The 71,114-nt window shown below is 42.3% G+C and overlaps 4 protein-coding genes across 4 annotated transcripts; 2 read left to right on the top strand and 2 right to left on the bottom strand.

The window, feature by feature from the left end:
• Positions 1–590: 590 nt before the first annotated feature.
• Positions 591–12,628, bottom strand: LOC138592531 (OX-2 membrane glycoprotein). The gene is made up of 7 exons (XM_069663362.1): positions 12,547–12,628; positions 11,923–12,036; positions 11,526–11,846; positions 10,170–10,499; positions 7,019–7,303; positions 6,095–6,196; positions 591–3,019 (listed from the first exon to the last, which is right to left on the bottom strand). Exons 2-7 carry the CDS (start codon positions 12,002–12,004, stop codon positions 3,003–3,005), a joined length of 1,137 nt encoding a protein of 378 aa, XP_069519463.1. The 5' UTR covers positions 12,005–12,036; positions 12,547–12,628; the 3' UTR covers positions 591–3,002.
• A 922-nt stretch (positions 12,629–13,550) lies between these two features.
• Positions 13,551–19,777, top strand: LOC138592419 (Golgi pH regulator). The gene is made up of 14 exons (XM_069663224.1): positions 13,551–13,784; positions 14,860–14,919; positions 15,017–15,120; positions 15,208–15,314; positions 15,425–15,526; positions 15,624–15,744; positions 15,839–15,919; positions 16,003–16,112; positions 16,193–16,281; positions 17,843–17,935; positions 18,072–18,167; positions 18,494–18,583; positions 18,667–18,732; positions 19,166–19,777. Exons 1-14 carry the CDS (start codon positions 13,743–13,745, stop codon positions 19,370–19,372), a joined length of 1,368 nt encoding a protein of 455 aa, XP_069519325.1. The 5' UTR covers positions 13,551–13,742; the 3' UTR covers positions 19,373–19,777.
• Positions 19,778–20,605: 828 nt separating this feature from the next.
• Positions 20,606–24,968, bottom strand: pdzk1 (PDZ domain containing 1). Its single transcript, XM_069663688.1, has 7 exons — positions 24,762–24,968; positions 23,841–24,054; positions 22,191–22,523; positions 21,905–22,101; positions 21,601–21,825; positions 21,207–21,530; positions 20,606–20,659 (listed from the first exon to the last, which is right to left on the bottom strand). Exons 1-7 carry the CDS (start codon positions 24,966–24,968, stop codon positions 20,606–20,608), a joined length of 1,554 nt encoding a protein of 517 aa, XP_069519789.1.
• A 9,341-nt stretch (positions 24,969–34,309) lies between these two features.
• Positions 34,310–54,050, top strand: cckbrb (cholecystokinin B receptor b). Its single transcript, XM_069663530.1, has 5 exons — positions 34,310–34,460; positions 45,280–45,531; positions 50,079–50,340; positions 51,698–51,825; positions 53,353–54,050. The coding sequence occupies exons 1-5, from the start codon at positions 34,310–34,312 to the stop codon at positions 53,892–53,894; spliced, it is 1,335 nt and encodes a 444-aa protein (XP_069519631.1). The 3' UTR covers positions 53,895–54,050.
• Positions 54,051–71,114: the final 17,064 nt, after the last annotated feature.

Genomic DNA, 71,114 nt, shown 5'->3' with positions numbered 1-71,114 from the left:
CAGGTGTGTGGCCTCATTCAGAACTCCAGCTTGCATACCTCCTGATATTTAAGCTCCATCGCTACATGCAGGCGTTTTCATCCAAAAAGGAAAAATAAGTATGGATCATTTAGGATAAATGATGACGACAGCCATGTTGAAATGTCAAACATCTAAGACATACATTTTGATTAATGCTGATTAATGAGTGTACCTTCAGCTACACATCGTTTAACCTAACCGGTATTATTGAGTGTAAAAAGAATTGTCTCCGTCAGCGTGTTTGTGTGTCAGTTTCATAAGAAATACGCAAACATTTATGCAACAGAACAAATGAATATTTCATGTTTCTGCAGCAGCTTAGAAATACACGAGAGCAGGACTGACATGTGCTGCAGGCTCTGCGTCTGACTGTGTGTGCACAACATGTGTGCGTCCACCGCAAACCGCCTGGCTTCGGATGAAAAAGGCCACAAGTTCGAGCATCTGGCGGCCAGGTTTGGAAGATCAGAAGGAATTTACATATTTCTCATATTGTTCTGAGAGATGAAACAGCCGGGCTGAAAAAGGCACTGACAGATTTGATATTTTTAAACATTTTTATTGTTCTGTTTGTTGCATTTAATCCATTATAGTCAGTCATGATGCATCGTTTCTAATTTGTGACTGCAGTTGCTCCGTGCAGGGCTGATTTACTTGTTTCTGGAACTACATTTCAGAACGTTTCGAATGCTCTGACCTTAAAATGAGTGCATATAGGGAAACTATGCAGACAGAGGAATGCTGTATATCTGTGCTGTATCGTTTTACTGGTGAGGAATGTGTTGAGCGACTGAGCGTTAAAACTGAAATCTGATAGCCTGCATGTTTTTCTGTTGCTAACTGATAGATTCAAGTCAATATGCTGTGATATACAAGATTATTTCAGCGTAAAGCTTTCGCCTTTAAATCCCCCTGTGTACATGCAAACAGGATATAACCCCCGAAGCGTCATTACATGTGAGGCATTTAAGTGCCACTTTGCTGCAGAGCAATGTACAAAAGAGCAGGTAGATTTTAAGGTATGTCTAAATCATTCACAGTGGCATAGTGGATCTTCTTGGAACCTTGATCAAACCACCGCAGCCCAACATTAGCACTTACATCTTCACACATATGAACTCGCTGGACTCCAGAGGCATCAAGACACGCATTCCTTTCAGGGGCACCAAAACGGTTTCGGCATGGCTACCTCAGGGAATTGATTCGAGCTACGGCTGTGGAATTCAACCTCAAAAAAATATGAACCGCACACACACCCGCCCACACACACACACACACATGATCTCTCTCTTTCTCTCTGACAACATACACAAACAGACCTTGAAGCAAGTACAAAAATGTGCAGGAGATATTACACAAACAAGACATAAGTATGTAGCCCTATGAGCTGAACCGATGAGGAACATGGCTGACCACACCCAGCTTTTAAAAGCACACAGAAGTGACGGAGGCCTTCTGAGGTACAAGAAGTAAAACCTTAAAGGGGTCATATTTTAGCTATGCAATCAATTTTCTATTATTCTAATGTGTTTTTGATTCACGTTGGTAAAGTTTGTTTTTTCCGAGCCTCTCCTTCCTCCTGAAAGGAGCTAACTGATTTGCCATTCAAAGGTCAGACCATTTTGGAGTGACAGCATAGCACCTCCCCTACGTGTGCGATCCCACGTGGGGGGAGCGGCCGCACTCCAAAGTTGTAGCAAACATGGCGGCTCTAGGATCGGTTATTCGGCCTTATATGTACAAGCCAGAATCGCCAGGAGGTATCGGAATCGTAAGCTGAAATCTTGACAACGACTTGACAACAAGCTAGAAGGCAGCCTGACGTGAACGACGGTGAATGACGATTGGTCGGTTTCAGCTAACGCAAGGTTCTACGTAGAAACCTGCAGCTGTTCTGAACGGCCCATTTCAGAGGCGACCTTTTTAAAAAATGAAAAAAAGGATAAAAATTATGGAATTATGCAGTTTTCACTTTTTCATTGTGAACAATAAACACCTAAAAAATGTGAAACCCATGCATAATACGTGAGAATCCATTTAAAAGATATGGCCCCTTTAATGTCGAGCTCATGGTGCCAATTAGCTGTATTTTTTCAGGGATGAAGTTGGTGATATCTCATATTTTCCTGTTGTCAAAATGATAATAAATCAAAGCATTAGTCCATCTCTGCTATACTGATTTGGCTGGGGAACTAATAAAGAAATGCATCTTTAAAACTAAAATTTGTATATTAAAAAAGGGCTAAATTATTTCCAAAAACAGCTGGGCATTGTAGTTTTTTAGCTAATGTTACAGAAATGGGAGGTAATGGTGCACGCGTTTGGGACTATTTTCAGCAGCGGATTAACATACATTTGGTGCGCTTGTATTGGAGCCGGATGTTGTAAATTGGAAAGACTTCAATAAACGTCACAGCCCTTCAGCCCTGTTCATGTTCCTGGTGAATGCTGCTGATTCACATGTCTTTAGGAGAAGTATGTGTTACTTTAAATCATTAATTTCATGGGTTTTGTTGGAAGAGAATATATAATTTCACCAGATGTACCCTTAAAGGATCAGGTATAAGAGACAAACAAACAGAGTACAGTATTTTGAAGACGTGCAATATGCTGCAACAGCAAAATCACTGTAAATGAATTTTGACACGCAGCGAGCCGGCTGCGTGTTGAGGAATGTGTGACCGACGACTCGATCAGTTACAAAAGCCAGAGAGAAGAAACACATCCACTCAGCGTTTCCCCGCAGACTTCACGTGAGGACAGCCCGGAGATTATACATAAGAGTCAGACTCAGAGGCAGAGGAGCAGGGATGAATGTCGTTGTACAGTCGTCGCTCATAAATAGGATTGTATTGGACATCCTATAGAGGTGTATGAGAACATCTTCCCTTTATACCAGGTGATGATGATGATGATGATGATGATGATGATGATGAAACACTTCTGTCAGGTTGGCTCTGAGAAGCCCCGCCTCTTCTTTTTCAGTCTCTGGTCTCATCTGAAAGATTAATCAGCTGAAATGTGTGGAAAAACTGAAGTAACACAAAAACAGTAACATTTATAAAAGTTAATTTCAACTGGAGTTGATATGAGAGCACAACAAAGCAAGCAACCCAGTCTGTAGAGAGCAGGGACAATAAATGTGTCATAATCACCATAGAAACAATCATAGAAACTTCAAAATACATCATAGAAACACACAGATTGATTTCCTTCATGCACAGACAGAAAACATTGACTGAATGTGTGGATAAAGTGCAGATGGAGTGCAGGTATAGAATAAAGAAACAGAATAAAAGTTTAAAGGTGGATGGTATGAGCATGACATTATGACTTAATCTATTCAGTCCCAATGCAATCTCAGATCCCATCAGCTATCTGATGAAGATATAGCCTCTGGGGACAACGGTGAACATGTCGGGCGTGTCCGGTTTAGCAAGCGCTTAGCGATAAGCGACTTCCAGTCGAGACTTCCTTTTCCGTGCGCTGCATTGTTTACAGTCCAGTTAGCAACTTGAGAAGCGACCGTGTGTTCAGATCAAATGTGAAGCGAATTTCGCCCAACCAGATACGTCAGTAAAGGGTAAAAAAAAATAAACGCCGTCATTTCATGGTTAATTAAATCCCCCAGAGAAGCCCGCCCGTTCATCTGTTTCTGGTGAATCTCAGTTACACAGAGGCTGCATTCTGGCTAACTACTGCGGTATGAACCTGAAATCTTGTGATTTACTTTAATTAACAGGTCTTAAGTTTGCTGAAATAACATCATGATGCAGATTAGTAAAAAGTAAAAATGACGCTTTGTCAGGTCTGTCCTCAAGAGGAGAAGAAATTACTTTTTAATATGCTCGTTTGTTGAACCAAGATCAGATTGATCATTTCTTGTCATGTCTCGTCATTTTTATTCAGTTAAGCTACCATTTTTGTCTTGTTTTTTCATGTTTTGTCATTTCCTGGTTTATTTTGAAAGTAACCCTGTTCCCTCTCGTGTCAGACTGTTTTACTTCCTGCCCCTGTTTTTCCCTCGTCTGGTGATTGTCTGGCCCCTCCCTAATCGTTTTCACCTGTGATCCCCTTCCTCATGTTTAAATAGTGGCGTCTCCCTTTGTCCTGTGCCAGTTCGTACTTGTCTCCATGTCAGTCGTTCCAGCGTGTTCCATGTTCCCTGCTCCTGTTCAAGTTCCAAGTAAGGTTTGTGAGAGTTTTGTTTAGAAAGGTTTTTTGTTTCTGCGATTTTTCTTATCTTAGAGATTTTCTTTGTTTCCTTATTTAGTCCAGGTTGTCCTCGTTAAGAGTGATTTTCTTTTCTTTATCAGATTTAGGCATTTTGGTTTCTTGTTTCTAGTTTCCAGTTTCCTCTACGAGTGATTTTCATTTCTTTAGCTGATTCAGGTTTTGTTTTTGTCTTGTGTTCTTCTCAGAGTAGAGAGGTTTTTCGGGTTAGTTTAAGGTAGGATAGAATTCAGGGTGAGTTCAGGGTTTTCCTCTTGCATTTTTCTTGTTTATTGAATTATTTGATTTATTTTGTAAATAAATCTTATTCATTTACTTTGATTCTTTGTCTGCTGTCGTGCTTTTGGGTTCAGCTGTCTAGGCAGATCGTTACATTTCTGATGCATTCGAGTAAGTCGGGAAATCTAAACACTGAACGGCTTTTGTTACACAGCGTCAAGGGAATTTGTCTCAAGTTGAATTTTAGATCTAGAGCCGATTGTTAGCTGTTAGCATGCAGATGTCTGTTTATAGAGATTAATAAGAAGCTTAATCGTTGTCAGACGACGCTGAGTCTGGATGTCATTACGGATTGCGTTCTGCCTGCTTTTGCTCTCCACACGGAGCGTCTTTTCCTGCATATGCCGCAGCCTGCTGATACGTGATTGGTCAATACTTCTCAGACTACAAGCGTACAACAAACACTTCCCGTACTAAAAATCAACGCCACTGCCTACAGATCCTACACAGAAATGTAGAATGCTGAAGACATGAGATATGCTTTGATTAACAGACAATGGAGCAGACGTTGGCTCCGACTCTCTTCTGAGCTAATTTGCTTAAATCGCAGGGTGTTACTGAGACAGGACACCCCCTCTGCACTCACAGGCTTTGCCTTTCTGACCTCTATTTCAAACAGTGTTTATAGTTCAGTAAGTCTTGCCGAATTTTTCCACAGACCACTTATCCTTTCATTGTTTCTGTAGACTACCGCGCTGCTTGCCAAGGAGGGAGCCCTACTAATCAAATCCTATCGACGGTAGCTGGGAGGTGCAGCAGAAACTTTCCAAAATAAGCAACAGCTAAATCATCCATCAGTTTGCAATAATTTGTTTTTATCTTCAAAAAAGGTGTAATTTATGTGTTTCATTCTTCTCCTGATGTATAAAGTGAGGTGTGACTCAAAGGCTGCACACTCTCCTTATTTTTTAGATTAAGAAGAGTTCTTCCACTTTCTACTTCACATCTGTGTCTACATGGCCTAAAGGAGGTTGCAGATACCAGCCTGGTTGCATTAACAGAGCGTACATCTGTTCTAAAGCTAAGTCAGTCATAACTTCATGTTCTAAGGATCTTTGATTATACTGATTGCCACATCTGGGCTTAAGCCTTGTTCTCATAAAACCAGGCATAAATCTTACTTCTAGTCAGGGCAGTGACAAAGTCAACATGTAGACTGTTTCTACAGGAAAGAGCTTGAACCTGTTATTTCCCCTCCAAGCTGACTTCTCCTTTTTGTATGTTGACGTCTCAGCAGTCAGCGTTATCTTGTGCTGGCTGTAAAGCTTTGAAGTTTCTGATCTTAATGTGAGTGAAACTGCACTCCCTTTTTCTTTAAACCTCCATATGACTGTCGCAAATTAAAAATGATGAGCTAGAAATTAGCAAGAAGGCTTGAGATGCATCCAATTCACATGGATGAATTTGACTGGGTACAGTTAAAACTTGGCTTAAGAGTTTAGGTGGTACCGGCTTAGGTAGGACCAGGGTTAGTGAAGAGCAATTTGTGCAACCCTGTCCAAAACTATAGGAGTAGACACTTGGCAACATACAAACGGAGACAAAGCACGCACACACTCACCTTCCTTGCGCAGGAAACACTTCCAAAGGCAGAAGCAGAGAGACATGACCAACAGAGCCGCTACTGTAGTGACGGAGATCAGGATGGTGAGAGCCGTCCCAACTAGGAGGGAGAAAGACAGGCACTTATCTTTAGAGATAGGGTGTACAGTGTAAATTCCGGCCATGCACAAGTATGATTAAATGTCATGAGCTGCAGAATGAGGGGATATTTCTGTATTACAAGGCCTGTGCTTATCTTGACATGACTTCCCTTTTATATAACATGAATGATTCGATTTGAATTTATAGTGTTACTGTGTGATTTCTCTTAAGTTTGCACTCCTGGCTCATGAGTCAGTGGTCAACTAAAGGCATGCAGATCTCACACATTATACATATGCCTATATATAAGCCCATTATTAGCTGCATTAAAACTCATTAGTTTCAGTTAAAGAGGAGATATTATGCTGTGTCACATTTTAATGTTAGCTATCCACACTTAACGTGGGTGAAGTTTCAAATCTGTAGGTAGAAGTAAGTTGGAGTAATCTCCTGCTAAAAAAGGCTGCTGTGAACGCTTGCTTTCAGACAGACTTTTTCACTTTGTGATGTCACAAAGTGGAGGAACAAGGCAGAACTTCACGCCTAGCCGGCAGCTTAGTCTGCCTCTGAAAATCTTTCCACTTCACCACTCTGCTCTACGGCCCTGCGCGTCAAGTTAGCCAATCAGAAGGAAGCAGGCTTGTAGGGGCGGGGTTTCTTAAAGGGACAGAGCTCAGGCAGAGGCTGTATGAGGGCCTGCACCGAGCACCAGAGTGAGAAAAATGAGTTTTTTTAACTTTAAATTATGCTAAGCTACTCCACAGGTATGACATGAAGAACTATTGGAGAAGCAACATAAGGACAATGCTATCAAAAATTTTCATCATCGACAACAACTCACTTTTGGTGTTCATGGATACAGCAATCGGTGACTCGAGCCCTTTGTGGTGCACCAAGCATTTGACGGACACGTCTTTCAGCAGCCCTGATTGGACGGTCAGCGTGCTGATGACCAGAGTGGTCCCGTCCCCCTGTGGGAGCTGCTGGGTCACAGGGGGACCCATGGTGCGGTTATCCCTCTCCACGTTCCACACGATCTCTGCTGGGGGCCGCGACACCGACGTGCAGTTGGCTTCGATCACACCCGGAGAGGTAGTCTTGTAGCTCACCTGAGGTTTGGGCAACACTGGGAGAAAAAATGTTGAAAACTCACTGGCACCAAAAATCATATTGTGTTAGATGTTTATGGCACATATCACATTCTGTCTTCTTCTGTACTCTTGCTGTGAGTAAAAAGCACGAAGGCCCGGAAATGTTATTACAAAAGCTGATACCTGGGAGCCTTGAAGCCTTTGGATCAACTCGGGTTTTTGTGAATTCCTGAACACTTAAGATCCATAAATGAATCTCTCTCGGGGCTGAGGGAGGAATGTGATACACTGGAATCGAGAACGTTTTTATTGGCATGAACGCGGTTAGCCACACATATTTGGCCCTTGTGGTTACAGCATCTGCAGAGAACCGCAGCCACCATCGGTGTGGATTGTATCAGATTTCTGGGTGGGTCAAACCACAAGAAAACATCTTGTAACAATTCAAACCACAATGCCCTGTGAACAAGCATGAAGCCGGTGTGGAATTTATTTGATTTATTCCACAGTTTTCTAAAGCTTTTTATGAACTGACTTTTTAGCTGCCTGGGGCGTGAAAAGTTGACCGCAACATTGACATATCATCACCTTATAAGCTGAATCCTTTGTATTAAACGGTTGCTTATTTTGGCTGCACTTCGGAGCAACATTAACATTCAGATGGAGTCTTCTATAAATCTACCTGATGGTTGAAAGTTAAATATTAACCTCTCTTTAAGCTCTGTTTTGGTCTCCACCAACTCCTGAGTCTTTAGCTGCTAAAGGTTCCATATGTAAGGGAACTAGTCACTAAATTCTCTAAAATAAAATGTTGTTTAATCATGTGCTTTTTTTGTGTATTACCGATCACAATTTAAGGACAATATGCGCAAGAGCGTGAGAGAAGGAGGGGACATCGCATCATCCAGAGATGCGTGTGGGAGGCTAGCATGAATGCTAATCGAGCTCCGATACCAGAAACACCTACTGTACTGTACAGTTTGATTTGAAACAATAGCACATCTGTTTGTTGAGCTAACTGTGAGCGAAAGGGAACGGGAGAGAAGTGGGGAAGCAAATGAGCAAAAAGAGAGAGAGAGACAAAGCACAGAGGGAATCAGTGTCTGCTGCGAACACTGACACAGTCATGCATCAGGACCTCGCTCCCTGCCTCTATCATTCCTCCCAACGGGTCCATTCTTCACATGGACACACTGTTCTGTGTTTACTTGTGTTAAAAAAATCAGCCAACAGCTTAGCCGTGCTGTATCATGAAACATTCAGCAGCTACAATCAGGAAGAGAAGATCAACATTCCTGCCTAAATCCCAGAGGTGCCGGAGTCCATGTTGACTCCTTTATGTTCCCACAAGATCCTCTCCTCCAGCTCCTACATCTACTGTAGGGCATTTCAAGCCTCACAGATATTTCTATCTGAACGACTTCTGCCAGTGAGGTTAGCACAAATGTTACACTACTGTAAAAAAACACAGCAAAATACTGGCTGACTTTAGGGGCAACAATAGCATTAGCAACAAAATCCATGAGTAATTTGGCGCTGACATTCATGATTCCCAGACAAAAACTTGATACCTCTGTTGAGTCCTGGACATACCATCAAAGGATAACTCAAAAACTACCAACAGTATAAACTGTATATTGAAATTAAATCATGAGCTCTGTTTGTTTGTTAGCCAAATAAGGGTGTATTTAAGTAAGTACTGGTCTTTTGAGCTCAAATTCTACAATGTTTTCTTGGTGCACTCTGGCAGTTAAATATGTATAATATAATATAGGTCAACATATGTTAATTTTAGCTAAACTTTAAGGACTAGTTCAACATTTTGGGATTCATGGGCAGAGCAAGGCTCGCTGTTTCCTCCAATTTCCGATCTTAGCGCTAAGGTTAGCTAAGCTCATTTGTTAGCGATAGCTTCATATTTAGTCTATAGTCCCAAAAGTGGTATCAGTTTTCTTCTTTAAAGTGATAGTCTGGAAGATTTTCATGTAAATAAATGTCTGTTAAGTCACTATTTATTGCCGTATGAGGTAACACAATGGTGATTGAGCCTATGGCTCATTGATGAAAGCCTTTGCATTTGCAGTATTATGGACTGGGGGTCTGGCGCCCAGTTAGTGACGCATTTTCCATCACCCAGCAGTGGTTGGTCTGCCAGAGAGGGTAGGCGGAGCTAAGCGGCTGCTTTTCCACTCGCTGCAAGTGTTGAGAGTAAACAGTAATCTACTATGGCTGAACAAGCAAAGAAAAGATCGATGACTACAGATACAGCTTCGAAGATAAGTGAAAATCCCAAAAAAAAGAAACAAATCTAAAACAGTCTAAAAAGGAACGCGACTGTCAGCGAGGAAAATCAAGAGTTACAACTGTTACAAAGGGAGCCAACCGTGGACGTCATAAATGCAACACTTTTTAGCTATCTGGGAAGTGTGCTCCCGCAATTACTGTTTATCGCCATAGGTGTCGCCAAAGAGAACGAAACTGAGATCTTCAAGACTAAAACTTTAACTCCCTGCTAAGAGAGTATAAAGGCGTAATTTCAATATATACAGTATAAGAAGAAGTAGTCTGTGTAAGTGCCTTAAATCTACATTTTTCTAACGTCCAGCAGGGGGCGACTCCAGTGCTTGTCAAAAGATGCTTGATTGAACAACAGAGAAATATTGTCCTTATGTGTTTATGTTCTGAACCACTAGTTGAAAGTCTTCTTCAATTCAACATGATGTTCATGTTATAAATGATGGTCTATTTAGAGTAAAATAGAAGCAGGGTATGCTAAAGGCAAGTTGCTAGCATGGCAACCTTTTAATCAGGTTAGAGATGTAGCAATGTGTATCCATCCTGTGATCCGATTATTGTCACGACTGGCACTAACTTTATGAAATATAACAATCAGCTGCTTACCATAGGTAGCGAGGCAAACTGTGGAGCTCTTCGGCCCGTCGGGATGTGTGCTGTACATGCAGGTGTAGCAGCCCTCGTCCTGGATGGTGACAGGCTGGATGATGAGCTGACTGTCGGACAGGGAGGCGCTCAGCCAGACTCTCCCCTGGTACGGGGGCTCTATCATGGGGTCACTGCGCTTTGCAAAGGAGGCCACCTCGGCAGAGTCTCCCTGTGCTGAGGTGTGTCTCCACGTGATCTCCTGCACCTTCTCAGGCAAACCGTAGGAGCAGGAGAGGGAGGCCTTCTTGCCGCTCACGGCTGTCTTGTTGCTGTCGACGGTGACTTGCGCTGAGGGGGAAAAGAGCCCACCATCCAGTGAAAGAATGGAGGACGAAAAAGAGAAAAGAAAAGGGATACAGGGGGTGAGAAACAGGGCAACGGTAATATTCTGAAATATGAGGCACCCAAACAGAAACCTGTCTCTGGAATCTGCAACAGCTGTTTCTACTTAGAAAAGTGAGCCCTCCTTCTCCCACTGCTCCTCTGCGCTTTATTAACCTGACTGGCTGAGCTTCAACTTGTGCTCAGAGGTCAGGATGGGTTAGGGACATAATTATTCACATATTTTCTTAGTAAATCCCTAAAGCAGGTTTATCTTCAGGTCGAACAGAGGAGGAACTGTTTGAGTCTGCTGGAGCTTTGGTTTTGTTTAATTTTAATGGATGTTTTCTCCGTGCAGGCACGCAAAATCAGTTAGGCGGCATTCAAGTCAAATCAATTTTACCATAATTATGAGCAGCAGGGTGAGACGATAAACTGCTCACAACAGATGTCAAGAATTTCTGACAGACGGTATCTCCCACGTGGTTAAAAGAACTACAGTGGTGCCAACAAACTGATATAATAAATACATCTTCCTTATATTTAAAACAAGCTATATCATGTTGTTTTCTCTATCTAGTTTCCCGAAACCAATTCTTTTTATCAGAGCTCCTCAGTTTGTCTCTCAGGGTGAGTTGTGTCACCATGATCATTACTCAACCTGGGCTCAAGGGGAGACTTCTCACACCTGTTTTGACTTTATCACTGCATTTCCAGCTTTATCACAGGCTAACAAAGCTTATTTTCCTGATACGGATCTCCCTAAATAAAGGAACCACCAACATTCATACTAACTAAATCGATGTGTTTGCATGTTTGCTCAATACACCTATAAGTGACTTATTCAGCCAAAGCTAAATCTCCGTTTTTCTGCTTTTCTTAGAGTCAACAGTAAAGATGACAGGAAATGAGGGGTCACTATCTGGAACTGTATAAATTCGTACAAAACAATGCATGCTGCTGAACTACACCCACAAGAGTGTATTTACTCACAGGTGACAGTGAGGCAGGTCCGTCCCTGCTTTGCACCAGACGGATGCATGTCAAAGATGCAGGTGTAGCATCCCTCGTCTCTGAAGCCCACCCTGCGGATGGTGATAGCAGAGGTGTCCTTTGGGGAGGTGGCTAGCTCCACATGGTGCTGTCCACTCACGCTGTCTCTGAGGCCGGGCTGGTAGCTCAGCAGGGTCTGGTTCTGGTCATCCAGCCAACGCACCTGCCGCAGAGTGTCGCCTCGGTCCCTCGACACAGAACAAGTCAGAGTAAAGGGCTTCTCCACGGGAGCCTCCAGACGCTCCGGTGCTGTTACCCTGCCTGAGACACCCACATGTAAAAATAACGTTTGATTTATTGAATTCTTTGAGAATTTCTCTTGGCCTTACATACTCACCCTGCAGTCTTCCCACGATCAGTAGGAGCAAACACACCTGCAGACCGTTCCTACAGGAGGCCTGGATCATCATCTTCGTCATTGCTCATTTAACAGGGAGGACGAAGAGTGAGACTGAGATGTGGAGAAATATACATTAATGTAGTCAGCCAAATGTAGACTGCAACTCTCTTATTAGCTATCTATACAACGGGTCATAACGTTAAATGTCCCAACCTTATTTATCACATCTCCACATCTCTTAAACTACTGATTGGGAAGAAAAACATCTTTCCTCCAAAGTGCCAAAAAATGCAATGCACAATGATTTTTAGTGAGTGATAGTTATCAGTTATCAGTGGGGTTTAAGTTGTCAGTGCACTTTAGACATCTGAGCAGTTTTCTGCCACATCACTGACTTAAAAGATACTAGGAGGAATTTAGGTATAATGCATCGACTTGGAATGAACTTAATAAATAATTAAATACAGACATATAATAGCAAATACACATCAAACTATATAAAAAGTTCCACGACTTTTGTTTAAAACACATAATCTGAGAAGAGAACTGAGGAGAACACCGAGGACTTGCATTTTCTATTCCCTGTCTCATATAAATCATACATTAAATTGAGACACTCACCTCTACTTGTCCTATGTTGCAAAAAGGTAAAAGCCAACAGTTGAAGATATTCTACCTCTGCAACATCTCATCCGTCCTTACGACACAGCAGACTTATGAAACATCACTCCAGAACGACCGGGAAACTATTTTTACTCATCCAAGTGTTTTCTATTCTGCGCACCAGCAGCACAATGAACACCAGCCGGCGGCAGCTCCAAACTTCAGTGTCCTGGATGCAGCTGAGTTCTGAGTGCAGGCATAGCCACAGCTATGTTTAGAGCGAACAACGTCCTCTAGTGTCACCAGCGTGTGTTGTTTTTTGAGACATAGTTGGGTTTTCAGTGGAAGTCTTTTGAGATTTACTATTGGTTTATTTAACAATCCTTAAAAGGCTACAGATTTTTGTGGACAATGTTGTGTGTTTATGTAGGACTATAACACTTCGCACTTTAAAGACAGAGAAAAGGATTAGTAGTGCTGATGTTGGTGATATTCCTTTCTTTTTTTCCAATCTTAGAAACTTTATTAAAACAATCTTCAAGAACATTTGTAAAGATACGTCCAACATGTACAATAATGTATCAAAGTATGGACAAATATACAAACTGGGGTAATCAACATGACTGTACAACAAATGTTAAGAGAGACAAGAAGGTTCTGCTATTAAACTTTCTAAATAACACATTTGTTTCAAAATCTGTAGTTTTAAAATTATAAAAGGGTTGTTGGTGATGTTTCTAGTCTTTGTGATAAATGGAAGCAGAAAAAGCAGATTGCCGTTTTGTCGCCCTCCTCAGGTAAACGTGGGGATTACCAGGAATCAGAAATGTCCTTAAAGCGTTAAAAAAAGTAACCAAATTCATGACTCAAGCTACTTTGAATAATCGACACTATTTTTGAATTACATTTTTTAAAGCATTAACACCCCTTTCTTATGATTTCGTCTCGTCGTTATTTGGTTTGACGTCACAGTCTTGAGACGGAAGTGTGTTTGCCGGGCTCATGTTGATGACGTAGCTACAAGGACTGCCGTTGAAACTTGACAGCTGAACAACAAATGCTCCTAAAATGAGCTCAATAGCAACGTAAAAACATTTAAAATATCTGAGGCTGGGTTATTTTTCAGATCAGCATGCATTGAAAACAGCCCTCGACCCTGCTACACCCGTACAGTCAGATTTTTACGGACTAAAAGCTTTTGTACCGACATCATCATGTCGTTTGTGGTGGACTCTGTCATCATGTTCACCTCACAGGTAATCGTGAGTTGTAAAGTCGCGAATTGCAACATGTATAACTTTCAGTAAACAAGAAAATCCAGCGCTTGATGAAAGCTAACGTGGTATATGTTTCATTACGTAGCTCTGTGGCAAACTTGAGCTACGGCGTCATTGTTCTCGTGTTAAGTTATACAGTGAAGTTTAGGTCATTTTAAATATTTTCAGACTAAGTGGAAAAGGCTGAAGACGTCTTGAAAACAATTAACATTCTGCTGAGATTTTTAATAGTCAATTACAACTATTTAACGCTACTGAAGTTGCTTTTTGAAAACATCCAGCTAAATAGCAGCAATTTCAAATTAAACTGTTAATAGCTTTTTATTTACCAAATTTGTAATATGTATAAACAAACACAGCAAACACTCTGTGTACTAAAAGTTAATTTTGAACTAGCTTACAAGCATGTATTTAAAATGGTAAATTTTAAGTTAAAAACCCCTGCGAAACATAACATTAAACGAAACATCAATATGGAGGCTTTTCTGGCATTGCTATATTTTTTATAAAAGTTGGTAGTTGTCCTTTACACATTTATGTTGTATACAAAAGGCTTTACTATGATTAAGGTTATTTCTTTTGTATTTTTGAAATGCACAAACTAGCAAAAATACTGTTAAGCATTTTGAGTCATGTTGGGTAATTTCCATCAGGTAGCATATTTTATAAGGAGTATGCTACTAATTGTCAGTGCTACTTAGGTCATGTGTTATAAGTAAAGAAGTATTGTCGTTGGGAGACAGGTATAATTTTGTAAATAATATGCTAAGACCTGTGTTAAATATTTTTTGTGTATTTTGAATATTGTATTAACTGAGAACATAGTGTTTGTGAAGAGTTTAATGATGACATGGCTGTTCTCTTGGGTCCCAGAAAGCCATGACAGTGAGCCAGCATGCACAGTACAAGGACTCTGAATTTAAAGCAGCTTTATGGAAATCAGCCATCATTAACTGTATTACTAAAAACTGTGCTTTTCCTACCATGATATTAAAATGTCTAACAATGATATCTTCCCCTACTCTCCTCCCTCCTAAAATTGAATCCACCACAGGTGCTGTTCTTTGGATTTGGCTGGTTATTCTTTATGCGGCAGCTGTTTAAAGATTATGAGGTACAGTGTTATCACAAGCATCTATTTACAAATACTATAAGGAGGGGTGTGTTGGCCACTGTAGGGGCAAACGCTGATTGTTTCTGTTTGTTGACAGGTACGACAGTATGTTGTCCAGGTGGTTTTCTCTGTCACGTTTGCTTTTTCATGTACCATGTTCGAGCTCATCATCTTTGAGATCCTTGGTGCCTTAAGTAGTAGGTAAGTACAATTTTATGTGGAATATAACTGTATTTTAGATCTGCTTATTGCACTTAAAGAATCATAACCAATGTGTCTTTTTCACAGTTCTAGATATTTCCACTGGAAGCTGAATCTGTATGTGATACTGCTGGTTCTCATCTTTGTGGTGCCTTTCTACATTGGTTACTTTGTTGTCAGCAACATACGACTGTGTGAGTGAAGCTAATTAGCTGTGTTATAACAATAAAACAGTAATACTTCAAATGAAAAATGTTATTTCCAGATGATGTCACTGAAAGCTGTTTGTGTTGTGTCTTTGTAGTGCAGAGACAGAGGCTTCTGTTCGCTTGTATGGTTTGGTTTACCTTCATGTATTTCTTCTGGAAGCTAGGAGACCCATTCCCCATCCTGAGTCCAAAACATGGTGGGTGTGCGTCCTTCTCCGGGCTCCTTTTATGCTTTGTTTGTGATTGTGTAGTCAAGTAAAATAATGGTGTCGCTGTTGTTGTCTTTTTTTGTAGGCATATTGTCAATTGAGCAGCTAATCAGTCGTGTTGGTGTGATCGGAGTCACGCTCATGGCTCTGTTGTCGGGCTTTGGTGCTGTCAACTGTCCCTACACGTACATGTCTTATTTCCTCAGGTAAGTTCAGCCGTGGCTTTTCCCTGCATCATACATTACTTTGCTAAATTTAAAATCTGCAAGCATAAGACATGCTGCTTTGTTATTTTTACAGGAATGTAACAGACAGTGACATCCTCGCTCTGGAGAGGCGGCTGCTCCAGACTATGGACATGATTGTCAGCAAAAAGAAAAGGTGAGAAAAAGACTTTATATATTTTAAATGAAATAAGTATTCAACAAATGATTGTGCCACAAGAATTCATTCTTTGTGTGTAGAATTGCCATGACACGGAGGCAGATGTACCAACGTGGGGAGGACCAGAACAAACAGACGGGACTCTGGGGCATGATCAAGAGTGTTACCTCCACACAAACCGGCAGCGAAAGTATCCTTACGACACGAACATGATACCAGAAAGTCTTCATTTTTCTACAGTTGATATTGGCCTTAACTATTTTTCCTCAGACCTCTCTCTGATCCAGCAGGAGGTCGATGCTCTGGAGGAGCTAAGTCGACAACTCTTTCTGGAGACTGTGGACCTGCAAGCCACCAAGGTAATGCATGCAGGCACACACACGCCTGCCAAGTAGACTATTCTCCACTTGTCTGCTGGGTGTGTAAATAAGCAACTGTTTCTTAACAAGTTCACCATATTAACGTAAAAGGTCAGTGTTGTGTTCACAGCTGATTTCTGCTGCCCTCAAGTGGCCAGATGTAATCTGTATTGTAGACCTGAGCCTACTTTAGTTGTTTGTGTCCTGACTTGCACAGTTGACAGATCTGACTGCTGTAAAGCTCTGATAAAGCTTAAAGCAGTGCCTATCTCACGGTGAATCAGTAAACAAAGTCCCTTCTTCCAAAACAAATTCTCAGTTGTTGAATGTTATCAGTTTGAAACTTTACCACCTGTTTACCAGAGTACGAGTACACATGCTTGTTTGTGTTTCCCTTCAGTTGCTATACGGCTCTGTTTGTGACCCTCCCTCAGTTGATAATTAAAGTGGGCACTGCTGCAGGACGCCTGAGCCAGTCAAAGATTACAGAGAGAGTTAAAGGCAAACTGAAGGGCGAAGGAAAGTGGAGATGTCAGACATTTGTACACTTAAATCCTTTCTCCCAGACAGGGATGAGTTATGTTAGTCTCCTATTTTAAATTTGTTGTGGCTGAAGTTGAGTGTTATTGCATCATAACACACAAAGCTAAATTAATGTCTTCTATAGACCTGATGAATATAAGTCCAACGTTTACCTGCCTTTAAGCTCTGGTTTTGTCTCTTCTGGTATCTGATGGAGTGATCTTTGATTGAGTATTAGCGTAAAGGTGCTTTAAAATCACAACAATTAGCTTATAGAGGCTAAAAGCTCAGTAGGCATTGGGTACTCAAACTCCTTTTGCAGACATTTATTTAACAGCAAAAGTATTAATCAATAATAGCTCAGCTACAGCAAACCAACGTTAACTAAACGTAATAATCTCTAAGATTTTCATGTAAATAAATGTCTGTTAAGTCACTATCTATTGCCGAATGAGGTAACACAATGGTGATTGAGCCTATGGCCCACTGATGAAAGCCTTTGCATTTGCAGTATCATGGACTGGGTGTCTGGTGTGACATTCCCAGAAGAAATCACAAGCCGTCGCCAGTTAGTGACACGTTTTCCATCACCCAGCAGTGGTTGGTCTGCCAGAGAGGGTAGGCGGAGCTAAGCGGCTGCTTTTCCGCTCTCTGCAAGTGTTGCGAGTAAACAGTAATCTACTTTGGCTGAACAAACAAAGAAAAGCTCGACGACTACAGATACAACTTGGAAAATAAGTGAAAATCCAAAGAAAAAGAAACAAATTTGACGCTCAGATGAAGGCAAACTGTCTAAAAAGGAAAGCGGCCGTTAACACATGGTTCATACAGAGCAGCTCTGCAGCTGCTTATCATTTACACAAAGGTTGCCACTTAAATTACTGCTTGATTAGATTTTTGTAATCTGCCACGTTGCTCTAACTGCTATTACAGATACATACATTTATCTATACACACTTCGCCCATTCTGACGAGCCCTTCTGCCTGTGTGTGATAAATGATTTGCTGAGTCTTAACCACCACCTTTCCTTATCTGTAGGAGCGAATCGAGTACTCAAAGACATTCCAGGGGAAATACTTCAACTTTCTCGGCTACTTCTTTTCCATCTATTGTGTCTGGAAAATCTTCATGGTGAGAAGATTCACCGTTGTGTTCTGGCTTTTTGTCTGTGCCTCCCACTCCCACATAGCGACTGTGAATGCTGTTGCCTGTTTACAAAATAACATGATGTTGTTTATGTGTAAGATCCTGCTTCTGTTTCTCATAGGCCACGATAAACATCGTGTTCGATCGAGTTGGAAAGACAGATCCGGTGACGAGGGGCATTGAAATTACAGTGAACTACTTGGGCATCCAGTTTGATGTAAGACACACACACACAGGCACACACATGCAAAACACATACACCTGCAAAAAGAGTCACATGTCAAACTGCGTGACCTCCTGTAAAGATAATTACCTGCACCATTATCATCTCCCTGCGCTGCTTTCTCTGCGGTGAACCTGATAATGATCACTTTAGATCTTTCCCCACGTAGACAATTATTTGAGCACTCACACTCAGAGCATGACGTTGTGTTTAAATTCAAATGAATAAATGATGAAATGATCCTTTGTCCCTTCTTTAATATTGTTGTTTAAAATTTATTTTCTCCTCTGATTATTTTGTTCTCCTTCTCAACATCTCAGGTTAAGTTTTGGTCCCAACACATCTCGTTCATCTTGGTGGGAATCATAATCGTTACATCCATTCGAGGCTTACTCATCACCCTCACTAAGGTAAAACTATCACGTCATACATGTTGAAATGGTTAGAGGTTAAAACATCTGTTTCACCATATTTAATGCTTTGCTTTTTTTAGTTCTTCTACGCAATATCAAGCAGCAAGTCGTCCAATGTCATCGTGCTGGTCCTGGCTCAGATCATGGTGAGTGTTTCTTTATCTTAAAGCTCCTGTGAGGAGTTTTTCACTGGTTATGAAACAGACTGAAATTAAATCTGATGACTCTATATGAGCTACAAAAGCAAACCAGAGCATCAGCGACAAGATTGATTATTTCTATAGAGTTATTTTTAATGCCTGAACTTGCTGGCGGGGGGGAGGTGTCAGACGAAGCGATTAACTGCACGCTGCCTTTGTCTCAGGGCAAACATTTAAAGTGAGTGATACATATGATTGTTAAAGAAAGCAGGATGAGATTTGTTGTTAAAAACCACCACTTCAGCATGAACAGGACAAAATCAGCAAAGAGATAAGAGGTACGGCTTTGTCCACAGGGGGCGCCAAAATCCTCACAGGAGCTTTAAATACAAGCCGACAAGAAACAGATAAACCTAAACGTTCTCTCTCCGTGTCTCAGGGGATGTATTTTGTATCGTCCGTGCTGCTGATGCGTATGAGCATGCCGCTGGAGTACCGCTCCATCGTGACAGAGGTTCTGGGAGAGCTCCAGTTCAACTTCTACCACCGGTGGTTCGACGTCATCTTCCTGGTCAGCGCCCTGTCCAGCATCCTCTTCCTGTATCTCGCCCACAAGCAGGCACCAGAGAAGCACATGGCTCTCTGATCACCTGGATGTGACTGCCGACTCATGGAGTGACTTTAAATCTGGAATTTTGTGGTATCCAGACATTTTTGGGGCATAATTATCTGGACTGCCGGTTCCTGAATCAGGAATGGCTGATTGTTGGATGAAGGTGATGGGGAACTATTGGAGCACATGATGAATAAACCTTCAAAGTAAAGTATTTACAGAACAAGTATTACCTTTACAAATGTAATTTACCTACAAATGCAAAAACGTTGATCTCTGTGCTCTTAAATGTTCATTATTATGGCCTAAATGATCTTTTCTGCGTTGGTCTTAACACACTGGAGCTGTACTGTTCACAGCACGTCCCGATTTTACTTCCACTGAGGTTGAAATAGACGATATGAAAGAAGGATGAAGCTGTCTCAATCTTGTTTTTTTTTAAATAAAAAATGTCATTTAATTGGAACACAAACAAACACCCATAAAGGAAGCTGTATTCTGATAGCATGTGTTACTTTATTTCCATTCCTTTAATTTAACATACATTTTCTTTTATTTCACAAACAAGAACAAAGTTAAAGCTTCAGAACATTAAAGGGGGGGTATTATGCTAATTTCAAGCTTCATATTTCACTCTGTGATACCTGTGGAGTAGCTTAGCATAATTTACAGTTTAAAAAATCATTTTTCTCACACTGGTGCTCTGTGCAGGCGCTCATACAGCCTCTGCCTGAAACGACTCAGCCCTTTAAGAAACCCCGCCCCTTCAAGCCCACTTTCTTCTGATTGGCCAGCTCCCAGAAGCCTGATGATGTCACAAAGTGCAGAGTGTAGAAAAAACTGTGTGAAACCTGGCGGGATTACTCCGACATACTTTTACCTACAGATCTGAAACTTCACCCACGTTTAGTCTGGACATCCAACATTGTTAAATGATATATATGTCTTACAATGTGAAACGTGTAATACCCCCTCTTCATAAAAAGGCAGCAGTTCTTGGAGAAAAACATACATTAAAGGCAACAATGTTTACTGGCAGCATTAATAGGTTGTAGTTATCACAATGACTGGCAATAATTAGCAATCTCTGCTGTGATTGAGGTTTTTACAGTGAGTTTCAAAAGTCTTTACAGTCAATCTTTTCCTTGTATCTCTTTGTCTCCTGTGACATTCATTAACTGTGTGAAGAGCTGATTGTTTAAAAAAAAAGATGGATCAACATTAAGATTGACGAAGGTGAAATCAGGAGGTCATTTTGGCGGCATTTTAGAATTGCTCATCAAAATCTTCTGCTGATGAAGACGATGACACAGACGGGGTCTAGAAGAGAGAAAATATCAAATATTATTATTACCTTTTGCACAGTGCTTAGTGAAATACTCAAGTTAGCATGCTAATAAGCTAATTTTATCAGTTATAATCTTTGTCTAAAATCAAAGTGTAGCCAAGTTAGGTGGGAATGTTAGTTTTGCAGATGTTTTGTCATAAACTTAAAGGAGCAGCTGTCAGTCAAAGCTGGTGTTCTCTGTAATCGACAGAAGCAATAATATTTGAAATTGGCGCCATAGCTGTGGAGAAAGTTTAACGAACAGCTCCTGGTTTCGCCCATTCTACAGTCCTACAACACCCAGCGTGCATTGCGCCACTCCATCTGTAAGGAACGGCCCAGCGAGAGACGCTGGCGTGAAATACTACTGAAAAGTGCTGTAATTGGGGGAAACCAGAAAACATCCAACTGATATAGATATGTCACAGACTTATATCGGCCAGATGAATATATCAGTCAGTTGGGGATTGACTAGAATATTCCTTGAACCACACAAGCAGCTGCACTTTTACCTCTGTCCATTTAAAGCTCACTACTCACCCTCTCTCTTGCTGGCTCAGGGGGAGTTTCAGGTCTGGCCTCCATCTCCTGCTCCTGCTCCCTGCTGGTCTTTGGACTGTCCGCATGGTGGACCTGAGCATACAATGTTTCCCCGAGGAGCAGGCGTGTGATGGTCACCCCTCTAGCTTTCAGGCCGTCATAGACGCTCTTTTTGGCCACCAGCATCTCCAGGGAGCTTCCACTGCGGCGGATTATTTCCACCACCTCATCGTGGCTGCTCTGCTCCACATTTACTCCGTCTACCTCCACCACAACGTCGTCATCCTCCAGACCCGCTCTGTCGGCAGCTCCACCCTTCACAACCTGAAACAAAGGGTGTCTTACCGCTTTGATTTGAAATGATTTGATGCTTGACGTTCAGAGTAATTCCTACCTCCTTGATGTACTGTCCACATACGCCCTGCAGGCCGTTTAGGTGAAAGCCATAACCGTCAGCGGTCTTCACCATCTTACACAGTTTAGGCTTGAGCTCCTCCTCCTTGTCTTGAACAAGTACTGATGGTTTCACGGGAGCGGGTAGATTGATGGCCTCTGTGTAACTGGGCGGCGAGTTTGAATTATGCTTATCCTCCCAGAAGAGCATAGGACTTGTTTTCGCCTGTGAGGGACATCAGGATGACATTATATCGATTGTCTGCTTACTATATCAGAGTTTGACAGTGAAACACTTGACTTACCAGCTTATACATTAGGTCTGTTTCTTTGTCCACCACAAGCAGGGAGCAGTTTTTTCCACTCTGCCTGAACTTTTCCACCACCTGCTCATGGCTGCAGCCTTCTACTTTTTCACCATCTATGCCCAAGAGTCTGTCACTTTCCTTCAGTCCTGCTGCTTGTGCTGGGCTGCCTTTCTCTATGTTCTTGAGGAAGTGTCCTGCATTAAGTAAATCATCATACTGTAACAGCGTCATGTCTTATGAACTATAAAATGCTGACACATTAGCATATTAATAATGGTCTTGCCTGTTTGGCTGGGCTCCTCCCTGAGCACAAAGCCATAGCCGTCCATTCCTTTGGTCATGTCGATTCTGCGTGGCTTGCGTGGGAGATACCTGGTTGTGGCTAACCATGCTCCCATCTTCATACGATTGTTCTGGAAGTACTTGTCCGTTTCCTCGTCCACCAGCAGGAGCATGATGTTGTTGCCAGCGACCTTGATCTTGTCCACTACCTGGTCGTGTGTGTAGTTCTCTACGTTCTCCCCGTTGACCTCCAGCAGACGGTCATTGACTCTAACCCCTGCCTGGTGAGCCACGCTTCCTGAGGCCACTTCTGTCATGAACAGACCCTTCTCCCCTAGAGATGAAGATGGAAAATAATGTTGTCAGTTCTCTACAGCCTTTAAAAAAACAGTAGCACCACTAAAAACAAGGCAACCTTCATAAAGCATCCAACTGTACATCTTAGCAGGACTTTGGGGGTTCCAATGTTTATGCTTGAAAAGGTGTATGAAGCTTTTTGTAGCTCCACAGGAAGCTCCTCAGAATGGTCTCTTGAGTCGGCTTTGGTTCAGTCGTGTAACCCATGGACTCCTGCCTGAGGATATATTCTCCAAACTTGGCCAATATTTGTGGTTTAGCAAGCAGATATCTGGATGCTTGGACCAAGGCTTCCTTTTTCGTGCACGGGTTATTGTTTATAACCCAACTTGCAACTTGAAATTGGAGTTTGATTTGAAAAGCAACATCATCCCAGCATCCCAGCAATCACACACCAAAAAGCTACGTTGGCGTCAGATAAGAGCTAATGCTTTCCAACGTTGCACTCCGACCAATGCGTCCTGCCTCTTTGGCACTCCGCACAGTCATTCTACATGCCACCAAAGCCCGCTCAGATATAATTTGTTAGCACACACCCAATAGTGATGGCATGAGGTACACCTTTACATCGGTGTAGCAAGGTTATAAATTCAACTGCTGAAGGTGAGCAAAAATCAAGACCTAAAGGTCAGGGATAAACTAATCAATGAGAGATTTCGTGCCCTATTCGCACATGACTTGTATACCTGGGGACCTCTAGTAATTTGTAATACATAATTGTGAATGTCGTCTGTTATCTTAATCCCTTGTGAATCGGCCATGTCTGTAATTTGTAAAATAAAAATTCCAGCGCAAATTGCCACCATATGTTGGCAAACACAGACGTCATCTGATGACATGCATGGCAACATGCGATAAGGAACGTTTTTCTATCTGTTAACTGGGTTACGGCTTCATGCAGGTGTTACGCGAAGCCTTGACATTTTCAATCATTTCAAAGGGGATAATGTCTGTAAATTATAGTAAAACACAGACTTTGCTTATCCCGTGTGAATGCGCTGCACGAAACACAGACATGAGGGAGTCATTTCTAAATCATGAGGTCCCCAGGTAATAGTAGTCCAGCGTGAACAGGGCTCAAGAGAGTGTTGGTGTATAGATCCTTTCTAAACTGTTGCTTATAAGAAAGTGATAGAAAATAATTGTATGCTCAGTTAAATAGATGTCACAAATCCAAGCAAATTATAACCAAACCCTCAGGGAAATACATTAAACAGGTTTATTTGTAGTTAAAAAATTTTTAAATGATCATTTGTCTGAATTTACAATCCCTCAAACCCCCTCCTCAGCTCACCTGTGACCGAGCGTAAAGAAAACCCAAAGCCCAGGCTGGACTTAACCAGGTAGCACAGTTTAGGTTTTTCAGCCTGTGTGGCCGCACCGTTGACAACTGGTTTGCCCTGAGGGCCGGCCAGGTTCACTCCCTTTGCTTTGGCTTTGTTGTAAGAGGCTTCATCCAGGATGTGAAACGTGACTGATGACCCGCTGTTTCTCACCATGTCCACCACCTATCCCCAGGGAACAGATACATGGTTTAAAAAAGAGGCCCGTCCCAGAATAACTTTATCAATACAGAGCAAGTTAGAAATACAGTATGAGAGAATACACGACATACCAAAACCAAAAACTGTGAGCTGAATTGTAATTGTTGACAAAGAAAGCAATCAATTACTTGATCAATATTATCATTGACACACATCTAATCATTGATCCTTTCAATTGTCTTCCAAGTTAAAGTTTCAAGTTTTCCTCACCATTCCTGTAACAGCAGCTAAAACATTTTAGCAACAAGCTAATGCTAGCCAAGCTAGCTAAAGTTAGTTGGAAGTTTACAGGCACCACGCATCCAATTACACTGCATCTTCACTTCAAAGGGTCTGCCTGTTGTTCTTATAAAGTAGATGTTTTATAAATATGTATGATTTCATGTTCTCTTCATTTTCTATTGTGGCTAAAAATGTCAAATACACGCTACTAAGAAAGTCTTAAGTTGTGCTAGGTAGCTAACGTAGTTGCCTGTCAAAATGGAGAAGAAGAAAAAGAACATTTTAAAAGGGGTAAGTAAAATTTTAAATAGATGAATGATTTTATATGTGCCAAGACTTATATTTGAGACCTGTCTGATAACCTTTTACAACATTTTCTCATGTTCTAGGCTCCATATCCCTCTCATTGATTGAATAAATCCAGTGCTGTAATTCCACACCCTACTTACATCTGAATGGGAAAGTCCATCCACATATGTTCCACCGACTCTCAGGATGCGGTCTCCATCTTTCATGCCGGCCAGTTCAGCCGGCCCTCCCATTTCCAGGCATCGGATGAGGTGACCCTGCTCCCCGTGCTCCACCCTCAAGTAGAAGCCGAATGTTTGACCCGGCTTCTTGGTCAGAGAAATCACCCTCGGCTTGTACCCGGCCATGTCCTGATGGGAATGAGGAGGTTAATAACACACGATCAATATTGGTTTTATTCATAACCTCTCCTACGTCGCCCCATGTCTTTCTCCTCACACTGCTATCACCCTTTAAACATTTAATCGGCATTACCCTAAGGACCTGAGGAGGCCATAAAAGTGCTGATAGCTTGTCATGTCAAGTTAATCTTCTATATCAGTTAATGATTAATTGCAGGCACAGCTGAGTAAGGTGACGACTCTCCCTTAAATTACAAAGTGGACTTTGGATGTAAGGAACGTCTCTCACTGTAATTTTTTTGCTCCACCAACTTAACTAGTTCCACAGCTCAACTACAACTCCACTTTTGTTGCCGAGCAACCCCAACATTCTCCTGCACTCTGTGTTTACACGTTACCCCAGATCAGCTGTTTTTATCATGTATATTTATCTGTATGATTTAACTGAAGATCAATACGACTCTGCTGTGTGATTCAGAGGCACCAGCTTGACATACACGGTCTGCTGTAACGTTAACACCTGGCTGAGGCGGAGTAATACACACAGTGAAAAGTCCCAGTGCTGTTGTTCTCTATATCCGCACTCATGGAATGCCTCTGATGCAATCAGATTACTTGGTCTAACTAACTGTTATATAATAGAGTTTATAATAAAGGTGTCTGGATTCTAACAGCACTCGGATGCAGCATGTATATTTGTAAAGATGTACTCACAAGAGGGCACTTAAAGAAGTATTACATTAAAGTTAACAGGTCCAGTCTTAGGATTAAAAGGCACTCTTAACAAAAACCCACCTCAAATTAACTTTTAACTGTTTTTATGAATAAAAGACAGCAGCTCTTTTACTGTGTTGACAAAGATGGATTTGTAATGTTCTACATATCACAGATAACTTTTGGAACACCTTGAAACCAACCAATGTTACTTTGCGACAAACTTATCACTGTTTGTGACCAGTTCAACCAAAAAGAGGCCTGAAGAGGCATTAAACAGTAGTTCAGTTAGGGTTCATAACATTTTCACTGTGACGACCCTTCAGATTCAACACACAACCCCATGTGGTTGTTCTGATCCACCACTGATCCATATAAATATACTTTTAGGTCTTACATACACTTGTCCGATATGTGATCACAAATCTATGGTAAAACTTTTATACATATATATACATACAGTATACTGTTTTGAAATCAGAACTCACCTGCTCGTCTCTGCTCAGTGTCCCAGTCCAAAGGAGGAGCTCACCTGTCACTGCTTAGCTATTGTATCTTCAACCTGCTCTCCTCTTCCTCCCTCCCTCCCTCCCTTGTTCTGCAGGGACTTTGACAGGCCAAAGGTGAGCCTAAACGCTGAGTTATTTAACAGTGTCTCGTGTCAGGAATGTCTCAGAACGCCGTGGCCCTGTGCAGGCCGTCCTCAGGAGGGAGGGAGGCTGAAACCATGAAGCACTCATCTGTTTGGTGGTCAAAGGTGGAAGGTGACGCAGGCGGAAATCAGCAACGTCAGGGAATGTTATAGTGCGTACATTATAGTCATTACTGTCAACACTGTAACAGGAAATGCATCACAAATATATACTCATTAGCATAGATACTACTGATCTGATCTGATTGGGCTTGATTGTGGAACAGATGCATCGGCCCTGCATTGTTTATTAAGAGCGGGATTTGTTATATTTGCCTAAGCAGGTGAAGATATGATTTTATGGTCACTTATGAGGCGGTGCAGTGATTCTCTTAACTGGTGGCTGCACGGGGGAAGTTTGCATGTTTGCACGCGTGGCTTCCCTCTGAGTACTCCGGCTTCCTGCTCGTTAGGTTCATTGGTGACTCTTAAATTGCCTGTAGGTGTGAATGTGAGCTTGAAAGGTTGTCTGTTTCTATGTGTCGGCTGTGTGATTGACTGGCGATCAGTCCAGGATGTAACCCCGCCTCTCGCCCAATGACAGCTGAGATAGGCTCCAGCACTCCGCGACCATGAACAGGATAAACGGTATAGATAATGGATGGAGTTGCAAAAAGGTATATATAAAGGTAGTTTGTTTCGTGGGAATTTTTCTCCTTTGTTGACAGGAAAGCTGAAGCACGACAGGAAATATCGGAAAAGAAAGGATGGGAGGTGGAGCGGATATTTTTACATCCAACAGGAGGAAAAGCACAGGTGTTAATAATAACTTTAACAATGGTTCTGTTCTATTCAGGTGTCTGAGAAAGCCATGACCAATTGAAGCAGCTAAATGGAATACAGCCATCGTTAATGCTACTATAAACACCTGTGCTTGTCCTCCTGTTGGATATAAGAATGGCCGCTGTGAAAAAGGCCTACAGCCTCTTCACACTAGGCCCACACTCTAACACCTGAGCTAAACAGGTGCCCAGAAACTGTTTACTTTTACTCTAAGATCAACTTTAGACATCACTGAGAGCTAAACCAGCAGTATAACTGGATACATCCACTCTTTCATGTCGATCTACATTAAAGGTGGTAAAAAACCTGCTGATATTAAAGCCCAAACAAACATCACACAAGGTCAGTGAGTTGCTTTAAACTGCAGTGAAGCAGCTGCAAGATTTACACTTTAACGCCATCACAGGTTAAAGTTTTACCTTACTGGCTTTTCACTTTTTTTTTGTAAATAGGATCTATTTGAAAAGTCTCCTTGAGAAATATAGATTTATATCTTAGACAAAATGCATTCAGTTCACAAAGTTCAGGATAATCTGGAAAGTAGTCGAGGTTTGCAGGTTTATGGTCGCTGTGGTCGCTGACTATGGGAGAGCCTTCAGGCTATAAAAAGGTTTATTATGACACTGCTGTCCTTGGGATGGGACAAAGGTGATAACAACTCCACCGACGCTAAGCAAAACAAATGTGTTCAAGTTAAATCATTGCTGTGCTGATGTCTACAACAACAGCCACAGGGAGAGGCTGTACACACTCAACGCAGTTTATATGTATATGGGTGAATAATGAGATGAAGTAGAGTCATCATCAGTTAAAAAACAACAAGAGGACAGTCTGTTGAAGTGAAACCCGGCGTGGTTTACCGAACATGTTGCTGCCATCTACTGTTGTCATCGAAGCTTTTTCTGGACATTCTCCAGCAATGCACCATGGGTTACAGAAATATATTACTATCTTTGAGAGGTGCAATTTATTATCTTTTTATGCACAAATGCAACATGTGCATTATAATTTGTGTTAGTGATGATGCGGAAGTTTTGTTTTTCGGTTATTCGCCGACTGTGTGTGTGTGTGTGTTTGTGTTTGTACACTGAACAAAAATATAAACGCAACACTTTTGTTTTTGCTCCCATTTTTCATGAGCTGAACTCAAAGATCTAAGACTTTTTCTATGTTCACAAAAGGCCTATTTCTCTCAAATACTGTTCACAAATGTGTCTAAATCTGTGTTGGTGAGCACTTCTCCTTTGCAGAGATAATCCATCCACCTCACAGGTGTGGCATATCAAGATGCTGATTAGACAGCCTGATTATTGCACAGGTGAGCCTTAGGCTGGCCACAATAAAAGGCCACTCTAAAATGTGCAGTTTTATCACACAGCACAATGCCACAGATGTCGCAAGTTTTGAGGGAGCGTGCAATTGGCATGCTGACTGTTCAAGTTAAATCATTGCTGTGCTGATGTCTACAACGACAGCCACAGGGAGAGGCTGTACACACTCAACTCAGTTTATATGTATAGCAGTATGTGAAGCAGTCATCATCAGTTAAAACATAACATGTTGCTGCCATCTACTGTTGTCGTCAAAGCTTTTTCTGGACTTTCTCCAGCAATGCATCATGGGTTACAGAAATATATTACTATCTTTGAGAGGTGCAATTTATTATCTTTTTATGCACAAATGCAACATGTGCATTATAATTTGTGTTGGTGATGATGCGGAAGTTTTGTGTTGAGGAAGTTTTTTTTGGTTATTTGCCGACTGTGTGTGTGTGTGTGTGTTTGTGTTTGTACACTGAACAAAAATATAAATACAACACTTTTGTTTTTGCTCCCATTTTTCATGAGCTGAACTCAAAGATCTCAGACTTTTTCTATGTACACAAAAGGCCTATTTCTCTCAAATATTGTTCACAAATTTGTCTAAATCTGTGTTAGTGAGCACTTCTCCTTTGCAGAGATAATCCATCCACCTCACAGGTGTGGCATATCAAGATGCTGATTAGACAGCCTGATTATTGCACAGGTGAGCCTTAGGCTGGCCACAATAAAAGGCCACTCTAAAATGTGCAGTTTTATCACACAGCACAATGCCACAGAAGTTGAGGGAGCGTGCAATTGGCATGCTGACTGCAGGAATGTCCACCAGAGCTGTTGCCCGTGAACTGAATGTTCATTTCTCTACCATAAGCCGTCTCCAAAGGCGTTTCAGAGAATTTGAAGAAGTGCTCACTAACACAGATTTAGACAAATTTGTGAACAATATTTGAGAGGAATAGGCCTTTAGTGTACATAGAAAAAGTCTTAGATCTTTGAGTTCAGCTCATGAAAAATGGGAGCAAAAACAAAAGTGTTGTGTTTATATTTTTGTTCAGTGTACATTAAGTTAGTGTGTGTAGTGGAAGTTGGTGTTCGTATTTAAGTAAAAGTAGTGCTAAATATGTTGATCCAACTTAGACCAATGACTGTATATAAACATGGACGACGCGTCTCTGTGTACTCTCAGTGTACAAAATTGAAGCCGTGTCAGGCGCTGCCATCTAGCACTGGTGATGTCATTTTGAGGCAGAGCTGCGCGGTAGAGATCGGCGGGTGGAGCCTTTTTGGAAAAAAACCCAAAGTGGGGTTGAAACGTGTTTATTAAATACTTTTTGTTGCATGTAGTAGAGGTGTAGGCTTTTTTCATTGATGCGATTTTTCTGAATGAACCTATGTAAGGTGTAAAACTACCTTTCTTCAAATCCTAACTACAGTAAGTAAGGAGTCTTTTAGTGTTGGTTTAAAGTCCCTTGTGATGCAACAAAATACATTGGATATGTTTATATTACATTTTTCAAATGTTTAAAATCCCACATGAGTGACCAGAGCTGTGAAACTAATGTTTTAAAGTCAAAAGAACCTTCCCCTTCGGATGTGTATCAGAGTTTCAGTATAAGCCCTCAAACGAAAGGAAACACTGTTCACTGTTGAAGTGCCTTAACACAACCTTGGATTTCCATATCAGGCTACTTAACATATATTTAAACACATTACTCTGATGATTATAGCCACTATATGTAAAGGCCAACAGAACATAAAGCAGCCAGACCTAGTACTGCGTTTGTCAGAAGCAATGTAAAGTGATTAATGTAATATTTCCCCACTCTGCTTGCAATTTGAAAGTTTGCACTCTAAAATCTGTCTTCTGTATTTTACACTCAAAACCAGCTCGTTGGTTAAAACAAACATGGTTTCATTTACACTTTGTTTCTAATAAAACATATTCTGTGTATCTCAGAGACCATAAAGCACTCACAGATACTTTGAAACCTGCACCATCATTCATCACTCTGTTTTTGGCACGCTGCTGCCTTTTACATCATATTACCGCCAAATACAGTGATGTCGATCAACAGACACATCACTGTCAGTGGAAAGATGAACAGATATCCATTACTGTTCCTCCACAGTCTGCAGAAATGTGTATCAAGTCTCCTCATGCTCACGCAGCAGAGTGCATCGATATCAACAGTACAGGAACTAAACATCAATCTACAGCACTCCACCTTTAAAGCAGCATATACTGATTTTTGTCAAATCATCTGAAAGACAAGGAACACGATATAAGAACGTTAAACAATAAGGCAAGTAAGTATCAAATGTCTCTTAATAAAATATAGATAGAAAAATGTCTAAGTTAAAAACAACAACCATAAAATAAGAACTAAAAGTAGGAATAAACACCTTACCATTCCTGAACTGTCACCCAATGTGAGGTAGAGCAATCTCTAAACGAGGAGTGAGCAGGTGAACTAAATCAGGCTAACGAGAAGTGCAAACAACGACCAATCATTAGCTGTGTCTCATTTCAGGGGCTGCATTCTTTGAAGGACGCTGGCTACGACTCATTCGTAGCCTGTGTAGCCCGCTAAGGGCAAACTAATATGAGACGGTCTGGTCTAAGGAGGATTTGCGTCACCAGTTGTTCCCGCTCTTAACCTTGGTCGCCATACGTGGCTCCTGTCGCTAAGCAACAGGTAGCTAGCTGTCTAACTAGCTAACCTTTGTTCCAAGGCCCCTTCCATTCTTTTAACATTTGTTTTGCTTGCTATTCGACTGAGTTGAAACCAAAAGCTTTTACATGTAAAAGAGTATTCCTCTGCCGTTTAAGAGTTGTCCGCCATCTCGTTTAAATAGACGCTAAATGAACCTTGGGATGAGTTGGGCTGCGAAGAATACATCCGATGGATCCTTTGTGCGAATTTGTATGTTTTCAGAACTCAGCTGACAAACAAGAAGGCACAGGACTGTGTCACCAACATACGACAACAGGAAACGGCAGCTACAGGCGTTTGTCCCTCCATACCAGGTATTACTCCTGACTGCTGATGGTTTGGTGCTTCGAGCTTCCCAATGTTAGCACAAACACGCACACACCTGAAACCCTGTAGCCACACACTCACTGCCGGCCCAGGAGCCATGTTTGAACAATCGATCCTGGGGGTCCTGAAGCCACAAGCGGAGGTGACATGAAGTGAATGGAAGGAGACAGAAATTCTCTTCAGCTCGGCTTAGCACTGATGCATTCACTATCCATTACCCTCTGTCATCGCCTTGTGTTTGCCAGAGAAGAAGGAAAGTGAATGTCCGTGACACTGACTGCCTGGATTGATGATTCCTCCAGGCCGGCGGTTGTGACCTGAAACATAATCCTGTTGTTGTTTACAGTAACGGCACAAAGCATGCATATACCAGAAGATACAGACGTGAGCTGTAAAGAGCTACCACAGGAGTGATTATCTCCAACCGGTCTTCATCAGCAGTGGAGCATCAGTAATCAACATGTCATGCCAGTTTGTGATTACCGCACTCGACTGGGAGCACTAGTCTCTCTCTTCATCTTGATTGGCATCCTCACATGGCTTGTTTATCTGGGGTAAGTGTCTCTGCACATGACCTGCCCGAGCCAGCTAATTAGACCAGGGGAAAGATTAAAGGTGGGCAACATGAAATGATGCCCCCCCTCCCCACTGCTTTTTTTTCTCTGGTTGTCATTTGAGCTTTAGGGAGGCCAAGCGGACGGTCCCCGCACTCCACAGCAATAACACGCTTCACAAGGCAGCGACATTTCATCCTCCCAAACGTACAGGTGGCAAGGAGGAGACAGTCTGTCCACTGGAGGGAAAACAAGCACGTAACCTGTCCAGGCCCAAAGCACACATGGCTCTCCTCCGTTATAACAAGGACTCAGCTGTCATTATAGTTAGTTATTATCATGCTGATTTATGTCCAAGTGTTCATTTTTCTGACATGTTTATTTTTAATTAGTTATTTGATGCTGTAAAATGGATGATTGACAGTTCTGTTGACAAATGCGGCTCCTGCAGCCGATCTGTTTTCCGGATTAACAGAGTAGAGGAGGAACAACGAGAGGGAATGTAATTAAAACAATCACTACAGTCACTTAAGTTTCCATACCTGTAAATGTCTGCTTCAGACCCACACAAGAAGCTGTTCTGCTGTTAAATACGCTGACGTAGGGGTCTTTTTTTCGGTAAGTTAAGTGGCTACGGCAGCTCCGTCCACCGATCTGTACTGCGCAGGCTCTGGCTCCAAATGATGTCACCATTGGAAGATGGCAGCGCCTATCACGGGGGCTATTTTAGCTTCAATTTTGTACAATGAGAGCAGATGGAGACGTCATCCATCTATATATACAGTCATTGACAAATACGTACTTATTCCTGCCTTCAAAATAAAAGCCTAACCCAAGCGCAAACATAACGTGAAAAAATATAGGCTCTCTTTGCATTGTATAAACCTTATATAAAGTTCAAACCAATGGTGAATATGAAATTGTTGTTATTTTAAAGGGCCATTTACAGCAGCATTGTAACCAATTCTGGGGATAATCAATGATGAGGACTTTTATTGTGAAAAGCTAGATATAATAACAAAAAAACCCCACCCCTATGCAGACCAGAACTCTTAACACAGATCGACTGTTTGTAACAACATGTTGATCTCTCTCACAGCTAGTAAAGTCAGGAAGTGCACTCACGCGCCGCATGAGGGCGCCAGTACGCATGTCAACCCACTTTTACCCAAAGCCTACCTAAGGGGCATGAGCTCGTCCATCCTTCCATTAGCTTTACATTAGCTTCTAGGTGAGGGTCGCTGGAGCCAATCCTCTCTGACATCACGAGAGAGAGAGAGAGAGAGAGAGAGAGAGAGAGAGAGAGAGAGAGAGAGAGAGAGAGAGAGAGGGAGGGAGAGGTGGGTACGGCATGGAAAGGTTACGGAGGTGACACTGAGAGACAGACAGCTATTCACGCTCAATTTAGAGACGCCAATTAACCGAACGTGCATCTCAAATGATCAGAGAGCCTGGAGAGATCTCCCCCCCTTTGTACTCAAATCTTGTCTCTGAAGTCTCACACATCTCATTAATTCAAAGTGCCCTGCAATTTTACAAAAAATCATAGTTTTCTGCAGCTTAATTTGAGGGATTGATAGGCATGTTCTTCTCCTGTCGCGAGAAGAAAAAGACTCAGATCATCCGCAGTGTCATCTTTCTCTTCTTACCTCTTCTTATAATCGTAATTTCAGCCTACAAGTGCTCTGCACAGGGCAACAAGGCACAGGCTGTGTTACACCCAGCAAAAACAATTAAACAGCCTTCTAGTTAGGCTGTTTTGGCTTTTGCGCATGCGTAAAAGTCAATAACTAAAGCATGAACGTGACCAAAACTGTGTCCACAAACTGAATTATGTACGTGTTTTGGCTGTCCAATCCTAACACACACACACACACACACACACACACACCCTATATGACATTAGTCTTTCACTTCCCTCTGCGCTCAGTCGTTCCATCCACGCGCTTCACTTGACAGAGCGCAGCAGTGCGCCGCGCTCCTCCTCTCTCCTCGTGCGCTCTCATCCCTGATTAACGCGTGGGATGCCAAGTAGGACACATCCACAGTTAAAGCGGGAAATAAACGAGAAGGAAGAAAACTCAGTGTTTTTTCCCCCTGATGGTTAAGAAGTTGGGAAGCGATAACTTCCGTCTTAAGCGCGCACGAGCATGGGTGGATGTTACTACTTTAGATGCTCGGACGACAATTACAATTAGATCCGAATCGAACTTTTTGTACGCTTAACAACACTTAGATCAAAGGCATGGATCTTTGCGCGCGAAATGAGACGTCTGCGTCCCCAGAGTGCGTCGGGGCGCTGCAGGCTGGAGCCGGTAACGGGAGCCTGGAGGCATCAAACATCTCCTGCTGCAACGTTTCGTCCATCCTCATTCCTCCGCACGCGAGGCAGAAAGGTGAGCGGAGACCACAGATAACTCATCAGCTATCACATGGAGGTTAATTAAGAGGTGAAGCTATGACCTCGATGAGTATTAAATTGTCTTTTTGTCTGCCTTTTTTATTGTGAGGCACTGAGAGGAAAAGGTGATGGTCACAGAGAGGCAAAGAGGCATTGAATTTCCTTTAAAATACTTTCTCTTATCTCTGGGTTTTTAATTAAAGTTAAGTCAAACTCTTATTTTAGACTCATACAGTTACTCAAACAGCCTCTCTAAAACCTCGGGGACAATAGAGAAGAATTGGCTTTATCAATTCACTGGGAGCAGGATGTTTTTTATTAGGCGTGGGATTCTCAGGAAACCTCACGAGACCGTGGCCCATGATAACAATGATATCATGATGCATGTCGATATCTAATTAACTTTTTCTTTGCTCAATTCATTTCCCTTCACGTTACCCTCATTCATGTCATAAGTGCCGCCGCGAGGAGTCATGACAATCGCAGGAAAATCTGTTCAGAGCGCCATTTATCTGTAAATTAAAATATCGATATCTGACACCAGCTTAACGATTATGTACTGCAGGGGTCAGGACAACAATATATTGCTGTATCAATATTTTATCCCACTCCTAGTTTTTATGTTCTATCTTGCTTCATTTTAAGCGAGACACAGTGTATCAGGGAGCAGAGAGAGAGAGAGAGAGTGCGTGTGTCGCTGTCAGTCAGTCACCGGCCACACAGGGGATTTATTCATAAAAAAGGTCAGATGGCTCCTGTGCCACATGTTCATGCTGCTGCTTCCTGCTGTTTTTAAATTTAATATCCATTTCTATTTTTTACCTTCCGCACGCGCTCTCTCCAAATTGACTCTATAGGCGTGCCTGCATGTCATTATCAGTGACTCAGATTGGCAAATTAGTGATCTTGTGCTACTATGTCAATAAAACTGACTTAACTCGAGCCAGCGAAAAAGAAAGAACATTAAAGTGCGTCATCAGTCTTGCAATTTCCACTCAATCCCATCTCCGCCTGCTACTATACCAATCAACACTTGCTATTTTCATCCCCATCTCCATCTCCATCTCCTTCCCTCTGAGGCTGTTCGTCAATGTTTCCGTGTGTTGATGAGGTGCGTGTGTGTGTCTGTGTGGGTGGGATACATGTGTGTATAAACACTGCAGAGATTGAGCACCTTTATTAAGCCGTGTCGACAGCTCAACATTAGAAGCGAGAAATGTTAGGGTTTAACTGTTGATACACAGTTGAGGGTTTTAACTGTCCTCCAAGGAGGAGGAATTTCAAACAAACAGGCATGTGTTTTTTACAGATCCACTTCTCTCTCTCTCACACTCCTCTTCCAAAGACAAGAAATGAGGATTTCTGACCCCGTACAGCTGCTGTCACCGTCATTACTCACGTCAATCAGGAGTTTGATTACTTCTCTATCACGTTTGCACCACGGCCCTCCCGTCTTCTCTCCCCGTCAGTCACTGATATTGGTGTATACGGAGCAGATTAAGTTGTGTCACCATCAGATTCTGGCTTTATTGCTCACATTTATCTGCAGATAAGGGATGTCAAAGCATGTGCCATGGACGACTTCCAGTGTAGCCTGTCGCAAATTAATTCTTCCTCTTTGGATGACATTTTTTCTAATCAGTGAAATCAGCTGGGGGTCGCTTAAATCGACTAGAACACAAAACGTAAAAAACACTCTTAACAATGACACTCATTGACATGGTTATAAATCATTCATCCATTATCTTTATCGCTCAACCTGCAGGGTTGCAGGGTTTGAGGCTGGAGCCGATCCCAGCTGTCATTGGGCGAGAGGCGGGGTACGCCCTGGACTGATCGCCAGTCAATCACAGGACTGACACACAGAGATAGACAACCTTTCATGCTCACACTCACACCTACAGGCAATTTAGAGCCACCAATTAACCTAACGAGCATGACTTAAGACTGTGGGAGGAAGCCGGAGTACCTGGAGAGAAGCCAGGCATGCACAGAACATGCAAATCCCACACAGGCCCCCTAGTTATTAATCAAACTATGACAATTGATTTTTAAAGCTTTTTTTGTTGTATTTGATGAAAATCGATCGACATACCAACAACAATCAATACATAAAATGCTGGAGAAAAAAACTAAGCATACCTGCCTCTCTGCCTGTCTGCCTGTCTGCCTGCCTACCTGCAGGCACTCTCCCTGTGCATTCATTACGCATGAGCAGAGTCTACCACAAGCTTAAGCAAGTTGCACAAGAACGGCAGAGAAAGGTAGTTGGATACGGTTAAGAACGCTCTGCTCGTATCTCCATCGCTCTTTAAGGAGTCATCCTGCACCAGGAGTGAGGCGGAGCACTTTTATGTGTTAAAGGGGAGCGGCTTTGAAATATCTCCCTGTGGTTACTGTCAAAACGGTTTAGCTGGTTTCCCCAGCTGGTTTCATTGGGTTCTAAATTGACTTAGTTAGGTTTTGAGTAAGCAAGATGGTTTCGGTTGAAATGACAACTATGTTAGAGTAAGTTAAACTTTATTGTCGTGATAACAGTAATAATCAAGTGGTTTAGGAACAGTTGTGGCCATGCTGTCATCATGAAACAGGAAAGTAACACCTGTCGCTAGTGGATTTTGTTAACCCATCCACCCAACCTGACTTCCTCCCTGTTCAGTCTTTGCTGCTCTTTAATGGTGTCACATGACTTCCACCTTTGCTCCCAACAAACCGGAGCAATAATTACCACAACCACTAGATGGCTTTATTTACTGGCTGTGAACCGGTTTGTCTCACACTGGTGCTCTGTGCAGGCCCTCATACAGCCTCTGCCTGAAACGACTCAGCTCTGTGTCATTAGCCGCTTTCCCACTGTTCAAAAAACACCCACTGAGAGCCGGCTTTTTTGCTTAGTGGGAAAGGCTACAATCGGCATTCAGACCCGGGTCAAAAGACTCTGCAGTGGACCTGGGTAATAATTCCCTCGGCTCCGATCGGCATTGTTGGGAACACAAAACCCAGGTTGACACCCTAATCTCCGCCCCCTTTCCGGCGTGATGCTATGCTTCGTTGGTAACTTCTGCGACTTCTGCGAAATTTGTCGGTGCCGAGTTTGTGACAGACTGAGTCATAGATACAATAAAGACCTAACCACTGTAACATCTTCACTGTTGACTAACCCTGTCTCGGGCGCGTTTGTGACGTCAGACGGTGACGCACCAGAAAAGCGACTGAAAGGAGTATACTTCACTGGCAATGGGAACAGAGACAATCGGCATCTATTAGCGGGTCTTCCTGGGTCTGAAAAACCTGCGTCAACATGCTAAATTTAGATGGGATAGGGGTATTTAAGAAACCCCGCCCCTACAAGCCCACTTTCTTCTGATTGGCCAGCTCTCCGAAGCCTGCTGACGTCACAAAGTGCAGCGTGTAGAAAAAACTGTGCGAAACCTGGCGTTGACAGCAGCCTGCAGACTGAGCTGAGAAGCCTGGGGATTACTCCTACATACTTTCACCTACAGATTTGAAACTTTACCCACATTTAGTCTGGACATCAAACATTGTAACATTATATATATGTCTTAGAATGTGAAACAGCATAATACCACCTCTTTAATAATGTGCTGTATGAGCCATTACCACATCTTCTGTGGCTCTTGAGGAGCATTCAGAATTGGACTAAATGACCTTAAAGATGACGGCTAAGGCTCTGAGACTGTTTATTAAAGGGGAACTGGTGACTGGTGGTTTAAGAGACAAGACTACCTTCTTGTCTGGTGAACGTCAAACATGTCCTTTAAAATCTGTCTGGAGACGATTTTTATGTAGGTGCAGCACTAGATCCTTTCACAACTGTTTATTTATGGTGTATATATGTTTCAGTTTAAGTCCTCCATGTTTTACAAGATTTTAACCATCCCGCCCCCGTCACAGCCTATAAACAGTACCAACACATCTCAAAAGCACCGCTGGGAGGAGAAGCACAATTATCTTTCTAAATGGTTTCACATTTGATGCAGCTTGGTGTTTTGATTTGGAACGAAGACCTGCAGGCTTCGTGGCACATGGTTTGACACCCCTGCATGGACTTGATTTCAGTTTAAGTGTCCATAAAGGAATCCTGTCACACCTTGTTTACAGCAGAAGGCGCAGGTGAACGACTTTATTTACAGACTTCATAAAAATGTGGGAGAAAACTGGCTGATTGCGGGCACCGTTCATCACACAACCGTAGGAGGTCATTACTTCGGAGATGATGATGACGGCAGCAATAGGGAAGTTTATCAGTCACTGCCAGGGCGAAAAGAAAAAATCTAATCGCTGAACTAAAAGCAGGTTTATTCCTGACAGATGCTTTTCATTTCCCGCCACTTCCCTCAGCGCTCCACCTCCCCCTGTTCATCTCCCTGCCTGTCGAGCGCTGAGGTGTTTAATACATTCCCACAATACAGCGTTATTTTGTAGCCGGACTGCGGCGACCGGGGGCTCTGCTGCTCGTGCGTTATAGTGGCTTTCTCCATTAACTGCTGTGGGGGGCAGCTTGCTTAAGATGACATTTACAATGCTGCATAAGCCGCTAGCTGTGACATTTACCGATACCTCAGTTTTACAGGAGCAGAGGCTTTTCCCCGATAGGTGAAGCGACACCAAAGTGACACTCATTGCATATGTATTAGACAGAGAGGACTTCACTGCCAATATAATGTCTGCTGTAGTGATTGAGAGGAAACCGATGAAAACCTTAAATATTCATGGATGAAATATGAACCTTATTATTAATTCATTCACTGCATGCCTAATAATAACCTCTCTTTTGAATTACTCTGATGTAATTGTTAGCAGGGCATCTGTTCACCAGCCTCTCTCATCCAACACTTAAATTGCCGGTAATATAACAATAATGATGCTTCAAATTGATGTTACACAGAAGGTGGGAAAGTTTTAATGGAGTTTGTGTTTGCCGACTTGAACTAAATTGAGTAAAATGTGCAACATGCACACACTCAGCGGTGTCCAATAAAGCAGACATCCTGTATGTGTGATGTAACCACAAAGCGACACATTAAAGAGAAAGTACATGCAGGTAGAACACTCAGGATTCAACCACATGAAGAATTAACTGCATGAAGAAAAACAACTGAAATTGCAGTCTTCTGCCCACTTTCTCACACTGCTTTTAGTCAGTAAACAGAGCAGACTGTGTCGAACCAATGGGCAGCCACTGCATACACACACTCATAAAACTATCTCCCCACACCTCCAGTGCTACAGGCTTCCCTTCTGTCATTTGGCTCTTTAAACTGAAAATACTACTCCAAATAATTGCTGGAGCAAATTAAACAAGGCAGAATGGTTGGTTTCTGCAATGATTTGATTTTACCGCTAAAGAATTGTAGAGTATCTTCTGCGTTTGATTCATCTCTTGAGGGTATTTTCCCCAAACAGAAGAACCCCATGATGCTTGTTCAGCTGTCATTAATCCTCCAGTTTTATTACAGTGTGGTTTGGAGGTGTGGGCTGGCAGAAACAGCAGCGGGGATGTGGGCAAAGACTGAAATGATGGGGCAGAAATAACTAGAATTATCGCCTCGCGGTTGTATGCCTCCGCCAACCAGTCAAGTTGCAGTTTACATCCACGTCTCTCCAGACTCATACAGTGGAGACTTTGAAGGAATTTAATAAAAGGTTTTAAGTATATTTCTTGGTGAAACGTGGAAGCTTCACACACATCTTCAACCCGGCAGCACAGAAGATCGATACAATCACCACAGTTTCAAGGTGGGCACCAAAGATTAGTGTCACTAATTCAGTAGCTGACCTTCTGTTCCTGAGTTATGATTGAATAATGGCCAGAAAAGTGTTTTTGCAGAACATTATGTTACAGTGAATTTGACCTTTGACCTTCTGGGTATAAAATGTCATCACTTTATCATCTTATCCTATTTTATCATTTGTCTTACAGTAATTAGCGTATGAATTCTTAGAAAAAACGTGTTATGTGCAGTCACGGTGACCTTGACCTTGACCTTTGACCACAAAATTCTAATCAGTTCTTCCTTGAGTCGAAGTGGACGTTTGTGACAAATTTGAAGAAATTCCTTCAAGGCGTTCCCGAAATATCACATTCACAAGAATGGGATGGACGTGAGGTCACAGTGACCTTGACCTTTGACCACCAAAATGTAATCATATCATCTTTGAGTCCAAGAGGACGTTTGTGCCAACTTGTATCATAATTAGCGAAGGAATTCTTGAGTTATAACCAACAACATGTTTTGTGAGGTCACAGTGACCTTTGACCTTTGACCAATAAAATCTAATCAGTTCATCCGTGAGTCCAAGTGAACAGGTGGGGAAAATTTGAAGAAATTCCCTCCAGGCATTCCTAAGATATCGCATTCACAAGAATAGAATGGACATGAGGTGACCTTTGACCTTTGACCAATAAAATCGAATCAGTTCATCCTTGAGTTTAAGTGGACAATTGTGCCAAATTTGAAGAAATTCCCTCCAGGCGTTTCTGTGATATTATGTTCACAAGAATGGGACAGACGGACCAATATAACGTACGTATGGACGGACCGATGGACAACCTGAAAACATAATGCCTCCTGCTACGGCTATCACCGCACGGAGGCTTAAAAAGGAGCTGCGTGGGTTGGCCCTAAACCACCAGAAGAAAAGCAACTGATATCATAAACCTTATCATAGTTGAAAAGTCAGTACGAGTCCCATTTTCTGACAGAGAAACATACAGACAAAATAATCCATTTTAATCATTTCTTGTGAGCGTGTTGCGGTCTGCCTTCCTGATTTTGCTGTGTTCAGGAAATATCTAGGGATGAAGCCTGCGCGGTGATGTGAGGCCCCACGTCGATAGTGTGCAAAATGGGATTAAGAAAAAACGATCAGCCCTGACAAAATGTTGCAAAACTGCGGCGTCTTACACTGCAGAAAAACTCTTTGCAGCATATTGGTCGTTAAGTGCAGGTGAAGCACTGGTGAGAAAATTGATTAATACATATGACTCTGCTCTGCTATTGGAAAGTCTGGCCTGAAGGTAGCAGTGATTATGCCTAGCGTGTTATCAGCGAGTCCCGCACAGCCTGCGAAGCGCACCGGAGAGCTAATTGGCTTCGATTAGGCAGAAGCCAGAATAACATATTTCATTAGGTGAGAAAGAGAGAGAGACAGTAATAAAGGAGAGTGATGGTCCCTCAGTCTTTCCAATCATCTGTCCGCACATTTTCATCATGCTCATGCAGATGTACGCGCACCCACGCGCATGCACTAAATTAAACACTTTGAGCTGATGCCATTTGCAAGGCTGTTCTTGTGAAGAAGACCTGATGTTCTGTCAGAAGCGGCCATATTAGAGGTTCCGGCTTTTTTATGTGCATAGATGTGTGAGACAGATGGTGAGGCCTCATGGTAATAGATGGAAGACTGTGTGTGTGTGTGTGTGTGTGTGTGTGTGTGTGCATCTGAGAGAGAAAGAGAGACTGACTTTTGCTGACCAAGCTGAGCCTGAATCCATCGCTAAGCCTGCAAATTATACAAAAACATTTCAGAGTGGAGGTAAGAGCATTAAATCTATTAAGTGACATGTTATCCTCCTACTGTCATATATGAACCACGCATCTGCCTGTATGGATTAAAAGAAGCCAAATCCTATCTTTGATGTTTCTCTTTATCTTCGTGCATGCATCAGTGTCCAGACTCTTACAGCTTGACCTTTCATATATTTATAGTCCAGGTGGATTACAAGTAATCAATAAGAGTTAATGAGTACTTTAAGCAGATGTGATGCAGGCCAGGAGAAATAAAGATATTATACATTCATTAAGGAACAAAAGCCTTGAGGGTGCTGACCAGTTACAAAACATGAATCAATAATACTGTAAATGCCCTGGATTGCTACAGAATAAAAGTTTCAGATGGCCTGTTGAAAAGCTTTAGTAGCTCAACATGCAAAGCAGTTCCCCCCCCCCAGATATTTTCACATGATAAAAAACGTCATCAGATATGAGTCACGTATGTGGCTGGCTTTCCTGTTATAGCCTACATGATGATTTTCCACTTTTAATTGAGAGCAGAAGGTGGTAAATTGACGGAGAAATAAAGAAGAATTCAAAAAGCAAAGGAGGCGGAAAGATCAACGAGAGGAGCCTGAGAGATGGAAATATATAACGGGAGTACAGTAAATGAAAGAGAAAAAAGATTTGGTTGCAGGGAACAGACCATAACTAGATGTAAGGAGGATTTTATTCTATTCACTTGGGGAATTCTGTGTTTTTTCAGGGGATTAAGGCTTGAGTGTGTTTGGTTGCACATGCCTCTACTACTGTGTCAATGAAGTTGGGCGTATGAGTGTTGCTGTGATTTGTGTCCTGTGGATGTGGTGCACATGGCTGCCTTTAATCCCCTGGATGCAGACACAGTGGGTTACCTGTTAAAAAGTGTTGTGTCTAAGCAGGGGGTGAGGCAGAGATAACAGAGAAAGGAGATAACATGGACTTTACAGGATATGATCCAGTGAAGCTGCTAATGGCTGAGAGACAGGCAAGCTGTGGGCTGCAGGTTACAGTGCTCTCTCAGTCTTTTGCATTGAAGAGATTGGGCTCAGCTTTAAGGGTACAAAATTAATGTTAAAAAAAACCTGGCAGGGGGAACCTGTGCAAAGGACTGAAAACACCGATCTAATCAACCGAAGTAATTTACCATATTTACGTAGCGGCCATTTTCCTCTGACTTCATGCTTGGGGTAAGACGCTCTAACGTAAGATGTATAGATTCAGGGTTTCTGACAATGGTTATCTATTCACATCCTCTAGATTGATCAGCAACTGAAAAGACTCTAAACAGGGAAAATCCAGACGAGAATCTGGTCATGTTTCAAGATAAAACAACATATTGGATAACCCATTAGCTTAGCTTAACGTTAGCATCCAACCACCAACTACATAACATTACCGCTAGCTAAGAAGTCGTTGAAAGCTATTATAACTGTTTCATATTTTTACACGTTAAAAGAGGAAAGGCATTTATTTTTAGTGAACATAATGTTAGCTTGGAACAAATAAGTAGTTAACATACTTATTATCCAATGTAATGTTAGCTAACGACCTTGTTACTACTTGTTCTACTTAATGCTTGAATGCTAGCATTAGCAGTTGTCTAAAGGTAGCTAGCTCATGGTAACTATCAAATGTGTTGTTTTACTTTATAAAATGGCCACATTTCCCTCCAGATTTTCGATGTCAACTGTCTGTTCAGTTGGTCATTAATTAAGTAGTGATAAAATGATGATTTCAGGTACCTATTTGACTTAGGCTACAACCTGGAATACAGTAGGCTAGTACAACATTATAACAGCATTTGAGCTTCCAACCCTGAGTGTGTTTTCAGAGGGAAAGGATGCTGTGTGAATATGCTGACTTGGCTGATGTGTCTGTCTTTGAACTAGTTAAAGCCAGTAGTGAAAGAAGCACTCTTCAGGAAATATAGCAATACCGCTGAGTAAAAACACTAAATCCTACATTCGATATTTCACTAAGTAAGCAAATATTGGGAACAATTTCACTTTGAGAGAGAGGTTTGTTTAACTCTAAGCATCATCATATTGGAATATTACTACTGCTGCTTTAACATGTAAACAGCATTTTAATGGCACAGGTGGAGAACAGTGTAACTACATTACTGTTTTGAGTGTGATCTTAAGAACAGTATAATAAATATACTAGTAGCTAACTCCTGCTGTCAGATAAATAAAGTGGATGAAAAAAAGTTCCCTCTGAAATGTAATGGAGTATAAATATAAAGTACCATGGCATTAAAACACTCAAAAAGTATCTCATAAATGTGTTTAAGTTGAGTATTTCATTAAATGTACTAACTACCACACCTTGCTAGAAGCTAATGGCTAATGAAATTACCTTTAATCAGCTGAATGTATTTTTCAACAGAGAGTGTGGCCACATACAAAATGTAAATTTCAGATATATTAAGTAATTTACTTATAAGTAACATCATTATGTCCATCTACACGTCTGTATTTCCTGTTGTTTCTTTGGCAGGGACTAGCTAGCCTGTTTAGCTAGCTTTAGCATAGCAGAGTTGTCCCATGATGTAAAGTCAAAATTGTTCTTCTGATTCATTGATTAAAAGGAGCTAAGCTACAAAAAATCAAGGCAGTGTTACTAGATGGGACATATTTACACCAGAATTGGGCTTGTTTTTGTGTAATTAGGTGGAAATAAATTGGCTTTACGCAGCAGTGAGTTTATCAGGCCTGGCTCAACATGAAATGGCAGTGGGACAAATAAGGGACCGACATAACCGAGACTTGTATGGTCACCTTTCCACATGAGTTGGTACAAGGTTTGGGCTGCTTTGATTGGGCAGGTTTATGTGTTGATGTTAATTAGCAGTTAAATCTGGCAACATTTGTCACTGCAAAATGGCCAGGTAGGCTCATTCTGTGGTGGTTCGGTGAGGCCAAAGACCTGGCTGCATAAAAACGAGCAGGTGGGCGAATTTTAACAGTGTGAATCTACTTAAAAGTGTGTCTTATTTTGTAATGTCATTATGATACAACACCTGCGCAGCTTTACAAGCCAATGATGAAATTATGTTTTTAATAATGTTCATTACGAAGATTGTACACTCCGAAACAAATAGTTATTCACAGCACAAGCGGCTCGAGGCTGCTGGGATCAATAAAGACAGTGTGAACGTATTGATCATCATGTAAAACAGAACTAATGATTTGTCTCAGGGCCAACGTGTTCACTCTGTAATGAATCCTCCTTCTCTGTCTCTGCCTGTGCTAGATGGGGACCACACACTGAGGATCCTGCTCTACTCTCTCATCTTCTTCCTGAGTGTGGTTGGAAACCTGCTGATCATCGTGGTGCTGACGGTCAATAAGCGCATGCGCACCGTGACCAACACCTTTCTGCTCTCGCTGGCTGTCAGCGACCTGATGATGGCCGTCTTCTGCATGCCCTTCACCCTCATCCCCAGCATCCTCAAGGACTTCATCTTTGGAGCTACCATGTGCAAAATAGTGTCCTACCTCATGGGTGAGAGAAGGGGGAGCGGGGAGGAGCGGGGAGAATGGAGGAAAAGATGTTGAAATTTTGGGGTGAAAAACTGGTGGTTAGAATAAAGATGATTTGGATCTTACAACAACCAATCCACTTAGTGCACTTCCTCTCTCTCCCGCAATATACGTCACCAACAGCAACATTCACCTGGGCACATTTACCTTGATATTCCAAATGAAGGCAAAGGTATTCATAGAGGTAAAATTCAAGTCTTTTCATGTTGAGAGTTGCAGCTCAGAAAAAGGAAAACAAGGTGGTTCTGTAACAGTTGGCATGCAAGACTAGCTCTCAAAAGTCTCTTATTATGACCTTTTATGCATTCATTTCTAGAGAGGACAGTGGATAGTGTTGGAAACAGGGGAACAGAGAACGGGGGTTGACAAGTGGCAGGGAGCCGTGGGTGGGAGTCAAGCCCGGGGCCGCTGCATCGAGAGCTGGCCTCTGAACACGGGCCGCCAATTTAACCGCTGGGCTAAACCGACGACCACAAAGTTGTCGTTTAAATTAAGAAACATTGTGTTTTTTATTCATGGCACCATTCAAATGTAATTCAACAAGTGATTTCTCTCTTGCTACAGACTACTGTCTGTGGTGGTCCTCTAGAAGGGGAGGGACATGCCCCTCGGTATATAAACTCAAGGAAAGTGTAATAACAGTGAACTGGGACAAAAAAAGGGAGGGATTTTGGAAAAAGCTTTGACCTCATCTGAAAGCTAAACCCTAAAAGCTACAGGGTTTCTCTAATTCTTGGTCATATGTGTTTTGAATTTGAATAACTGAAGTCAGAGTATTATCATAAAATCACTTAGAGCCCTGCTGCGTCCTCAAACACGGTATTAGCTTTAATGAATGTGTAGTGATGAAGGGTAATTCTCATCTCTACATTTAATGATGTACACACATCCTTTCATAAATTCATGATTTTACTACAAACTAGCATAAATCATTACATGTGCATTTCATTGTAATGATAAAATGATTTATGAGGCAGCTAATTCAGCGATGAACTGAGAGTGTTGACCCAGTCTCATCTAATATGCAATATCGGGTCCCATCGGCTATAGTCTGAGACGATACAGCCTCTGGGGACACCGGTGAACGTGCCGGGTGGTAAGCGTTAATCAACTTCCCGTCAAGACTTCCTTTTCCACGTGCTGCTATGTTACAGAAAGAGAACACGTTTGCTTGTGATTTTCTTGTTATTAATGGGTCTTCAAGCTTTGTCAGGTCTGTCCTCAAGAGGAGAAGAAAGCTTTTAAAATGCTCGTTTGTTGAACGGAGGTCAGATTGATCTGATGCATTCAAGGAAGTCGGAAAATCTGAACGCTGAACGGCTTTTGTGAAACGGCGTCAAGGGAATTCATCTCAAGTAAAATTTTAGATCTAGAACAGGTTGTTAGCTGAACTGACATGCAGGTGTCTGTTTATAGAGATCAATAAGAAGCTAAATCGATGTCAGATGACCGCTGATAGGAGCTGGGATGTCATTACGACGGATTACATTCCGCCTGCTTTTGCTCTCCTCACAGACTGTTTTTCCTGCATACGCTGCAGCCTGCTGATACGTGATTGGTCAATATTACTTGGAATACAAGCGTAGCTCAAACAGAACACTTGCCAATCCACGTCCCTGCCTACAGATTCTACATTTCTATGTAGAATCTGTAAATAGAGATAATCTAATATGCAGCCTTAATTTATTTGCTACAGTGAATACAATTCCTACAGGGGAACACTGGCTTCTCTACCTACCTCTGAATGTGGTTTCCTTTACTTTATTGGCAAACAGAGCCTCCGTGGAGAATAAATCCAACTGATTCAGGGCAAACTTGGGAAAGGCCAATGTTATAATCCTTCTTCATAGAGAACTGCGATAAAATATTTTCTGGAAGATGTGAGCAAATCATCTCTTTCTCTAACCTTTGCTTCACAGCATAAGTTTCTTCAGTGGTCAATTGCATTGAAATGGCCTTTATATCTAACTGAATTTAAGGCAGGTCAGCCATTTTTCAAAGCTTTGGAGAGGAAACGTACAGCGGAAGGTCAACCACTTCTGTAGGAGGTTAGGAGTACGTCTAATCCTGGGAATTTAAGTCAAAATATGGATGAACATGCTTGGAATAAAATTCAGTGTGAGATGTAAGTTCAGGGACAATGAAAAGCTCTGCGTAAAAACCTGACAAAACTTTTTGTCTGTTCAGGGTTTAAATAGAAACAAAAGTCATTTCAGTCACACTTTATGTCTTATCCCATAATGCCGTGAGAAGGGGGCTAAAGCTGCGTCCGGTGAGACTTAGCAGCCCATACCGCTGAAATTAAACTCCAATCAGATGCAGATCCTGTATTGATTTATTTTACTAGTGAGCCTGAAATGCACCACACGTTCAAACAAGCAGCAATCAGGAAGTTAACAAGTCCTCTGGCCTCCTGTCTACCACTTTACAACAGGTATAGATTACCATTAAAAGGTATCACATCCACACACCATTTTCATTACCTCCCCTGTTAGTAGGTTAGTTGATCTGGACACTCAGTGGGACCATTTGTGCCTCAATTCAATTTGAGTCAGTAAGGTATCTCCTAGTTCATCATCAAAGGGATGTTCATGCCTCTATAGGTAATGAGTTCTCCTCCTTTGAACTACATCTGCAAAGTGATTCATCTTCAGTATCTACAGTATCTGTGTGATGAAGGGTTGCTATCTGGTTTCTTGCGTTTCATGCTAGCATTTGGCTAGCGTAAGCTTTCACTGACGTTACTTTAAGGAATAGTTGAACATTTCAGAAAAATATTTATTCATGTTTCTTGTCACATGAGAAGATTGATACCACGGTCAGATGTCTGTTTGTCAGTATGAGGCTACGCAAGCTAGATTAGCCTAGCACAAACACCGGGAACAAGCTAACAAAAAAACAAGCTAGCCTGGCTCTCTCAAAGGTAACAAAATCTGCCTACTACAATTGATTTCAGTCTGTGACTCTTACAAAAGAAGAAAATAAGAAGAAAGAATTGACTATTTATTGAAAATGGTTTTACTATTAGTTTTGACAGGAGGGTGTTGCGGTTTGAGGGAGCCGTCAGTGAACACAAGCAGCTAGCAGCTTCCTGCCTGTTTCCAGTCTCAGTGCTAGGCTAAGCTAACCTGCTGCTGGCTGTAGCTTCCCAGCTAAAGCAAATTAACACTTCGAAACATCTTAATTACGTAAGTATTGGGATAGAATCCCAACATAAAAAGGGCTACTCTGTTTTAATTCCTCCATTCAAAATGTTACTTAAGTACAAGTACACAAGCTTTATTAGCCTAATTAATGAGTATAAAGTGAAAGTAAAGTAGGTTATATCATTTGGATATTTTTAAGTGATGCAAAACTTTATAAACATAGTTTTGTAGCTTGTAAGTATGGGGCTTGTTTTAATTACTTAAATGATGCATCATTAGTCAAGTAGTGCAGAAAGTACAATATTTATGCATAGAATGAAGTTGAGTGCGTGCATGAAATGAAAAGTAAAGTACAAAATTGTTCCTAATACTTGAGTCAATGCCATAAGTCGCTCTCAGCACCGACTTGTGCAGCACACAAGGAAAACAAGAAGAGGGAATTGGGAGAGCAAAAATCTCATTAAGTTGCCGGGGAATAAATTAAAGGGTTAAAAATAAACTACGATCTCTGGAAGTAATAGAGGTAATGGAATATTTTCATGCCCTCCTGCACATTCGGAAATGAAATGCTACACAGGAGGACTGAAAGCAAATATGAAAATGAAGAGCGGATGAGATTGTGCTTAAAGAATGAGAAGTAAATAAAAAAAGAGAAGCAATAATGTGTAAGAGAGAGAACCATGACAAAATGACGATGCTAAAGTCAAACACAATTAACAACAGCAGGAACATTGAGCCGCCTCTGATTGAGAAGCCGTCTTAGAAATGGATAGAAAAGGTGGATTAAATAAAGCACATGGCCTTTCAAAGAAGGAGAGGCGTCATCAGGCTGCACTGAGGAGCAGAGGACAGACCCAGGGGACAGACTGATGGCTGATTGTTCTTTGCTTCAGCTGAATCTACTCTAAAGCTGCTCTCGTAGGTACAGAAAACATCCCTGGGCCCTCACTCTCTCTGTCTCACACACACACACGCACACAGTGTGTGTTGTTGCAGAGGACATGAGAGAGGTAAAGAGTAATTTCCCGTGTCGCCCTGTCAGGAGGGAGACGGCAGATCACATCAGTGGTCTAGACCAACATGATTTCTTTTACCAAGACTGAGCCTCAGATAAGCATCCCCAACGCCCCGCTTTGCAATATATTCATTTGCAGCTCATCTCTTCAGAGCGCCACATATTGTCCTCCGCTACGATTGCAGATATTACCTGCACATATACAAACATGTTTGTCGCTTTTTAATACAAGTCCAAACTGTATTCTGAGCGCAGAGCGGTAATAACTTTTCATTCATCAAAAGAAAAGACATCAGAAGCATGGCTGTTTATTTACTTACTCTCTGAATCTGTTTTGTTTTCCTGCAGGTATATCTGTGAGCATCTCCACATTTAGCCTGGTTGCAATCGCGATAGAGCGCTACAGCGCCATCTGTAACCCCTTGAAGTCCCGGGTGTGGCAGACGCGTTCCCACGCCTATAGGGTGATCGCTGTAACATGGGTGCTGGCCTTCATCATCATGATCCCTTATCCAATCATCAGTCACCTGGAGTCCTTTCAGCGGCCGGACAACACAACGGCCCACCAGTGTCGCCACAAGTGGCCCATCGCGAAGGCCGAGCAGACCTGGTGAGTGTTTGGGGATTTCACTACACAAAACTACACACATGTATGAGTATATTTCACCGGACAGCTATGCTGGCTGTTTTACTTCTCTTTGAGGAGTAACTGAGCCCACAACAGCACATAAAATGCAATTTAACAGGGAACTAGCAGTCAGGTCATCCATCTTTCTTACTCTCACAATGCTTGCTGTCTGGACAATGTGCTGTTTTGTATCAAATAAACCTTAGATGAACTGACTCTGACCTGTATGTGTGTGTGCGTGTACTTCGAGAAGGCACCGAAGCATCTCATTTATTTCCATGTTTGGAGCCTGGAGCCTGTTTTTATACAGTCTGTCTAATGGGGGATTTTGCAGAAACATTTGGGCAGATGAAGAAACCAGACGGATGTTTCTGTGTGTCTTTGTTTAGGACTTACAAGGGAACAGGCTTTGGGGTTATTTCAGGTTGTACTGTGTATATCTGTGTATTTTTGCACAGTTGAAAAAGATATTTTGTTTGACTCTGCCTCGCTCTGACTTTAGGATTGCTTATTGGAGCTATTATCTATGTATGCTTACTAGACTCCATTCATGTCTTGGATGTATTTTCAATTTAATTTTGTTTCCCAGTGAAAGCATTTTTTTGTTTCTGAAAAATATGGGGGGGATCAATAAGCATTGATCTTTAAAACGAGTTGCATCAGTGTGGACGAAATGGATATTATTACAGTTTTGAATCCCATTGCACACCTTGGGCGGCAGTGGTTAGCGCTGTCCCTTCACAGCTACAAGTTTTACGGTTCGAAATCCCTGCTCAGACGTAGGGGGCCGTTCTGTCTGTGTGGAGTTTGTATGTTTTCCCCGTGCATTTGTGGTTTCCCGCCAGGTGCTTCCTCACACTGTCCAAAGACATGCTTGTTACGTTTATTGGTGCCCGTAGGTGTGAGTGTGAGCGTGAAAGGTTGTCTGTCTCTATGTGTCAGCCCTGTGGTTGATTGGCCATTGATCGGTCCAGGGTGTACCCCGCCTCTCGCCCAATGACAGCTGGCATCGCCTCCGGCCCCCACGTGACCCTGAACAGGATAAGCGGTATAGATGATGGATGGACGGATGGATTGTACAACTTTTGATTCGTGGAAAGAGCTTAAAAATCTTTGCCTTGGTTGTTTAAGGGTCTTTGAGGACTAGCTCAATGTATTTTTTTGCTGAATTATGTAATTACTTTTGTGGGACTTCAAATTGCACAGGTCTGTTGCTTGAGTGTAAAGGTAATGATGATACCGTACATTTAAACATGTCAGCCACATATGAGCTCTAATAGGGCCTAGAAACACCATTATCCTTATGCATGGTTTTTTACCTCTCTCATGTGTCTTTTAGGTACATTCTGCTGCTGCTTGTTCTGTTTGCGATCCCAGGAGTGGTGATGATTGTGGCCTACGGACTCATCTCCAGGGAACTCTATAGAGGCATCCAGTTCGAGATGGGCCACAAAAAAGACTCTACCGGTGAGGCCAAAAAAAACCCACATGGAAACTGTCTGTGTACACACTCTTGACTTGAAAAGAAATACAAGTGGAAAGACCTTTCTAATGTGTTCTAAAACAGAACCTTTTTAAAACAAACTTGTCAATCTTCTTTCTATTAATAGTGGTTCTGCACTTACCTCAACACACGGCATAAACACAGCAATGGAACAAAGAACACCAGTCTGGTTTATAGGCTTTTGATGACCTCAGACGAGTTAGGTGCGTCGTGTCTTTTTATAGCACAGCATTGACATTTGTGGCTCGTTATTCTGATTAAGTCGAAATACTATAAATATAAAAATGTTACTAACCAAGCAGTACACTGTGTTGTTTTTTATGGCAATTGAATTTCATTCTAAGTCAAATTGCATTTTCCTATATATGTCACCACACTATCCAGCACCTACCTGCCAGGCTCTAATAGCTTTTCAGAAGATTTATCAGAATGAAGAGGATTTTTTTCATCAGTGGCGACATTTTCATTAACTCTACAATCAATGTAATGCGTGCAGGTTAAGTGAAACATAACCTTTTGTGGACGTATGAGAGTGTGTCTGGGATGACAGCAGCATGTAGTGTGTTCCATTAGAGGATGGGATTGGCCGGCAGCTGCGGGCCTGAACGTCACCATCTGTTTGGTCTCAGGGAGAAAAAGGTTGTACTGATAAAAAAAAAAAGGCTTGGGGGAAACGTAAGAGGTGAAAAAAAGGGGGAAATGAGGGGGAGAAAGATGAAATAACTTCTCAAATAAGCTCTGAAATGTGTCCTGGTTTTGCAAATTGCTCAAACTGACTATACAGTACCTGCATCAGTTTTTGTTTGTAGAATACAGAAGAAGAAAACTGGACTATTTAATTATATCAATAAATAACACTTTCCCATGATAGATGATAATTGTGGCTCAGAAAGGATTGATAGTCACTCCTTTTTCCATTAAGGTGAGCTGCAGCTTTTTAGAAGAGCTGTGAGCTGTGCAAATGAGAGTGCGTGTTAGCACGGAGCTGCGGTGCTTTGGGTTAATGGTTAATTTTGTATGATTAAACGGTTCTGCCGGGTTCCTTAATGGGAATTTTAAGAGATAAAAAAAACAAAGGATCAAGTTTTAAAAGCATCAGAATTGTAAATATTGTCGGTTATTTTGGATAATTCACAATTTTCTGAAAAGTTTTGTTTGACAACTTTTTCAACTAAAGTTTTAATGCCATAATTCTCAGTATGTATAATAGGTAGACTTACAGAAGTAGTTGCACTATATGTTTGTTCAGACAGTATCAGTTGCGCCATGTCAAACTAAAAGCTGGGTACTTTGTTTTGTTTGTTAAATCACAAAACAAAAAACAGCATTGTATTAATAATGAAGGTATTCTGTAGGTCAGCCCTGAACATGTCTACAGAGTACAGTAGAAGCATCAAGTGTCACATAATTGAAAAAAAAATGCCCACATGTAAGTGGATCAAGTGTAAAATGCAATACTAAAGTATGTGTTTACTCTGCTCTCTCGACAGATGTGAAGAACGGTCTGACCTCCACCATGTCTACAGGCAGTGACGATGGAGACGGCTGCTACGTTAACGTCGTCCAGCGGCCGCACTCGATGGAGATGTCCAGCATGGCTGCGTCCACCAGGGCAGTCAAGGCGGAGAGGCCGCGCAGCAACACATCCGAGGCCAAGCTGGAGGCCAAGAAGCGCGTCATCCGCATGCTGGTGGTCATTGTAGTCCTCTTCTTTCTCTGCTGGATGCCTCTGTACTGTGCCAACACCTGGCGGGCTTTCGATGACCTCTCCGCCAAACACGCCCTCTCAGGGGCTCCCATCGCTTTCATCCACTTGTTGTGCTACACCTCCGCCTGCGTCAACCCAATCATTTACTGCTTCATGAACACGCGTTTCCGCAAAGCTCTGCTCGCCACGTTCTCGTGCTGCGCTGCACCGTGCCAGCGCCATCGACGTCGCGGGCTAAGGGACAACGAGGAAGACGTGATGACAACGGGAGCATCCATTTCCAAATTCAGCTACACAACAGTCAGCACCATGGGAACCTGCTGAGGAGAGACAGTCAATATGGCAACGCAGCAACCCACATCCTTTGTCTTTAGAGCAACTCAAAGGGACAGTATGGTGGAGTGAAAAACAGGCCGTATAGTGTAGCAGCATAGAAGCTTCAACCATAACTGTGAGTAACATTATGTAGGGATTATTTAATGGAACCCAGTCTTACAGTGTAAATACCTCCATCGCTATATTAAAAAAAGAAAAAAAAATACAGTTCTCTTGTCACACTGGACCAAGGCAAATTGTTCACTTAGATGCTTACTGCGGGGTGTGTGTGTATGTGTGTGTACGCAGTGCCGAGCGTGTGAGTAGTGGTGGGCTGTGTGATTTGCGAGGGAGGAAGTTTAATAACTTGGTAGTTATTATGTAGCTATAGAAAAGAAATAACATTTGCTATGTAATTTTTAAAATGTGTTTTATATTTTGCCATCAGTTAAAGTTTGTCTGTGTGAAGGATTTTAATACAATTGCCTTGTGTACGAAGTGCCTGGTTCTGAATACAGTATTTGTCGACTGCTCATTCGCCTCATTCATCACGGGCACAACAAGGTCACAGAAATTGCTACCTGAAGGGGTTGGAAGTGGATATTAAAAACTCAAAAGATCTTAACGAAGTGAAATGCTCCACAGAAGATGGGAATTTCCTCCAGATTGAAACTGATACATGAGCGGGTTGCCAGTTCTGCATGGCTCCATTGTTTGTTGGGATTTTAAAGAATGATTGTCAGTGTGTGTTGCATTGTTTTGTGTTGTTCTAGAGCAGTAGCATATGTCAGCATCTGGTTACAAAACAGTGTTGTTTAAGAGACTATTTAACAGTCCATACTTACGTGTTTGCCCAATCACCAAACCCACTGGCTATCATCTGATGCCTCTGGGAGTGATGGCCAATATTTCAGGGCTTTCGGTGTATTTATGGCAGATGTACCAGATATCTGGTCAAGAGTAGTCCTACAAGCATCTGGAGACTTACCCTAACTTTGTAGGAGATTTAGGCATCGACAGCATTTCATGTAATCTCATAAAAAGAAATATACGCAGATTGGGTCCTCGGAATTGCATATCTGCTTTTTGCAGATGATGTGGTTCTGTTGGCTTCATCAAGCTGTGACCTCCATCAGACATTGGGGCGATTTGCAACCGAGTATGACGCATTGGGATGAGAGTCAGCACCTCCGGTGGGTTGCTTCCTGCAGGTGGGTAGTGGGTACTACCCCAAGTAGTTTAAGTATCTCTGGGTCTTGTTCGCAAGTTAGGGTAATATGGATTGTGATATTGACAAACGGGTTGGTACAGCGTCAGCAGTAATGCAGGCATTGTACTGGACTGTCATGGTGCAGAGGGAGCTGACCCGTTAGAAGAAATTTACCAGTGGATCTACGTTCCAACCCTCACCTATGGTCATGAGTTCTGGGTAGTGACCGAAATGAGTTCCCTCCGCAGGTGGCTAGGCTTAGCTTCAGAGATAGGGTGAGGAGCTCAAACACCCAGAGGGAACTAGGAGTAGGGCTACTACTCCTTTGCATCGAAAGACGCCAGTTGAGGTGGTCTGATTAAGATGCACGCCTCGCTGTGGAGGTTTTCCAGGCTTGTCCAGCTGAAAGGAGACCTTGGGGTAGACCCAGAGCTCGCTGGAGGGATCATATATCCCACCTGGCTTGGGAACTCCTCAATTCCCCCAGGAGGAGCTGGAAAACATTGCTCAGGATAGGGACTTCTAGGATAACTTGGTTAGCCTGCTGCCATTGTGACCCGACCCCATATACAAGGAAGATAATGGATGGATGGATAGATAAATGTAAAAAGTTGTCCTGAGACAATTACCGATGAGTTCAAAGACTGAATGTCCATCAGTGCATCCCGCCTCTATGCTCTCCATGTTTCCTGCATGCCACTAAAGGCTGTTCAAACATGATAGTTGAATACTAGTCAGACTACAAACCGGAAACAGGACACTTTAGCGACCAAATTCTTGTCTTTCCCCTGCAGATTCTGCAATCATATGCAGACATTACTTGATAGAGACTAAATTTTGGGTTACCTTTTCCAGAGATATATAAGCATTGTTTGCTGCTCAAGTTTACTGCTCCAAAACTAGTGGCCTTAGGCGTAAAAGCTTACTTCTGACACTGTACTACACTCAAGTCTACCTGAATTCCGTCTAAGGAATGGTGATCTATTGTGTAGTAGCTTATTTAAACATAAATGTGACTAACATGTTATATTTGTTACCATACTGTACAGCGGTTCGTAAGTTGGCTGCGGCCTTTTAATGCATTTCAAGAAAGTAGCAAGAGGAAAAAGTTTCCAAACAAGTTCAGTGACTGTTCAGTGACTTGAGGTCCCCGCTGAGCTCACCTGCAGGCTACAAAAATGGCAGCAAGGTTTCAGAGGTCTCTGTTCGTCAGACCCCGTCTAGTCCGCCTGACTGCGGCTCCCGTTCTCACATGGCACTAATTGTGTTACAACCTCAAACCCTGCCAGGCTGAACGGATGAGCATATTTCACTGAGTGCACCAAAGCACAATGCTGTCAGTCTCACTACTAATTGATGTATGGCCTGCCTTTGTGAGCATTTTTTGGGGGGGGGGAAGATTCTGGATTGGCCTGTAGCTTTTGGGCTTTATTGTGTGCACTATTCCCTTTGTGTTTTAAATATAAATCACAGTGACGCATTTCTGCAGGGGACAACAATACAGTAAGACAAAAGTTTTTCAAGCTAGTACCTCAATCGTTTTTATGGAGAAAAAAGCAATGAAAAAGAACTTCTCAATTCCAAAACTGAAATTACTTAATGATTAAATTAAGTTCTCCTGAAGTAAACAGCAGTGTTTATGCCTCTGCTAGTAGCATTTCCCACATAGAGAAATATGTAGCACAGCCGTCTGTGTTCTTGTTTACGAGTGGCACTTGGAGCGATCTGTGAGCGGCTGATTTCCCTGCGGTGTGACAGAGGCTGTTCGACGTTATGACTCGCTCCCGAAATCACCCCAACTCATCCAGTCGCAACAAACACACACACACAAACTCCAGCTTAAACTGTTAATCATGATCTTGCTCGCAACTAATTACAAAAACATGCCGATTATAAACATTTCCTTTTCCACAAAATGAGTTCATGCCATGGAAAGTACAGCCCAGTATGAAAATAGCTGCGAGGACAGACATGCAGTCGGTAGTGATGGATCTTTAATTAGTAGTCTGCGTATGTGTACATAAATGTGAGTGTGAACACAAGTACTATAGGTTAATGTAAATGTGCTTGCTTTGAAAATGTCACATCGGTGATCATCGCTAACACGGCTCATAATATATGTAATATGTATGCTTCAATCAGAAATGATGATATCAGAAAATGTCTCATTTAAGTGACATTTAACTTAATTGGTCGAGGCAATAATATGTTCACGTGCATATTTAAATGTCAGTTCAAGGGACATGCCTTAAAATATATCCTGCTCAATATCAATAGATGGTGTTGCCCTTAAGAGATCGTTTCAAAGCTGCACCAGTGAACTTTATTTATACTGGATCAAACTGTGAAAGGGTCATCATGGTGAACCCACAAAGAATTATCACCCATCTCTGCAGCTCCCCGCAGATCACAGGGACTTTTTTTGTTGTTGCCAATTTTGGTCATAATTTGAAGTTTCAATCCCCCAAATCCTTTCAATAAATCAGATGAAGCAGGCTGCTGTTTTCCTGCCAAGAACCAAAGAGCAGACAGGCAATGTTAATGACTAGCTGGAGAACATAAAAGATCATTTAGATGCTATAGACACAGATATTTCCATCAGGAGTTGGTGGAGAACAAAACTGAGCTAAAAGGATACGTGGACGTGGACCATTATTGAGAGATGGAGGACAGTGGATAGTGAGTGGGGAATGACACATGGTAAAGGGCCGAGGGCAGGAGTCGAACCCGGGGTCGCCGCATCGAGGACTGTAGCCTCTGTATATGGGACGCGTGATTAAACCGCTGAGCTAAACCAGCACCCTGGGTGACTGCCAACATAACACTGGTTGTGCTGATAATGCAACAGTTTGCTGACACGTTAGCCGTAACATTGTCACCAATTGATCTCTTGTTTCAAGCTTGTAAGACAGCCCCCCAGAGGTTAAAAGAATCAATTACTGCAGCGTTAGGCCTCATCCTACCAACGTATATAACTCAAAAGTTGTACGAATCCAATAAACTACTGTCAGAAACAATCATGATATATTTTTAGTATTTTAGGATGTCAACGTTAACATGGAAATTGTGTCACTTAAAAGAGTATAAAAAAAACTTGAACCCCAACGTACCAAATACATTGGTATTATAAAAATGCAGTAATTAGACCGGACACAAAAACCAATGATACAAAGTCATTTGGAACTAATCAGTTGACAAAGTCAGGAAGTATTAGAGTGTATATACAATCTCATCCACCTGTAGAGATGCGTCACCATAGTTACAGAGAAATATAACACAAAACTGAGATCTAAAAAGCTGGACAAATTAAAACTGAACAATCAGCATGGCTGGAACTGTAACCGATATAGTTCAACCGAAGTCTTAACATCCATGCACACTAAACACATCAATCTTACACTGAACAAACTGTAAGATCGGCAACGGTGTCTCTACCACACACTGTGCACACGGTTGACTGATTAGTATCACAGACTCTTTTCACTCTCACTCAAGTAATCAATCACGTTCAGTCAAGACAATGAGGTGGCCTTTATAACCCGACAAGCCCTCACTCATTCTTGTGATTATCATGCCCCTGCTGCTCCTCTCTCCTCTCCATAAAGGCTACAAAGCTGTCGGAGGTAGTGTTGATTACCTCTGGCATTATAAGTGCCCATACCTCAGTTATTTGTCTGTTTGGCTCTTTGGGCTCTCTGTTGAAACTCACAGCTGTTGGGATTATTGTGCGCCCTAATGAATGAAGGCCTGTTCATCCAAAACAAAGTGGGATCATTTGTTACAATAAAAGGTCCTGTAATCCTTCGCAGAAATGTCACTGGAAAAAAAAGGCGCAGGTGTGCTCAGAGGGAGTTCTGCTGGTGGATGATAAGGCCACAGTCAACAGGTGCTGCAGAGAGAGTCTCCGGGGTGAAGGGGTTTGCAGTGTGGGCAGGGTCATAATTGTTTATTTTGAGTAAAGCTGGTATTTGAGGAGCTGGGTTGGTTGCACAGCCAGGTGCACTGATGATAAATCTGATCAGTGGAGGTAACATGATGTCAAATAGCAGGTTGGTTATCTGAAGGGCAAAGAGAACTCTTTGGCTAAATGCCAGGGCATGTAAGATCGTTCAAATTGTCAAACTAATTGTAACCGTTGGAGCATTTTGACGCCAATATCCCCAGGAAGACACCATTGGTCTTTAACTGGGTATATTGGATATGGTGTAGCTTCCCCAGCTAGAGCAATGATCAGACTCTTGTGACTGATGGATTTATAATTCCACAAAGCACACCGTGAGAGCTGTAAAACACAAGACAGAAAGAAAACACTCACACAACTGCAAATAACCATATTAAAAACATAACAATACCATAAACATCATAAATATTTACAACATAGTCACACAAAGTATAGCCAATAAGTTTAAAAGTATTTAAATAGGGACTTTGAGATAAAGCTATAGCCTACAATTAACAGTCCAAAATAAGACACTAAAGCTACTTTAATTATAAAAACAAAACCACACGGGTCTCACAGTCCTTTACTTATAAAGGGGCTAGGCTAAGCTAGTCGTGGCTGCGTTGCTAGCAAGATAGCATTTCACACATATCACTCACCTACACACACTAAACAGTCCAAATATAACAGTATTCATACCTTGTACACCTTCCACTTGGTTTGCTAAAATCGTTTGGCAGAGGATGATCTTCATTGGACACTTCCATAGCCGTACACACCGCGACCGTCTTACGTCCGGCGTTTTATTTCCGTTTTCGCGCCAGGTAAGCGAAAACCCACCTTCAAAATAAAAGCCCCCCAAAACGGTTTTACAAATTACACATACAGTAGAAACCACAATAACCTTATTGTGAAAGTAAACAATGAAGTAGTCACCTTTTTCTCTTTTAAAGGGTCATTTACATATGGTACTTTAGTGTTGCACATTTTTAGCAACCAACCAATTTGCACATAATCAAAGTAACAAAGCAGCTCTGGCTTTTTGGCCCTGAAAGCCTGAAACCCTGGGATAGTTGCCTGGCTTAATCCAGTTTTGCTCTTTTAATTACTTGTACACTTTCACTTAAAAAACAGGAACCTCATTTCTGGCACAACAAAGGCTTCTTGTCCCCTGAAGGAACCAGAAAATACACAATGCAGGCTTTTATTTTTTAAAGGCAATCACGAGCAGCTTTGTGGGGAGTGTTCAAAATGAGCTGAATTGACAGCTCTCGTCAATCATGTCGCAGTAAATAGCTATGATTAAATATCATCTTAGGTTGTAGTGTGATGAGGATGTATTAGTAACTTCATCTAACGTATAAATATGATCCATGTGAGTGTCGAAATAATATTGTGGAACATAATGACAAAGATTTAAGGCTGAGAGTAATGGTAAGCATCTGGGGATTGTTTCATTAGTGTTGATGTTTCTTGTCTCTGGGGTGGATTTTGGATTAGGCAGCCATCTTTGTTGTGAATGTCAGCTCCACTACATGAAAAGAAGCCTTCTTCAACAACATACAAGCACAAATTACTCCATAACACATCCGTGTCTGTATTAACATACATAGTACTTTGAATTGTACTGAAATCAGGTGTTAAAATATGAAACTCTTATATATTTTCTTGGTGATTTTCTGTGAAGGAAAGAGCCGATCTTGTGTTTCAGTGATTCGTAATAGAGTGCCATGTTTCTAAGCAGCTTGATCAGGCCGCGGGCTCATATGGGATGATCAGGGATGAGGGGTTAGAGAAGCATACGAGGGCACGTTTAGATCTACTCGAACGGCCACAGTTGCCAGGCCACCATTGCCTTAAGTGTGTTTTGAGTGTACAGTATGTGTATGTGTGTGTGTGTGTGTGTGTGTGTGTCCCTCATGCATTTACTGTGTGTATACATGCGTCACTGTTGTTTGAAGCAACACGAGAGCAGGAGATGAAAGCCTTCTGCAATGTTGTCTTTTCATCCATGGAAAAAAGAATAGCCACTCTTGATTCTGACTTACTCGAGGTTGGCTTGACATCTTCAGCTGTCGTTGAGTTAATGGTGACAGAACAGAGCGAACTGTGACTATTGTCCTTTCCCAAACAGTGTGAAAAATGCGTCTGTCAATGTGGTTTTGCTGGCTGCTGTTATATGTTTGTGCTGCTATGACGTTATAAGGCCTTAGGTGTTTCCTCGTGGTCTGGAATGTAAAGTTTCCATTCTGGTTTGTGCTCTAGATACAGGAGGTTCAACAGGTCTACCTCCATTGTGACAGCGCAGACTCATTGCTATTAAGATTGTCACTGCAGCCACTATTCATTGCTTCTAACTCGGCAGACAGGAGAGATATACTGTCTGTCAGCACGAGGATCATCTGGATAGTATATTCTTAGTATGGAGCGTGTGTGTGCCAGCGAAGGAGCCGTACACGCAGATTTTTGTGCCAATAAAATGTGATCTTTCATTTTATGCAGGCTGCTGTGGCTTAATGTAATAGTGATCCTCGTGTCTGACGGATGCACGATTAAGTTTCCTGTCCGTCTTAATGTCTCCGTCTCTCTCTCTGACACACAGTTATTAATGTGTATGTACAACTGGCCGACTATCCAGTTGGAAGTACTCTGCTTTTGCTCTTTGTGTAATGTTATTTAATGCTAATAAAGTCTCAATGTCAAATTGTGCCTCTCCTCATCTTTTCTTTGACGTAGTTCTGCAATTATACCTATTTTTAAATGCCTCTGCACTGCCAATGGTTGCTGCCGGAGGCACTATGTATGAGGCTTGTCCATCAACCTTTCCGTCTGTTGGTCCCATTTTTGTAAACACAATATCTTAGGTGCTCTTGCAGGGCGTATTTTAAAATTTAGCACAAATTTCCACGCTGGGGTGCTGGTTTAGCTCAGTGTGCAAGGCATGTGCCCAATGTACAGAGGCTCAGACCTTGACACAGCGGCCCTGGGATCCATTGCTACCCTCTCTCTTCCCATGTTTCCAATTCTATCCACTGTTCTGTCAAATAAAGGCAAAAAGGCCCCAAAAAATCTTCCATCCATCGCTTTTCTGCCGCTTAAGGTAAAAGTGAGTTTCCTCCAAAGTGTGTCTGGGCTCCGCCTTAGAGCTCAGACATCCGGAGGGAGCTCGGAGTAGAGCCGCTATTCCTTGTCATCGAAAAGACCCAGTTGAGGTGGTTTGGGCATCTGATAAGGATGCCTCTTGAGCACCTCCCTTTAGAGGTTTTCCGGGCATGTTCAACCGGGAGGAGACCCCGGGGCAGACCCAGAGCTAACTGGAAGGATTATATATCCTGTCTGGCCTGGGAACGCCGAGGAAACCCCCTGGCGGAGCTGGAAAACGTGGCTGGGCAGAGGGATGCCTGGGTCACCTTGCTTAGCCTGCCGCCACCGCAAGTCGCAACCGTGAAAAAAACCCTGAGTTCTTTAAAAAACAACAAAAAGTCCCCTCTGACTCAAGTTACTGTTAGATTTTTGTAGTCATGAGTTTAGGCTGGACCCAGACGCAGACAGACAGACAGGTAGGGTGCAGAATAACAAAGCTTTAATAGAAGAGCTGGCAGGGGAGTCGTGAAGGACGCTGGCTGGAGTCCAAAGCTGTGGAGTGGGTGAAGTTGCTGGCAGACAGGAAATCCTGGAGACACAGGGAACAGCTGTAAGGCAAGGTGGCAGGCTGGCAAACAATCAGTAAGGCAAATCAAGCAGGCCTAAACTAGAGCTGGACGTGAGGCACATAGACAAACCATGTACGATCCAGCAAAGACTGGCTGGCAATGCAGGGTTCTTGTAGGAGGGGGTGATCGCTTGAAGGCAGGCAGGTGTGCTGATTGCAGATCCAGGGCAGGTGTGCAGAGAGTGAAAGAGACAGAGGGCAACAGGGAGGGGAAATCTAAAACACACCATGCACTCCTCCCTCATACTAAAAAGACTGCAAAAGCACACAAACATGCGTCACGGAGGAGGACTGTGACATTTGGTGGTCAAAGGTCAAGGTCACTGCGGGCTCTTAAACACACTAATAATCACAGAAATTCACACACAAGTCTCATAGGATGAATTGATGTGGGATTTCATTTTTTTTACCCATAAAGGTCAAAGGTCAACTTCACTGTGACATCATTATTTAATGCAAACACTTCACCCTTTATTGTGGAACTGGTTGGTGCAGGATGGCAGCCACACGTCATCCTTTACTTGGTTTGAAACTACTTTAACCATTTCACTGGGACCAGAGGAGCAGTTCAAGCAGTCAGGACTGACCTCAGCCAACTTCAGCTCCTGCGAGCACTTAGAGCAAAGCACAAGGCTGCGCTGAAACTGGAGAAGCTAAAGTGCACGGCCGCCGCCATCGACTCGTTCTCTTGCTTGCTTTGAAATTCTGCGCAGAGTGCTCTTAATGGAATCAAGAGTAAACTTAACATTAACATTGCTACTCTTTACATAGAATAAAACAGCAACAGCACATCAAATTTAAATAAATCTATATCATGTAATAACCACTCAGCCTTAATGGACAGTAAAACATACAAAGGAGCATTCCATCACACAGCAGGGAAGGCTGAGTGATGTGCTGATTTAGCACGGTTAGCTTGACCTTCAAAACACAATCGCCTTCCAGTTTGCATCTCTCAATAGCACAGCAGTGTGGACATGTAGACGTACTCACTGCAAAGTAGATATAATTTAGATGGCGAGCTTGCGTGTAATGGATGGTTATTGATTAAGGGAGAACTTGTTAACGATACGGTGACTCTGACAAGGATTAGCGCTGCATGACTAATCCATGAATGGATGAGCATTTAGCCCAGAAATCAATGAGGAGTTAGAGGGATTTCATCCTACCTGTGAATAATGACACAAATCCTTTCGGCCCCAAGTGCAGAGAATGACAGCTTTTTTTTTGTCTTTCATTAAAACAAATGAATTATTTAAAAATGTACAGCGTCAGCTACTTTTCTCATCTCCAAAAGAAAAGAAATAATATTGATCTCTCTTCGATCATTAAGCTCATTTTGTGCTTTAAGACAGTAAATATCAGGTTGCAGTTACCAACAGTGGCCATTACTACCTGCTGCACATCCTCTAATCATCTCCTCCGTGCAGCCCGTGCGGCACAGAAGGTCAGGGAGGTTGCAGACTGCTTGAACGCTCTTCTGTAAATTGATATTGGAGCTCAATCTCTCTGTGCAACGCCTGAGCATAATAGTAAAATAAAATGAAAAGTCAATTATTTTGCACTCATCAAAATGAAACCATACAAAGTGCCCTCAGACTGTGTGCAGGTGGATGAGGGTAATGAGCAACCAACATACTGGCTACCACCATTCTGGCAGTCTTCATAAAGACATCAAAAGGAGAGCTAAATTAGCTAAATTTTTTGGTTAGTAGATGCTGATGAATTCTGTGATGCCAAACTTTGGTGTATAACCATTCCAGGTACAAACAGTTGGCACACGCACCTTTTATTCAGTCCGCATTTTAAGGACCTGCATGGAACATCCCCTCCTAGGTGCGTCTGTCAGCAAAGAACACTGCCTTCAGAAATATCACTTTCACTTCATTGTGTTTGCACAATGCTTTGGAAAGACATTCATCAGCTGATTTCTGGCACCAGATTTTGGATGTTTTATGCCCAATAATACACTCAAGTGAAATGTCAAAATAAAGCCATGATCTGGCTTCGCCTGGCACAGATGCGTCTCAACACCAGTGTGAGTCATGTTTCATGCGTAATAGATCTCCCCCCCCGAATGTCAGCTTTTACTAGGGTAGGGTGATATGTGCTTCTTTGATGTGCTGCGTTTCTGTAGGTGAGGGCTCACTCCTCAGGCTGGATACAGCACCAGACAGTACACGCAGATCAATCAAACTGATGCAGTGCTTATAAAGTGTTTTAACCACAACAATAAAGTGGAATTACCAACTTGCAGTTGAATGTCGGTTGGTAAGTTGCAGTTGCATAAAATGCCCCATGTGCTTTCAACAGAATGACTGTGATGAGGAGCTTTTAATATATATTGAAAATATTTGAAAGCATACGTTACCTTAAAACCAAACAGCAGCATAAGTGGGTCTACATTAAACAGGAGAGAACATGTTACAATCATTAACAATAGGTACGCAATACCTGAGAACAAATCTCTCTCTGTTTATTGCTGTTACCTCAATGGAAGAGATTTCACGATTACTTAAATGGGTCTTACTCGTCGTCACAGTGACCTTTGACCACCAAAATCTAATCAGTGTATCCTTGAGTCTTAGAGGACATTTGTGCCAAATTTGAACACTTTCCCTCCAGGTGAACATCAGATATTACGTTCTCTAGAATGGCACGGACCAACATACATCTCGACAACATGATGCCTCTGCAGAGGAATAAAAAACATCCATTAGGACATCCAGTGTGTTTCCATACAGTTGGTATTGGTGTTCATTTTGCCAAGGAATTGTAATTAAACTATGGACAGACCTTCCACCAAGTCACGGGGAAACTTAATGTTACAGCATACAGTATCCTATACAACATGCTTCCGGCTTTGCGGGCTCTCTAGGGCTCTTACCTTTTCCACAATGCAATGCCCTTTGCACGTAGGTGGTGTAAGTCTGTGCACAGGCCTGGAGCTCCTCATTTGAAAACCATGCACAGTTGTGGTGCTGCCACAAAGCACAGTGCAGTCTAACGCAAAAATAGTGCATATTTTGACTTTGAGGCTCTCAAACATTCGCTGCATATTTCCCAGGTATGTGTGCGTCTTTAGCTTCCTGGTTAAATAATTTATTCTGTATCGTGCAGCAACACACCCACACCAACACGGGACTTTGGCAAGGTGCTATTAGGGTCTGGAGGAGGCCTTAGTCCAGTTAGTCAAATAAAGACAAGCTGAACTGTCAATTTATTTTGTGTGAAGGAGGCTGATGAGCAATCGTGTTCTTCTGTGACCCCGCGTGTCCCATAGGAAATGTCAGCGTACGGAGAAATCCCATCCCCCTGACCCTTCTCGCTATCCGGACAGATTGCATACTGTGGCTTGAAGGAGGATTTAGCCTTTGCATGGAAGGAAAAAAACGCTGCTCATAGACAGAATGAATTAAACACCTTGGTAGTAAATGAAGGCTGCACACCTGCACACCTTGGGAACATGGGGTTCGCACTCCATACTAGCTGGATGCATTGAGAAAGACTTCAATGTCATAAACCCAGCAGCAGAAAGCAAGAAAAGCTATATATATATCCAACACGTGATGCACATCATGGACATTTATCACATGGATGGGGATCTTGCAGGAATGTGTCATATTGTGTCGCCAGTATTTTTGTCCACAGCTCACAGGTTCTTCTAAGACACTGCCGTAGATGAAGACGATTGAGAGCCTGATGAAATACTAAATATGCTACAACCTGCTTTGAAAGATGTTTTATATTTTAAAATCCATCTTAAAATCAATACCCACATACTCATGTGTACGTTCAGAGATGAAGTGATCCCTGTAATCATTCCTCCTGCCCATGCTTGCCACAAAGCAATCGCCTTTAAGTGCCCCTCCGCTGTCAAATACGTAGCTTCAGGACAAGGTACTAGGATCTTCTTTGAGGGTTCCTCGGTAGGAACAAATCAAGAGGGTATCTTCCAAAGAGTGGGTCATTTTTTTAACATACATACCTCTTTAAATACAGGTTGGTATTGTCTGTAATTGTTCTCATCTTTCCTTCCATCTCACACTCTTCCTGACACAATCACAGTCTCCCTCCCAGGGGGTTTTATTAGAACCTGTGAGACATTTGTGTATTTATATAGTCATTAGCAAATTGCTGCTCATTCTGAGGCATCATGCGTACCATAGTTTAGCGAGGAAAACACAGCCTTTTATCCTTTTTAACAAGTCTGGAAACGCAGAAAAGGGGAGTCAATGCAAAGGGCTCCAGAGGAAAATGCAAGGTTTTAAGGAAACTTATCCCAACATTATCACCAACAGTATTTCTCTGTGAGAGTATAATAAACTTTTGTGAATAAGCCTCAGGTCGACTGACTTGTTACCCAAAATAGACCTACTGGGTCTTTTTTTCATTGTCTCACGGTTGCCTGAGGCAACGCTCCCCTACCATAACTGCCACTTATGCTTAAAAGCAGAAGTCTTTGCAATCTGCATGGCATCGTGGGGCAGCAAAAATAAACCTAATCTAGCGCCGCTTCAAGACAGAATTAAAAACACCTGTTATGCCTCTTCTTTAATGTAAAAAGCACAGAGGCGGAATGGTGGGGCGAAGTCGTTCCACCTCTGAGCCGCTATCGGAGGTAGTAACAGAGGCGAAATGGGGTCAGTGTTAGTGGAGGAGCAGGCAGGGTGCCGTTGTTTACACGGCGCACGCCTGCAACGCCGGAACGCTTTGTAAAAACACACACTGGGGTGGCGGAGCTTCGTTACGGTGCTGTGGCGGAACTGCAATGTAAAAAGGCCTTAAGTCTCCATAGCGGTTTCAACTGTAAACGGTAATGAAAAATAGTCCTCATTACTGGTTGATAAAAACAAGACTTGGTCAAAACCTAGTGTGTGGCTGACCGCATCAGGTCAATGTGCGCTTCTGTGGGCAATGTGTTACAAGGACTGTCCTAATGAGGACGATGCGGACGTAGGTGAGGACAGCGGACGAGCAGCGGAGGAGCAGCCCCGCCTACTCCCCGAACAAAGTATCCAGAGCCGTATAGACAGAGAGTCACGTCAGTGGAGGTCCAATATGCTCCATGATCCGCTATTGCGATGTCACAACTCTCTCTCTCCACAGCTGGGAAAGTACCGTCTCTTACTTACTCAGTCAGTGAGTCACATACAGACCCGTGTGTAGGGCCGACCCCGGCAGTCAGCCAACTAGACATTGAGGTAAAAAGTTTGTGCTCTCAGAAAAATATCAGAACTCTCGTACAGAATAAAAAGTCAATAATATCAGTGGATAAAAAAAGGAAGAGCCCCTCGTGTTCTGCTGAGATGTGACATTTTGGCGCAGGAACCACTTGAGGTGTTTTGAGAGTGTTTTTGGACACATTGTTGAGACTTCCTGCCTCGAGGCACTCCTGGATAACTGCTTTGTTGGCTGAGGTAATAAACACAAAATTGGATTTTGGTTGACATCGTATAAACAGGTATTATGCAAATCATTTTGGCCGATTCCTGATGCTGAAAACAACATATGCACATATTTATCAATGTAATTGCAGACACCAACAAGTCCCTCAGCGGGACGTAACATATTGTTTAGCCAACGCTTACTGTGATTACCCAAGCAAGTTTGCAAGTTGAGAATGAGACAAGTTCCCTTTTAGAACAGCACCATGCGCAGGCTCTGACAAAGTGACAGGAAAAGCAGCAGGTAGTCATGCTGATGGACACAGAGTAGCACGCTAACAGGCAGGAAGCAGAACGACAGATGTACCGAGCAGCATAATGACTCGCATCACTTTGAAACAGCAGCCCTGCAGCTCACAGAAGTAAGGATAACAAGACAGAGAACAAATAAGACAAAGGAGAAACATTTTAGGAAGTCTTTCTTTTAGCGGACTTCTTTCTCTCAGCAACATTTCATCAGTGGTTTTCAGTAACTAAGCAACTAACTGTGATAAAAAGAGGGAAATGACATCTTTTGTTTGAGTCACTGTGCAAGCTCCCGAGCAGAAGTACAAAAAGTATTCGGCAAATAATAGCACACGTGTATTATGTCTGCCATTTATTACATAGCAACGCTGTTCTATTATAAGATGTTTTTTTGGGTAAGTTCCTTAAAGTATCAGTATTGTCAATCTGTGTTGCTACAACCTCTGCTGCTTTTTAACATCAATTAGTTGGATTCTGATTCGGCTTTTGTATTACAGTTAATAAGGGTTTACTCTCTTCTGGTTTCTTGAGTGGCAGTGTCAAAATACGTCACTCAATTTGGCAACTTTTGTAATATAGTACTTTTTTTTTGTAGAAAATCATTTGATGATTCAAACCTCACATTTTTATGGATTTGCTGCTTTTCCTTTGAATGCCTGAATAATTTAAAGGTTCGGACTGTTTGGATCGTTCTTCCTATTTTCTGTATTTTTTACTAAGCGAATCAGCAGATAAATCCACAATTTAATAGCTTATTAGTTGCTCTCATTTACCCTTTTCCCACCTAAATTTAGTGTATTGACGCAGGTTTTTAGACCCGCAAGATGCCGATTATCTCTTTTCCCATTGCAAGTGAAGTATACTCCTGTCTCTTTTCTGCTGCGTCACCGCCTGACGTCGCAAATGCGCCAGAGACAGGGTTAGTAAACAGTGAAGATGTTACGGTGGTTAGGTCTTTATTGTATATATGACTCATTCAGTCTGTGTATCAAACTCAGTGACGACAAATTTGGAACGATGTTCGAGTGCTGCTCGGACGGAGACGGGTGGAATTTGTAGCTGAGATGACAAGGAGTCGCAGAAGTTACTGACGGAGCATAGCATCGCACCGGAAAGGGCGCAGATTAGCGTGTCGACCCGGATTTTGTGTTCCCATCAATACCGATCGGAGCCGAGGCGATAATTATGGGTCTACTGCAGTCATTTGACCCGGGTCTGAATGCCAGGTCAAATGCCATGGTCGGAGATATACTTTCTTTTTAACTTTGCATCCGCCGCTGTTTAGCTCAGTCGGTAGAGCAGGCGCCCCATATACAGAGGCTACAGTCCTCGTCGCACTGATCGCAGGTTCGACTCCCGGTCTGCCGATCATTTGTGCATGTCATCCCCCACTCTCTACTCCCAACATTTCCTGTCTATTCTCAGCTGTCCTGTAAATAAAGCCAAAAAGGCCAAAAAAATAATCTTTAAAAAAAAAAAAAACCTTGCGTCAGCGTACACAACCTGTTGCGTCATGAACGTTGTTGTTCACATACTTGGCCATGCACTCAGTGACTGAGTGTTACTGGAGGATACTGTTACCGTATGCTACCGTAGGTGCGGGTGAAAACAGCAGACATGGCGACATTCGAGGAGGTTACTATCATGTTCATTCTGAATTCTCAGTGGCCCGGTGAATTCCATAGCCGGCTCAGGCGACTGATGACAGATGGACAGAACTCACCGTCAGCACTGTCCCTGCTCCGCTTCTCCAACATCTTCCTCCATGCACGGACGTCCCGGACTTCTGTCTCCAGGTGTTTTGACAGGCATGTTTGTCACTGTGCAGTGCAATGACACATGGTACAGATGTGAATAACTAAAGACTAGGTCTATCAGCTTGTCCTTATTGTCCCTGCTGCTGTGTTGACCCTGTCACATGACCTCTGCCTCTGCCCCTACCGTTCATGTGCATTCTGCATCTTGTGTCCGCGTAGTGTTAATTTTTGAGGACGTGCACAGCCAGCGCTCCAAACAGACGCAAGGAATAATGAGGCAGCTATCATGTGCACACGAACGTGTAGTTAAAAGCAAGTATATCTCCGGCTTCAGTTCCGAGTAACTCCGCCTCAGCCAACTGCAACTGTTAAATCCTGCTTTTAATGCATGAGTGGTAGTAATCAAATGTCTTTGATGAATTTGATGAAAGCCAAGAGATCTTTTTTGTCTCTTTTTTAACATGTGTTTCATCACATGTGACAAAAGGTCAAACAAATCCCTCACACTCAAGATACCCATGTGGGGAAGAACAGAGAAGAAGACGGGGAGATGGAGGGAGAACAAAAGGGCTGTAAAAATGATAAAGGGGCATGTAGCGGCCATTGGTCAGCGACTTTTCCATCTCCTCTTACCTAATTGCCACATTAAAAGACCGGATGGAAAAAATGGACAGAGCGCTCCGGAAGGCCGTGGAAAAAGAGACAAGAGTGAGTTTTAATGCAGAGCACAGCAATTCTACAGACCTGATGGAGCTCGGTGTGGATGTTATTACCACATGGCTAAAAGCCTTCCTCAAAGAGCCTGAGCTCTCCGATTTTCCAAAACTACAACTTGGAAATCGATTGTGGAGTCCTTACATTTTCCCAACGACGGCAGAAGATCATTTACAAAATCAGGCCGTTTGAGGAACTGAAAT

The sequence above is a fragment of the Semicossyphus pulcher genome, unplaced genomic scaffold (assembly GCF_022749685.1).
Source record: "Semicossyphus pulcher isolate SPU_LCO1_2020_fin unplaced genomic scaffold, fSemPul1.0.p SCAF_15, whole genome shotgun sequence".
Classification (NCBI taxonomy): domain Eukaryota; kingdom Metazoa; phylum Chordata; class Actinopteri; order Labriformes; family Labridae; genus Semicossyphus; species Semicossyphus pulcher.
Note: the sequence above shows the minus strand (reverse complement) of the source record. Positions and strands in the feature narration are given on the sequence as shown.

What these genes read in the sequence shown, in the direction of transcription:
- LOC138592531 (XM_069663362.1), bottom strand. Translation starts at nt 12,004, where the DNA reads ATGACGAAGATGATGATCCAGGCCTCCTGTAGGAACGGTCTGCAGGTG. An exon ending in GACCTGCCTCACTGTCACCT is followed by an intron (nt 10,500 to 11,525) that starts GTGAGTAAATAC and finishes TTTCCCCCTCAG; the next exon opens with CGCAAGTCACCGTCGACAGC. An exon ending in TGTATCCATGAACACCAAAA is followed by an intron (nt 6,197 to 7,018) that starts GTGAGTTGTTGT and finishes TCTCCCTCCTAG; the next exon opens with TTGGGACGGCTCTCACCATC.
- LOC138592419 (XM_069663224.1), top strand. Translation starts at nt 13,743, where the DNA reads ATGTCGTTTGTGGTGGACTCTGTCATCATGTTCACCTCACAG. An exon ending in TACATGTCTTATTTCCTCAG is followed by an intron (nt 15,745 to 15,838) that starts GTAAGTTCAGCC and finishes TTATTTTTACAG; the next exon opens with GAATGTAACAGACAGTGACA. An exon ending in ATTGTCAGCAAAAAGAAAAG is followed by an intron (nt 15,920 to 16,002) that starts GTGAGAAAAAGA and finishes CTTTGTGTGTAG; the next exon opens with AATTGCCATGACACGGAGGC.
- pdzk1 (XM_069663688.1), bottom strand. Translation starts at nt 24,968, where the DNA reads ATGGCCGGGTACAAGCCGAGGGTGATTTCTCTGACCAAGAAGCCGGGT. An exon ending in TTCTTTACGCTCGGTCACAG is followed by an intron (nt 22,524 to 23,840) that starts GTGAGCTGAGGA and finishes CTTCATCTCTAG; the next exon opens with GGGAGAAGGGTCTGTTCATG. An exon ending in GTGGACAGTACATCAAGGAG is followed by an intron (nt 21,531 to 21,600) that starts GTAGGAATTACT and finishes CCTTTGTTTCAG; the next exon opens with GTTGTGAAGGGTGGAGCTGC.
- cckbrb (XM_069663530.1), top strand. Translation starts at nt 34,310, where the DNA reads ATGGATCTTTGCGCGCGAAATGAGACGTCTGCGTCCCCAGAGTGCGTC. An exon ending in AATAGTGTCCTACCTCATGG is followed by an intron (nt 45,532 to 50,078) that starts GTGAGAGAAGGG and finishes GTTTTCCTGCAG; the next exon opens with GTATATCTGTGAGCATCTCC. An exon ending in CCACAAAAAAGACTCTACCG is followed by an intron (nt 51,826 to 53,352) that starts GTGAGGCCAAAA and finishes CTCTCTCGACAG; the next exon opens with ATGTGAAGAACGGTCTGACC.